The sequence below is a fragment of the Grampus griseus genome (assembly GCF_964374135.1).
Source record: "Grampus griseus genome assembly, chromosome: 15".
In the NCBI taxonomy this organism is placed as follows: domain Eukaryota; kingdom Metazoa; phylum Chordata; class Mammalia; order Artiodactyla; family Delphinidae; genus Grampus; species Grampus griseus.
In genome coordinates this window covers 54026363-54087310 of record NC_139009.1, presented here as the reverse complement: position 1 = coordinate 54087310, position 60948 = coordinate 54026363, and the positions used below count along the sequence as shown (strand labels likewise).

Below are 60948 nucleotides of genomic sequence, written 5' to 3'. Positions count from 1 at the left end.
GCACAGGCTTAGTGGCTCCGCGGCATGTGGGATCTTCCCAGACCAGGGCTTGAACCCATGTCGAGCATTGGCAGGCTGATTCTTAACGACTGTGCCACCAGGGAAGTCCGTTAATCCATTATTAATCCAGGAATCCACCCCCCACTTTTTTTTTTTTGCCCCAATAGGCTCAAATGATTGAATCTGTATTTGATGATTAACAAGATCTTACAGGCTCTCCTGTGGGTGTGTGGGGGGAGAATGGAAATAGTGGGAAGGTGGGCAGTGTTTACATTTTGAACACCAATTCTCTTTATCTGGGATGTATCTATAAAAGAAGCATTTTGTATCTACATATACAAAATGTCCAGAATAGGCAAATCCAGAGACAGAAAGTAGGTAAGTGGTTGTCAGAGGTCCTGGGTTTATTTTCTGGGCTGATGAAAATCTGGAATTAGATTGTTGATGGTTATACAGCTCTGTGAATATACTAAAAACGACTGAATTGTATACTTTGAAGGGGTGAATATTATGGTGTGTGGATTATATCTCAATAAAGGTATTATTTTTTTCAAAAGTGAAGAGACACTGAATCTCTACCGACCTCAGGACACTAGCTGAAAAAATTTTTTCAAAGAAGGAACACTTCTGAGGTTGATGTATGGTTTTCTTTTCCCTCTAAAGGTGGAGCTATATTATATGAAGGGCTGCAAATGTCCAGGTAAGACCAGAGATCTCTTCCTTCAGCAGCCCCAGGGTCTGGAAACTAAGGCTGCTAGTGGGAGCTTGTAGGATAATCGTATTATAAGAGGTTTCTAAGTTCCCTAATTGTGCTGGAATGCGGTGTCACTGAAAATGAGATGATATGAAAGAATGGGCTGGGTGTGGTGGCAAGGATGGTAGGCATGGGCAACTGTTTTAGGCAGGGACTTTCTCAGTAATTCTACAGACTGGGGCATTCTTTCAGCTTGGCTCTAGGCTTACAGTAGATGGTCAATTAAGGCCTGTTGACCTACTTGTCCTAACGAGACTTGACTATGGAGGTATGCCGCAAAACCACTCACTGTTTCAAGATCCCTGCTAGTGCTGAGTGGGAGGTGCCCAGGAGCCTGGACGCTCACCACCGCAAGTCACATCAGTGACTGTCCTGCAGCAGCTCTGACACCTGAGTGGCCCGCCAGGCCTCAGGGGGTCGTGCTGGCTAAACGCTACTAGAAAAAATAATCAATTCAGTCACCCCCAGGCCCTCCCCTAGAAGAGCTCCACCAGTAAATACCACTTCAAAACACAAGGGAGGAATAAAGGAACATGCAGATCCTAGTAGAAAGGCTGTATTCATTTCTGAGGACTGCTATGTTTTAAGGCAAGTGTCACACATACAAAACAGTCAGAGATGAACAGTATTTACGACAACATGTTAGAAGCGCAGGGGAGACATCTTCAGACAATGAGAAAGTGGCATTTTCCCCAGCCAGGTCACTCCTGGTCTGATTCTTGTTGCAGACAGAAAAACAGGGAGAAAGCCAAGGGAAGGGGAGCAATCACCATCTGGATTTTACAAGGAAGCACCCTGCCCCAGGCACGGCGCTCCCCTCACCGCAATCCCAGGTCCAGGATAGAGGATGCGCAGTCCCTGAGTCTGATTGTCCAGCTCTACTGTCCATGTTTTGTAAAATTCACCTTTAGAAACAGGAAAATCAGGATGCCAAAGACATGCAACTTGCAGTTAGTCCACCTCTGTCCAAATTCAAACTCGCCTGGACTGGAGCTAAAATATACACACACACATACATATAGATGTTACCCGCATGTATTACCTCCCACATACATGCTGCATATATGTATGTGTACGTACATAGCCATGTATATATGTGGAAGAAGGAAAGATGAGATCTAATGACACCTGAAAAATAGTGAATGTTTGGAATTTGCAGTTTGGGATCCATCAGTGTGATTATTTCCCCTTTGAAAACAGAAGGCATCAGCAACAAGCCAGAGGGTCGAGGCTTCCAGGCTCCTCTCAGCCCAGCTCCTGGTCACTCCTGCTTCACAGGAGACGGGAGTGACTTAGCTGGTTTAAAGAGGGCTGAAGGGAAAAGGGCCAGGTCTGCTCCGTGCCCCTTGGTTCTTCCCCGCCCATTCCGCTCAGGCCCATGCCCCACAATCTTAGTACAGGGGAGCTTCACTCTCTGTCCCCCCTTCCCCCCTTCCAGTTGTGACAAGGGAATGAGCGAGGCTGAAAGTTTGGGAGTTTTAATGGCCAGTGTGCGGTGGCAGAAATGGTGCCTGGGTCTGGGAGTCGCGGGGAGGTCAGGTACCCAGAAGTGTGCTGGGAGGTGGGGTAGTTAATTCACAAAAAGATGAAGGACATCAGGAAGAGGCTGCATTTGATGCTAACAAGAAACTACTAAGAGAACAAGTGACGTGATAACAGTTGCTCCTGCACACAGAACAAAGCCCTGCTCGTAAAAGCTGTCCTCCCCAGAAGAAGGAGCCTCCTGGAGAACTTAGGTATCACTTAGGTAACAGTAAGGAGGGTACGGGGGTGTTAGCACTTGATATCCAAGAAGCAAAATGCGAAATGGTCGTTTTTCGCGGATTCACTCAGTTTGCCTCACCAAATCCCTCTGAGGTAGGTAAGAGGCAGGTGACATCAGCCCCATTGTACTAATGGGGTAAAGTGAGGCTCCAGGACTTGCTGCAGGTTACCCCACAGATACACACCAACAGCCACAGAGAAATAGCAGTCTAGTGCCTTTTAGGTTTTCCTTCCCTATCCCGGGCAATGCTTGTTCTCTCCGTAAAGCCCCCTCCCCTAGGCTCAGCTCAAGTCAGTAAGTATCAGGTGGACCATTTAGCTTATAATTTTAAACTGATGTCCTGGAGGGAAAGGAAACCAAGTCTATGGAAATCAGCCAAAGCTAGGGCATCTGGGAACAGCGGTACCTCACTCCAATGAAGGGGTGGGTTTGTGGGGTTTTTAAAATTTTGTTTTTGCTGCAATGCAGCATTTTAGGGAGGGTCTAGTTGGATTAAAATCTGTTGCTAGACCAGCCAGGGTCCTGAATGTGATGACCACATGACACCTCCCCAGAGGAGGGGGGCCCCTCTCTGGCCTGTTGCCAAATCAGAGTAGCTGGGTATAGAGCCACAGTGTTGACATAGGCCCAGGTCATGAAAGCAGAAAACCTCCCCAGGGCTGGGGCCAGAATGGGGACATTAGTGTGTGTGTGTGTGTGTGTGTGTGTGTGTGTATGTCCTGGCCTGATCAGGCTGCTTCCCTTCCCCCTGCAGCCTGTACTCCCCCTCCTTTCTTTGACTTCAGAATGTAATTGTTTACTTAGTGCCACTGACCAGAGACCCTAGCAGTGCTAACACCATGGAGTATTTCTAACTGGACAACGTGCAGCGCCTCCAGCCTAGTGACCCAGAAGCCAGTCAGGCCGATGTGTAGACTCTCGACACCTGAGGCCCAGCTCAGTGAATTCCAGCCACGGCTATGAATTTGGGAATTCTTCCAATTACTATGGCTCACGAGGCAATGCGACAGATGGCTGCCACCCGTCCAGGTCTGCCCGGAAAGCACCCAAGGCTGAGCTTTCCTGGGTGCAGTGAAGCAACATGTGCATTTTCCAAGCTTTAACCACCAGGTCCTGTGAGCCTGTTACTCCCCCCGCCCGGCAGCTCGAGGGTGTGTTTCCAAACAGAGCTGGGGTGTACACAGTTGCACCTAGACATGGTAAGCCAAATGGCAGAGTGTCCTGGTCCTTGGGAACCAGGTCCCGCTGGGAAGCCCAATGCCTGTGCTGAGAAGTAATCCTCAAACCAGTGACTGGGCCAAAGCATTGCACGGGAGGCTAGAAGTCAGTGAAGGCGGTGCCCGGGTCTGCCGACCGGACCGATGGGGCGGGCATCCCCCGCAGGCAAGCTGGAAGCCCAGCCCCCTCACAGAACTGACTCCTTGGACTCGGGGGTGCTGGCCGCAAGGCCGGTGGGGTTTGGGTGTGTCACCAGGGGTGACGTCTCCTCCTCCGACTTGCAGTTGGGGACGGCCTCCACTTTGACCTCACTCAGCTCCTGCTCGCCTCTCTTCGTCGCCTTCTGATTCAGGTGGTGGAGGATGCCTGCACCCAGGGCATCGCCCTCCACGTTCACCACGGTGGTGGTGCGGTCCCTGGGGGGAAGAGAACAGGCAGGCATTACAGCCACCAGGGGGCGGATGTCACCTTGGGCTGAGCCACCAGGAAGCTGTGACACTGAGGGAGAGCAAGCTAGTAAGGGCACAGGGCCTCACTTGATGCTAAAGTGATTTTCTCCAAATACTTTTTATGAAACTAACAGATCCTCAAGAAAACTTGGGAAAAAGAAAAGTACAAAGGAGAAAACAAAAGTCACCCCGCTCCCCCATACTCCGCAACCCTGAGTGAACCAGTATTGACCTCTGGATCTGTTTCCTTCCAGAAATCTTTCAATGTATGCATTTCACGTGTGAGACACCATCGTATAAAAGTTACAGACAGCTGGGATGATCGCACAGATTCCGTCCTGGGTCCAGCTTCTCTCCCACTCACGGTTGCGCTGTGGGAACCTGCCTTCTTGCTCTCACTTTGACACTGCATCTCTACTGAATTGTAACCTCCACATGCTTTCTCTGGCTGGTGGCAAACACCATCTCACAGAGAACAGCACTGTCCCTTCCAGAAGCTTGTCTTCCCAGACCCCCATAACCATCCCCCATCCCTGGGGCTCAGAGGAAGTATTGTGCCCATTCTGAAGAAAGGGGGAAAATGTGACCTTGCCCGCGGCACTGGAGAAGCTGAGGGCTGTGGAATCAGAGGTCGCGGTGGTACAGGGCTCCTGTGACTGCAGGTCTCGCCTGGGCAGCCCGCTTGGCGCCCTGCGTCCCTCGTCCTGGCTAAGTGCCCCTTCGTGCCTGCACTCCCCACGTAGAGGAAACAGCGGGGTGAGGAAGGAGGCAGGGCCTCTGACACGCAGCTCTGGTCCCGTCCAGCTCACCGCAACGTACCATCGCAGGGACTGAGTTCCCTCCCAAGTGCTCTCTAGACAAGGCGGGTCTCCAAGGCACATGTCACATTTCACCCCCGAGGAGCTGTAGGGATTCTGAGAAGCCCCTTCAAGTCTCCAGGGCTTGAAGATTTCCAAACACAAGATTTCCAACCACCATGGGTTGAGCCACGAGCCCAGGGCCAGGCTCCAGTGTTTAGGGTATCCCATGCCCAGCTCTGACTAGCCTGGCCAGGGGCGTCTTTCTTCCCCAGTGTTGACCGAATGCTCTTCCTGCATGTGCCTAGAACACTTCTACGTGCTGTGCACGTGTTAACGCATTTAGTCTCCACCATAACTCTGGTGTAGGTTCTGTTCTTATCCCCATTTGACGGATGGGCAGACCAAAGCACAGATGGTTCATATCATACAACTAGTAAATGGCAAAGCTGGGATCTGAGCCCAGGTACCTGGGCTCCAGTGTTCATTTTCTTATTCACATGCTCTACTGTCCAACATCAGTACCTCAGCGGACCTTCCCTATAAAACAGGTATTGTTTGTATCTGAGAAAGGTATCATGGGACTCAAGGAAGCAACACTCAGAAACTGTTCTGTGTCTTTATGGGAGCCCAGGTAATGGTCATCTGGATCACAGCTCCTTCCGAACTCCGCTCCTGAGCCCAAGCCATGACATTCGCATTAGCTGGGCTCATCTTTCCTCCCCTTGCAGAAATCACTCCTTGGACATTCCAGGCCAAGGATGATCATTCCCGAAGGCTCGCTGCTCCAATGGCTATGACCCCTATGCAGCCACCAATCTCCATAGACCCTTGGGCCCCTGGCTTTCCTGAATGTTCTGAGCAAGTTCTCAGTAATGACATGTTTTAAGTTTCTCTGCATGCCCCAGGCCAGAGTAGTGCCAAGCTTCTAGGGAGCTCATTACAGACCTTCTTTTATTCGGTGCCCTTAGGACTTGCTACTTACACAATCCAGTCCACAGCCAGGATCAGAGAGAGGTCATGAGTGGGCAGCCCGATGGCCTCCAGGATAATGGCGATGGTGAGGACCCCTCCAGCTGGCACGCCTGCTGCTCCCACACTGGATGCTGTGGCTGTCACTCTAGGGGATGGGACAGCAGGATCAGCCATTAGCCCAGAGGATGAGGGGGCACAGAAACATGCAGAACATGGCAGCCATGGCTTGGAAACTGAAGACCACACAACCCTAGAGTCTGTCAGCTGTGCCCTTCACAGAGGTTCCACTCTCTTCAAGTAATGAATTCACGCTGTTCTCAGTTTACAAATGAGACACCCGAACCATGGTGAGATTGGTATTCATGAAGTTTTTCAAAGGAAATCACAAGAAAAAGACCTCACGTTTTGTACCAGACCTGATGATGAAGGAAAGACTACAGAACTTACAGAATGGTGAAAATCTGGCCTGCTTTCAGCTCCACATTGTTGAGCTGGGCAATGAACACTGCGGCCACACACTGGAAGATGGCTGCGCCGTCCATGTTCACCGTGGCCCCGATGGGGAGGATGAACCTGCCGATCCTCTTGTCTACACCGTTGTTTTCTTCGATGCACTTAATCATAGAGGGAAGGGTTGCAGAGCTGGAAACGCAAACAACCAACCATGAGAATAGTCCTTGCTGCCCAGGCTAAAACAGTACTCAGCTCAGACCTGGGAACAGAGCAGTTGGCACCATCCTAGTTTATGGCACTCTCCCCTTGAAATAAGAGAAATATCAGAATTGTTGCAAAGTTTCTGTCACACGTGGGGTTTTGTTAACTCCCAAAGTATTCAAAATTGGACTCCTTAGATTTACCTGTTTTTTTTTTTTACCTGGATACCCCTGTTCCAAATTTCTCAAGAACCACACCTTGTCTCATGGTACAAAATGTGCGTCTCCTCTCTTGAATATTTTTCCTCCCAAAAAGTAAAAGGCAAACTATGATTTTTTTTTTTTTTCTTTTAGACCAAGAAGCCGAGATGGCTCTGAGAGTTTGGAAAGAGTAACTGTATTCCTAGATTACAAAGAATAAGACCCGCTCTCTCCAGTGGGCTCTGCAGCTTCTGCAGGGTGTGGCTGGCACAGCCAAGAGTAGGCTTGTTTCTGCCTAAGCTGGAGAAACTTACCTCCTTCATTCTTTCCCCCCACGACCTTGTCATATACATAGCCAGTCAGGATGGGAGGAAACATGCAGTAGGGAGGCAAAAACTAAATGTGTGAGTGAAACGATGTGCTGCCATCCTTTGAAAGTTTCCTTTAGTGTATTTGGAAAGCCCAATTTTTTTGTGAAGGATTTCTAATAATGACAAGGTGAGATAATCCCACAATACTGTGGACTCCTAGAGAGCTGAGCATGCATCCCTCACCAAGATGACTTGGTCTTATTTAGGAAATAATTCACCCATCCAAAGGGAGAAAGAATTGGGCAGGTATCATTCTAGAAACTTCCCTGCAATGAGTTTTTCTTTTTTTAAACATCTTTATTGTAGTATAATTGCTTTACAATGGTGTGTTAGTTTCTGCTTTATAACAAAGTGCATCAGTTATACATATACATATGTCCCCATATCTCTTCCCTCTTGCATCTCCCTCCCTCCCACCCTGCCTATCCCACCCCTCTAGGTGGTCACAAAGCACCGAGCTGATCTCCCTGTGCTATGCGGCTGCTTCCCACTAGCTATCTATTTTACGTTTGGTAGTGTATATATGTCCATGCCACTCTCTCTCACTTTGTCACAGCTTACCCTTCCCACTCCCCGTGTCCTCAAGTCCATTCTCTAGTAGGTCTGCATCTTTATTCCCATGCAATGTGTTTTAAGTAGCTGCTTTCTTTCACTTAGGCAGAGGTCTAATTAGGGTGAAGACCCACAGTTGGACTAAGTAATGGTCCAGTTGACCTCTAAGCAGCAAGAAGAAGGGAACGAGGCAATCCCTCATTCTGGCAATCCTAAAAATCCACTTCCAAAGAGCTGTGGGGCTGGTAGCACAAAAAAATCAGATGACACCAATTTAGAGTCTTCAAGAAATTAAAATATGTCAAGGTGATGGTTGTGCATCCACCACAGGCTCATCTGGTTCCATATTAATACAGCTCAGGGCAGCCAAGGGCACCTGAAACCCACTCACCTGGAGCAGGTGGCAAATGCTGTTGCAAATGGTGTGAGGAGGCCCAGGAGGAACCTGAACGGGTTTTTTCTCGTGAAGACAAAATAAATAAGTGGCAGAACAATTCCTCCGTGAATAAAATGGCCCAATATTGATGTGAAGATATACTTCCCCAGGCTGGTCACCAGCACGATGATGTCCTTCATTTCCACAATCTTGCTTCCAACCAGGAACATGATGCCCACAGGTACGTACCTAGGACATGAGCAAAGGGCACTGGTCAGTAAGGGTGGTGATGCTGGGGCTGAGAGATGTAGGCCTTTCCTGTCACAGAACGCAGGGACTCTCAACTAGGTGGTCTTCACCTCTCCCTAGGATGACCCTAAGGAACAGAAAAGGATGGGGGTATACCATGCCCATTTTACAGGCCGTGAAACTGAGTAAAATTAACATGATTGCTCATTGTGGGTGACGGAGTCAGGACTAGGACACAGACTTCTTTCCCCTTGGATATTTTATGTTCTTAACAGCTGGATGCAACCAACCATATGGGCTCCCAAGTGGAAAGGCAAGGAACTCTTCAAGAGCAAAGCCTCTGGGGCTGTGAGCTTGACTTTCAGCTTTGCTCAGGATTGTTCTCAGAACTTAGAAACACAAAAGACACCTATTTTGCAGAATTGCTGTGATACAGAATTGAGCCAAAGCTGGGCCTTTTGTGAAGTTTTAAATTCTTTGTGGTTTGGAAAACATGATTCTGTGGGAAAAAGTCATTAACAATGACCCTCTGGGAACACTCTTGGAGCGTGAAGATTTTTTTAATGGCAGGATGGCAGGAAGAAGGAAGGGAAGAAATGAACTATGGGCGCTACAAAGAACAGAAGTCTGCTGTTTTGCATTTAATATAAATTGAGGAAGAATTTTTATAACTATCAACTTTGTTTGTAAATTTTAATTATATACATAATAATGTCATATGGTTCAAATTTTAAAGGGTACAAAAGGGTGAAGTCTGCCTCCCACCTCTGTACCCAAGCACCCATCTTCCTTCCAAGGAGACAGCCAATGTCACTGGTTTCTTGAGTTTTCTTCCCAGAGATATTCTAAGCAGTATTATTATTTTAAAATCCCATAGTAATACATGAAAACATTCTCCTTTCAAAAGAATTAAAACATTATAGATTAGGCCAAAATCTTTAGGGACCATCCTCAAGCCAGCCCCATCCTCTGATAACCACTCCTACTTCCTATGCCTGCATAGGCACTTTTTAGGCAACAGATCTCTCACTGCGGTTAAGACACTCAGCTGGGTCTGCCCTTCCAAATATCTGCTTCTGTAACTAATACATCACATTGAAGGAATGACTGTAAATTGGTTTCCAGATTGAAAACAAATGTCTTAACATACGAACGTCACTTTCTTCCACAGTTTCCTTTAATCCAACCTTTGGGAGGATTTTAGACTACTAAAAAAATAAGCCAGGAAAAGAACTCGATGTGATGAAAACATGTTTTCCTTTCTGAAAATATTTTTCTCCCTTGAACAACAGCAGTCATATGAAGTGTCATGTTTACAATATAGAGTCAGACTCTGGAATTTTGGGGTGAGCAAGAAAATTTGGTTAAGCAAGATAAACATCACCAGGGGAGGCTCCGAACTTGGCTTCCCACCGAATCTCAAACTTTCTTACCAAATGCCAGGCTTCTCTCCTAAAATCAGTGCAGCTGCCATCCCAATGCCATCTAAGAGAGAGACGTTCTGGGATATTTAAGGGTTGACAATAAGGAAGATGCTTTGTGCACAAAAGGAGAAACTAGTTTCTCAGCAACGAATGGGTAGAAGCTAAAACCCACAAAGTTTGGCTTGAGTAAAACAGCAGGATAAAGCTTACGAGGCATTGGCACTGAAATCGGTATGATTTCTGAGAAGTTACTTTGAGAGATCTTGTCAACTTTTCCCTTGTTAGCCAGAAATCAATCTGATGGTTTTTATTAAACAATTGCCCTTGCATTGATATTACATAAAGCAACATTCACATAAAGGAGAGACCATTCCAAGTTCACATATATGTATGGAGTGAAGATGGATTTTCCCTCCATGTTGTAAAATACTATAGGAAGGGGCCCTTCTGAAGCTTGAAGTCTATCCTTTAAAGTGAAATGAGCCTCATTTTATACAGCAGATAGCAAATTTATGGAATCCGTTGCCCCACAAGATGATATGGGCATCTCATGGGATATGGGATGGTGGTGGGACTCATGGATAAATCCCCAATGATAAAACCCAGGGGTCATTGTGGGTGATGAGGAAGTGATTGGTAACCATGACACATGCCTGTTTCTCTGAGGTCCTTCACCCCTTGTACCAAGACTGGCCTGTGGTACATCAACCACATACAGAGCCCTGGTCCAGGTGGTCCCATAGGGGTGACCTAGAACAGCTAAGTCAGGTTCTTTTCTGGATGGCAGGAGAAATGAGAGAGAGAGCAGGTGGCAGGGTGACACTCACCACATAATCCACGACACCAGCACCATCGTCGCCTCATTGAGGGCATTGAAAAAACGAATGAGCTCTTCTCCTTCAGAGCCGAGTTTCTTCAGGGCCACTCCTAACACCAGGGCAAAAAGGACCAATCCTAAAATGTTCATACCTTCAATTTCGGTGCCAATGGGGATCTGTAGGATCAGAGGGGACAAAGGGTCTAAGTTTACAACAGATGAGTGAGAATTAAAGAATGCATTTGCTCCGTTGTCTCTGCCAGACTGAAACACTGTGCCCGGAAGGAGGAAAGGCTCAGATTTTCTTTAACCCGCAGTGATTTCACAAATCAAGGGGCAGGAAACTCAAGGGGAGATGGAGTCTGAGGATATGGAAGTCAACAAACAAAATCTTCACCTAGTTGTTAACTCTGAAAGCTGTTCAAAACGGGCATAGGTTGAAGCAGAAAGTAGCGAGCTCATCATCACTGGATAAATTCAGCTAGAGGTTGGACAATCACTTCAAAGGGTTGCTTTTAGAAGAAGAGCTGATTGGTGAAAAGGTCCTTCAGATCAAGAGTCAGTGATTGGAACTTTGCCTCCTAAATGTCAACAAATTCTTTGTTGCTAGGCTCTTACCATAGTCTCCTCACTGACGAATTTCAAAAAAGATGTTCAGAATCAACGTGGGTATTTTCAGGATATTCTTTCTTAAATCACTGACTTAAAATGTACAGGTATAATGTATTCTTTTTTTCCAGCAGTGCTGAATTTCCCTACTCTAAGCATATGTTAGAGGAACATTTTATTCCATCACAACACATTATGAAACTCTGAACAGGAAACATGTCAGCGTGGTAAAAACCGAAAGAGCATTTTTACCACTGTTCTAGTCTGAACCCTAGTCCCAGCTCTGATACTGAATAACTTCTCTGAGCTTCAGGTGCTTCATCTGCAAGATGAAGTGAAATAGACTAAACTAATAGCTTTTGACTTTTTTTTAAAAAGTAGAACTTTTCCTTCAATCAAAGAAAGGCTGGTAGGGCTTCCCTGGTGGTGCAGTGGTTGAGAGTCCGCCTGCCGATGCAGGGGACACACGTTCGTGCCCCGGTCCGGGAAGATCCCACTTGCCGCGGGGCGGCTGGGCCCGTGAGCCATGGCTGCCGAGCCTGCGCGTCCAGAGCCTGTGCTCCGCAACGGGAGAGGCCACAACAGTGAGAGGCCCGTGTGCCGCAAAAAAAAAAAAAAGAAAGGCTGGTAGAACTCAGAGCCACTCAAGCCCTAAGGAGGTGTACTAGGGGGTGGGGAAGGGCAAAGTCCCTCCTTCTCCCCATGGCAGCTCCATGGCTGGACTGAATAATTCTTGAGGTCCCTTGTCCCTTCCAGCTACATAGCATGAACGCTGGGACCTAGCTCAGTGTCTGGTAAACAACAGGTACTCAAAAATACTTGTGAATGAATGATGGTTATAGTGAATTAAACCCCCAAGACCAATTCTATGTGCAGGGGTAGGTTAAATCACCTATTAATTATATTTCAGAATAGCAGAAGGGGTGTTATAAAATTATTTTTTCTAAGAAAGGGGGCAGTAGTTCCAATTCAATGACATGGATCCACTAAACATGGTAAATGGCCAAAGGAGCAAACCTAACCCGTGTGTTTCAAACAGCCCATTCAAACCCCAAAGTCTTCAGTCCGGCTGAGAAAAACACGCATCGTGTATGCTCCCTCAGTTATGAAGCATTATTTGTGTTATAAGTATTCGCCACAAGTGATCTCACAAGAAGTTTTACCTTTTCACGGGTTATGTTTCCAGTGCTTGTGTTGTGGGTCACCTCTCTATAGTCGGTTGCATACTGTGAACAAGAGAAAGCAAAACTCCCGTCAGTTCACAGCTGAAGACCACCTGGAGGAACCGAGAGGACTGCTGGGCCTCTGGCTACTCTGTCCTTCTTCATTCCAGGTCTTCTGGGCACTCCTCACTTGGCTGGCCTGACAAGGGCCTCTGAGGACTGTACAAAAGTTACTTAAGACTAAGGCAGCATGCACTCCAGACTTCTGGTTTTTTAGGAAGCCAAGGAAATGGGGAGAATTTCCTATGTCCCCTGGTCGCTGGTTTGGAGAAGGTCTGCACACTTTCAAGCTGATGGTTTGATATCTCCAACAGCTCAGAGTTCACCTTATTTGGGGAAACTTGGAATTCGTTCCACGATGCCGAAGTACACTTTTCGATGTGTTATTTTAGGTTCATTCATTTATTTATGCTCCACTATGTTCCAGAACTTATTTGAGCCTGACTGCTTTTCAGCATCTGTTTCTAATCTGCCTTCAGCCTCCACTCCCCAGAGCAAAGGCTGGAAGGCAAGACAGCATTTTCGGGCTGAGTCTTCTGGGAGACCACTCATTAGAGGTGAAACGTCCCTCCAACTTTGTTCCTGCCAGTTGACTTCACACACTTCTGCCCAATGCACACAGTTGTCTCCCTGGGGCAGTATACATTATCGTTGAGGGGACTCTGTTATAAGACACCCTTCCTGACCCTTCTAAGGACACCTGGCTTCTGAACTGTTAAGAGGGGCCCCTTAGAGGGTTCAGACCCAGAGGCTTGCTTTGAACCGGCCTTTAAAGAGCTCTGGTCTCTCTCAGCTTTGATTATCAAGCTTTCAGACAGGCAGAGATGTTCAGCTGTCCCATGATTAAGGATGGCAGGGCAAACAAAACCCACCCCACATCTTCTGTGCCAGGCACTGAAAGCCCCGCAAACCTTGTATTTTTCTCCTAGCTTACATTATACATACAAGCCACAGCTATGTTTATATGCAGGGGTTTTTTTTGTTGTTGTTTGTTTGTTTGTATGTTTGTTTTAAAGAGAGGCTGTAAGTAGAAACAGAAAAGTCTTGGCTTGAAAAAGGCAATCAGTTTAGTCCATCTATCTAGACCTTTATATTCTTTCTCTATATAAAGCATGGCTGCAGGGGAGTTACTTGAAGAACTGCTAAAATTAGGGAAAAACTGGAAACCACCATCAACAAGGGACTGGTTGAGTAAAATTATGATACTCTCATACAGTGGAATACAGCCAATAACTTATGCAGAAGGATATTTACCGACATGAGAAAATGTTAACAATAAGAGCAGGTTACAGAACAATATGTGTAGCACGTGTACATACTAACAATGTTATGTAGTATAATTATTTTAAAATCATGTGAGTGTGCACATGTATAGAAAAAACATACTGGAAGGAGGTATACCAAAATGTTAATGGGTAGCTCTAGGTAGTGATTATGGGTGATTTTTATTTTCTTCTACTTTTTTCCACTTTATTTTTATTTTTTGCAAGGAGCATACGTTATCCTTATAATCAGAAAAAAAGATTAAAATGTATTTTTTAAAAATTCTAGGGAATTCCTTGGTAGTCCAGTGGTTAGGATTTGGTGCTTCCACTGCAGGGGGCACAAGTTCAATCCCTGGTCAAGGATCTAAGGTCCCACAAGCCACACAGTACAGCCAAAAAAAAAAAAAAAAAAAAAAAAACCTAAAATATTTAAAAGCTCCCAAAAATGTGATTTGAGGGTATTAGGTGATATGAAAAGATACTGGAACTAGTGGGATATTTTGGAAAAATTTTTGGTTTCTTGTTGTTTTGTTTGTTTTCGCTCCAGGGGTATATCTATAAATTTTAGGCCAATGATACTAAGTGTTGTTAACAACACAACCCTCCCTGTTCCACCTTACCTAACTCTATAGCAGTAATTTATACGTAACCCACCCCTCCCCAAAGTTTCATATTTTTAGCAAAGCATCAAGCTTACCGTACGGAAAGCTGCAACCACAAGATTTGAGGGAAACAGGTTTCTGTTGGAAAAGAAAGCATTTTGTCAGTATTCTTAAAATTCAGCATTCAAAGTGTCCACTTTAAGATGCCCATTCCTGACAGCCTGACACACAGGGTTCCCTCTTTCCCCACGTCCAGCATTTACTGCCATCTTCTGCTTGATCCAAGCACCCAACTGTGCTTCGGCTGCGGGGCCCCAATAGATACTTTGAGTGCACTGATCTTTATCCTCATCTCCCTCGTGGTGCCCCTGGATATTGAGGTAAGCTGTGTCCAAGGAAACCGGAATAATTGCATCACTTTCCTTTCCCCTAGAGGCTAAGCCCTAGTGCAGTGGTTTTCAACGGGGAGTGGCACTGCCCACTAGTGAAATCCAAAGGAGTGTTTTGGTGTTGTAATAACTGGGGGGCATTCCTGGAACTGGGGGAGTGTGTTCAGGGGGAAGTGCCAGGGCCCAGCCATTTGTTCTGCTAAATGTCTGAATGTAAAGCTGTCCCATTAATGGTGACTCTAAACTCGGAAGCAAGCACCTAACCATTTTGGTTTAGAGCATTCACATCCTGACATTATTTTTATTATAAATTACTCTCCTTTAGTATTTTTTCTTTTTTAAAATCTTATAGCATACTTACATTTTTATTTCTATTTTTAAAAATATATAATATCCCCTTCTACTTATTTCTCCCACTCTCCACCCCCGCCTCTGGCAACCACCAAGCTGGTGGGTTTTTTTATATTACAGTCAAGTCATATTGATGTTTGAAATTATGTGTGTAGGTAAATTCTATTTATGGATTTCATTTCAGGATGAAGGATAGTACAAAATATTTGTTATAAAAGGAGAGCAGTGGAACTGATCCAGTTAAGCTAGATTTTGAAACCAAAATCTATTCACGCACACAGTTTTTATTGAGGGCCTCCTTTGGGTCATATATTGTACAGATGCTGGTCATGATATACAAGAAAATCCCACTGATAATCCGTTTGTTCTACCCACTTCCTATAAGAATAAGTCTAGAAGAGTAAAAGACCATCTTTTACAATTTGTGCCAATCTTATCCACTCATTCTTGCTTCTGTGGTTGAGTTGTTCATAGCACTAGAATCTCTAGGCAACTATTTGCATGCATTTGGTTTCAGAGGTAGGCAGGTCTGACTGTAGCCCAGCTTGGCAAGCAGAGTCTAAGAGGCCTCCTGGTAGTCACACCTTTGTGTAATACCCTCCCCTTCAGTGTGTGTGTCATGGGGGTGGGGGATGGGTATGACTTGCTTCTAGCCAACAGAATACACCAAAGGTGATGGGATGTCACTTTTGTGATTTGGTTACATAAACTTGTGGCTTCCATCTTGCTAGAAGACACTCTTTATTGCTTTCTGGGCTTGCATATTTGATGAAACAAGCTGCCATATTGGAAAGACCCGTATGACAAGACATGGAGGGTGGCCTCTGGCCAACAGCCAACTAGGAACTGAGGCTCCCAGTCTGAACCTCAAGGAACTGAATTCTGCCAACAACCACGAGTCCTCAGAAGTGACTCCTTCCCCAGTCAAGCCTTCAGATGAGACCCTAGCTGCAGCCAACACTTTGACTGCAGCCTGATAAGAGACTCTGAAGCAGAAGACCCAGCTAAGCCGTGCCAGGATTCCTGATACCACAGATACTATGGGATAATAAATATGTGTGATTTTAAGCTGCTAAATTGGTGGTAATTTGTTATACAACAATAGATAATGAACACACCCACCAAAAGGGTTAATGAGACACAAAAATGACTTCGTTAGAACACTCAGGAAGCTTCCATAGACAGCCAGCATCTAGAGACTGCAACTCAGCCTTTCCCATCTTGCTTGTCTATGAAACCTGAATTGCTTTTAACATACTTAGAGAATACCCAAAAGTACACGTCTCTATTTAAACAGACAAAATGTGATCTTCTGTTGAATTAACCATTGCAAAATGGTGATCTGAAGTTTGATTCCTATTACAAGCATATTTACATTAAAAGAAAGGCAGAAACAGACTAGGCATTTGTATTGACTCTTCTTTAGTGTGTAGATGAATAGCAACTTACCTTTGCCTCTTATTTCCATTACAAAGCACCCTTCTCAGTCTTGTAGGAGTACGTTTGGTATCTCATTTCCATTTGCTACACTAGTTCGAAGCAGAAACAGGCCCTGAGCCAAGGTTTCGCCCATTCTGCATCTACCACAGTAGTTCTCAGACTGAGCTGGCCACCTGCTTCTCCCCCTAAGAAGACAGGGAAGTTAAGGAAAGAGCTGGGTTAGAAGCCCTCTGTCTTCTCCATGGGGGACGATTTCCCCTGCAAATACTTCGTATCCTTCAGGAATGAGCTGTTGACCTGCCTGGTGTCTTTAGCATAAGCAATAACCCAATACTGTCTCACCCAGAACGGACCCTAACCCAGAACTTCTAGACCAAACGGCCACCGTTTGGTCAACCTGTTTTCAGACAGTCTACAATATCTAGTCTACAAAATCCAATGGGAACAGAGGGGTATATTCAATACTAGAGTCAAAACAGTGACTCCTGCCAAAAAATCAAGTTCCTAAGATCATGATGTGTTCTGACAGTTTCTTATAAAGTTAAACATACACTTACCATATGAACCAGCAATTCTACTCCTAGACATTTACCCAAGAGAAATGAAAATATATGTCTGCAAAAAGGACCTGTATGAATAACAGCATTATTCATAATAGCTCAAAACTGAATTGTCCATCAACTGATGAGTGGACAAATAACATTATGATAAATCCATACAATGGAATCCTACCTGGCAATAAAAAGGAATCAACCGCTAATATATACAACGTGGATTATCTCAACATCATCGTGCTGAGCAAAAGAAGCCAGACAAAGAAAAGTACATGCTGAGTGATTCCATCACTATGAAACTCTAGAAAAAGCAAAACTAATCCATAGTGATAGAAAGCAAAACTTTCTATCCAAAACCGCCTGAGGCCAGGGATGAAGAGTGGGAATTGCTGAGAAGGGTCATGGGAGACAAAAATGTTCAGTGTCTGGATTGTGGTAGTGATTAAATGGTTTATCTATTTGTCAGAACTCATTGAACTGTACCCCTGAAATGGATGCATCTTTTGTATGTAAATCATATCTCAAAATTGCTTAAAAAGTTAGGACAAAAGATACAGTGCTAACTGCAAAGGAGATCTGACAACCAAAAAAAATACGTACATTCAATGGGATGACTGAACTCTTTTTAGATTACATAACTCAGCTCTCAAATATTGATCCTTTGGAAGGAATCGCCTGCAGGCAGTGAGTTGAACCCACAGAATCATACTCCTTTCCTTCAGTTCCCCTGGTTGCCACAGGCCAGGAGCAGGGGCAGGAACATGCCCCTGCCCCCACCAAGGGGCAAGGATGCGAGGCTGCAGGAGTAAGGCAAAACATTTTTCTCTATTGTTCATGGTTTGTGCCTTTGGTGTTGTATTTAAAAAGTCATTGCCATACCAGAGGTCATTTTATGTTATCTTTCAGGAGTTTTACAGTTTTGTGTGTTACATTTAGATCTTTGATCCACTTTTTTTTCTTTTTTAAGAAGTATTTTTTTTAATTTATTATTTTTGGCTGCATTGGGTCTTCGCTGCTGCGCGGGGGCTTTCTCTAGTTGCGGCAAGCAGGCTTTCTGAGTTGCGGTGCGCAGGCTTCTCACTGCGGTGGCTTCTCGTTGCTGAGCATGGGTTCTAGGCGCGCAGGCTCAGTAGTTGTGGTGCATGGGCTTAGTTGCTCCGTGGCATGTGGGATCTTCCCAGACCAGGGATCGAACCCGTGTCCCCTGCATTGGCAGGCGGATTCTCAACCACTGCGCCCCCAGGGAAGCCCTGATCTGTGATCTATTTTGAGTTAATTTCTGTGAATGGTGCAAGGGCTGGGTCTAGATTCATTTTTTTTTTACGTGTGGATGTCCAGCTGTTCCAACACCATTTGTTGAAAAGATTATTCTTGTGCCACTGTATCACCTTTGTTCTTTTGTCAAAGATCAGTTGACCATATTGACGTGGGTCTATTTCTGGGCTCTCTTCTGTTTCGTTGACGTATTTGTCTATTCTTTTGACAACACCACACTGTCTTGATTACTGCAGCTTTGTGGCAAGTCTCACAGTCAGGTGTGTCAGTCCTCTGACTTTGTTCTCTCTGCGTTCTTCTTATCCCTCTTTCCTTTGACTTTTAAACAAGATGCTGCTGAGAATCGGACTTTTTCTTACTCCTGAGCTCTCCTGTATTCAGGGATGAGCTGCTCGTCATGCAAGCAGTTTTGCTCCTCCAGAGCTCTGTCTCCAGGCACTTTTCCCAGCTCCTCACATTGACAGAGCAACCATGTGGGCTTTCAAAATGAGGGACATTTGAGCTGGAAGGGATCTTGGAAGTGATCAAATTCAACCCCTCATTTAGTGCCCAGAGACATCAATTTGCTATATCTCCCATTCATGTTCCATACAGACCAGCACTCTCCAACAGAACTTTCTATATTTATGCTGTCCAATACGGTAGTTGTGTGGCTTTTGAGCACTTGAGATATGGCTAGTGCTACTGAGGGTCTGAATTTTTTTGCCGGGGGGTGGGCCGTGTTGGGTCTTTGTTGCGGTGCGCAGGCTTCTCATTGCAGTGGCTTCTCTTATTGTGGAGCACGGGCTCTAGGCGTGTGGGCTTCAGTAGTTGTGGCACACGGGCTCAGCGGTTGTGGCTCTTGGGCTCTAGAGCGCAGGCTCAGTAGTTGTGGCACATGGGCTTCGTTGCTCCGTGGCATGTGGCATTTTCCCAGACCAGGGATCCAACCCATGCCCCCTGCACTGGCAGGCGGATTCTCATCCACTGCACCACCGGGGAAGTCCCTGAATTTTTAATTTTATTTACATTTAAACTAGTTAAATTTAAACAGCCACTTGTGGCTCGTGTCTATCATATTAGATAGTAGAGATCTGGAGTTGTGAGATCCACAGTCTGGAAATCAGAAGGATCAAATGGTCTTCTCAAGCTTACCTCTGCACAGCACTCAATTTCACTGGGTATTAGGCTGCTTCTAACCATTGAGGCTCTTCATTTTATTTAAATTCTCAAATATGTCATTTTTCTGTTATTTGACCCCGAGAAATTTCCTTGAATTACATAATACCAGGTATACATTAGACCAAAGTTTTTCAAACATTAGTTGGCCATGGAATCAATTTCCTGGCTCTAACCAGCATTTTATAAAAGATGTAATACATTAGACAGAGTAGAAAAGATCAGCATGTATCACACTTAAAATGTTGTTTTGTAGGACTTGTGTTTCAGATTGTATATGTGGGAGTGAAGGTGTCTGTATGTGGATATGCCATTATTTAAAATGTATTTCTTATAGTGGGTCTAAGTCAAAAACGTTTGCAAAAAATGCCAAGACTGTACTACTAAATCCAGAGACCCAAGTCAGACCAAATTGGGAGAGAATGAATGGACGAGCCTTTCCGGTGCTTTAGGAACCTTTGGACACATTACTTAAAGCAAGCAGAAAAACTGGTATGACAGAGTGAAGTAAGTCAGAAAGAGAGAGACAAATACCGTATGCTAACACATATATATGGAATTTAAGAAAAAAAAAATGTCATGAAAAACCTAGGGGTGAAACAGGAATAAAGACACAGACTTACTAGAGAATGGACTTGAGGCTATGGGGAGGGGGAAGGGTAAACGGTGACAAAGCGATAAAGAGGCATGGACATATATACACTACCAAACGTAAGGTAGATAGCTAGTGGGAAGCAGCGGCATAGCACAGGGAGATCAGCTCGGTGCTTTGTGACCGCCTGGAGGGGTGGGATAGGGAGGGTGGGAGGGAGGGAGATGCAAGCGGGAAGAGATATGGGAACATATGTATATATATAACTGATAAAAAAAAAAAAAAACAAAACTGGTATGAGCTCAGGCTGAAGTTTTGAAAGCAGAACTTCTGTTAGTAGTACTGTACAGATTCGTGCAGCTCACACCATGAAAAACTTCAGAAATGTTCCTTCTTCATACATCTGGTGCTATTTGTTCTTCTGATCCTATTGTCAAGGGTGGTATGCATTTCCCTGTTCCATATGAGAAGACTGTAAAACAATTTACTTTGGCTTGGTATATTTTTTCTGTTCCAAAAGTATTTCCTTTCATTTAAGTTCAAAAATTCTTTACCGAATTTATGAAAATTTCAAAGACCCTTCGGAAAAGGATACGACACTCTATGTACACCTGATAAATATTTATTATCCCTAGTGCTTATTGTTACAGGTTCAGTTAACAGGGATGTGCCCCTTCAGATCTTGGTACCCCCTACAAGGCTGGGAGCGGAGGAAGGGCTGGGGGTGACGGGCTCACACTATGGAGACAGTGGGGGGTAGGGGAGTAACCTATCCTCTTTCTGAGGCCCACATCCAGTTTTAGATTCCAGCCTGAAAGGCTAAGGCTGGGACCCTGGGGTGGGGGACGTTTGAGGAAATAAGGCTACGAGCAGTACTCATTCTCTGTGTCAAGTAGCCCTCAGCTGTCCGTGAGAGGCTGGGACACACTAGAATATGAGCAACACACTCAAATATTAACTCAGTTAATCCTCGTAACAAGTCTAGGTAGTAGCTACACTATTATTAACCTCATTTTACAGATAAGGCAACTGAGGTACAGAGAGGCTACATGACTTGTCCATACAACTAGTAAGTGGTAGAGCTGGATTCAAAACCGGGCAGCTGATTTCAGTGTCTGTTCTTCATCACTATCCACACTACCTCTCTGGGTTTATGTTCTTTTCCGAACTATTCAGGCATGGTGTCGAGCTAAAGAATTTTTTTTTAATATCCTAAGCTGCCATTGTTAGTGACTAGTTAGGCTGAGAAACCTCCATTAATTTGGATCCACGTTAGATTCGCTAAGAGTCTTCATCTTGCCTACAGGTTTCTTCGCACCGACTGAAGAAATGTGTTCTTTGCAGCCTGAGACGCGTCATATTCACCCAGTTCTCGGGAAGGAAGGTAAGTCCCTAGCACCACCCTGTGTGAAAGGAAAGGCTCCAAGCACTGTCCACTGTTGAGAAAGTGAGCGCAAGAAAAGCAATAAAGCCTAGAAAACTGGGCGACAGGCAAAATCTCAATTGCCTTTACCAGGCACGTGGTAGCCCCTTCTGCAAGACAGTGGCCCAGGATCATTTTTCTGGCTGCTAGGGCAGACAGTGTCCCGGGCCCAGGAGCTACCTGCCTCGTTGGCAGATAAGCCTCTGGTTTTCCATTTGAAAACCACAAATATTATCACTCAGAGGAATGTCTGAGGTCAGTCGCCTGAATCCTTTCCATTGACAGGTGAAGAAAACCGAGGTCAACTTCGGAGACCAGACACGTGTCATGCAGGGGAAAAAGAAACTGAGATGTTGGGGAGAATATGTGAGGATTTCTGCCCCATTTCAGAATGGAAGGCTCTTCTGTGTTTAGTTTTGATTTTCTCCGTTTTCCAAATCTCCCACAGTGTTGATTATATTAGTCCAAAACATAGTCACTGTTCACCTTTTCTCCAGGCTCCATGTGATTCCCAATATACCTAAAGGCTACACTAGCTTCAAGTCATCTTGAGGTCCCAAACATCCTTTTCTTCCCACTCACTCTCATTTATTTCAGACTATGAAGAGAGAGCCATCCCCATTAACTCATGTGAACCAAAAAAACACAGTTGTTCTGTAACCTTGCCCCATTTATAACACGAGCAAGCCTCTATTGGGTCAGCCCTATTCTTAGATCTTTACAGACATAACTCATTTAACGCTCACCACGATCCTGGGAGGCAGGCACTCTCATGATCCCCATTATAAAGATGAGGAAGCCAAGGCACAGAAAGGTATGGACATGTCCTAGGACCCACAGTCAGTAAACATTGTTAGGGACCAAGAAGTTCCACAATGACTGGGTTCCTGAAGACCTGCTTAGAAGTCACTTTGGGTCACACCCAGTACTGAGTCCCGTACTCTTCCAGGTTCCAAAGCATGGCGCTTGGGCTGCTCAAGAGGAGACCATGACTTTCCCACCTGCCAGCTGCTGTCCACTGTCCTTTCTCAGCTCTCAAAGGGCCTGCTCTAGCCTCACCCCCATGCCCCAGTCTGCTATGCTATTTCTAATACATTGTGTTGGGAGATCAAACCACTTGGCAACGGCATTCTGAATTTCCTAAAAGGCATAATCAGTGTCTATTAGCTTCATTTCTCTCTGACTTGTAGTTCCATCTTGAAAAACTAAATTAGAAAACATGGCAGAGAGATGCAGTGGGAGTTTGGGGGCACTCCACGGTCTGGAAAGGTCGTGGACTTGAGCAAAGCCTTGGCGGCAGCTGCAATCAGTCACCTGAGACTTTCCCCACTCCTTCCAGGCGTTTAGGTTCTAGGCAGTTACCAGGGGCAGGCCTGCGGGATCATCGAGGTGTTTGCCCACAGAATCTCATATTCACTCACTTGCCCACAGGCAGAAAGGACTGCGCCCTGCCTCTGCCAGGGAACATGCCTGGAGTCACATAAAACTGGCATCCGTAAAATTGAAAATTGGCATCCATAAAATTTTATGAAACCATAAAATTGGTTTCTTCGACGGAAGCAATTTTAAAATGTTTACCCAGAGAGTCCCCAGACTCAGGAAGCATTTCCACATGGCTCAGGACTCCATTTCCCCTCAAAAGCTGCTCAGTGAGAGTCCAATCCAACCTGCACGTTCGCTTTCCTTCACTGAAGAGGCTCAACTCCTCTGCTTACAAGAAGTGAGCGTCTGCCCCGAGCCGACTATACCCTTACCTGGTACACTTACATGCGCATCAGAACAAACACTTCTGAGATGGGACTAGGCCGCCAGCATGGCCTCATTTCTATGGCATGTTGACTTGGGGAAGGGAAGAGTGGGAGAAATAGAGCCCTGAACCAGGGGGCATGAGACCCATAGTTCTTCTAATCTCTCTTTTGACAAACCACTCTGTGTCCTTGAGCAAATCACTTAATCTCTGTCTCAGTTTCCTCATACCACCTGCCCTACCTTTATCCATGACCTGCTGGATTAAATAAGTTTGGCTTTTGGAAGCATTATGAAACACTACCTACCCCCAACAAGCTACGACAAATGTTCTCTGGGTCCTTCCCTTCTCGGTGGCCCGAGTCACCGAAAGTCTGTACTTACACTGACCGCTAAGCCATGAGGATGGGTCATTCACTTCAGAAGCAGCAGCTGAAGGGGCTTGTATCTAAAACTAGAAAACCATGATCAGGAAATAAGTCCCTTCTGGGGCTGGTGGAATAAGGTAACCCCTCCTTCACCCCCACCCCCTGCCCCCTGTTTCTTGGCCATTGCCTCTCTCGGAGATAAAAGAATGCTACTAGACTCTCTATGGGGTACCACCAGCAGGTCAGAGCATCCACACTCCGAGCCACTAATCCCTGCAAAAAAGACTCCCTTAACCCCACCACCTCCCTCCCTGACTGATACGCTGAAGGCAATAAGCCAAAGGTACTCTCACCCTCAGTAGACTTTTTCAGTACCCACTTAAAAGTTAGTCCTCCAACCTTAAGGATCTTTAAAGACTCCAAATATCAAGCTGCTAAGACACTAAACAAACACTGTAGCTCATCAAAGTTCTAATAGGCCACCTCCACATGCCATTTTGGTAAGAAGTTTTGGTAAGAACTTTTTGGTCCCCCTCATCAGAGAGGTTTGGCTTTTTGATTTTTTCAGTGTAAATTCCTTTGGGTTTTTTTTTGTTGTTGTTGTTGTAATTTTATTTATTTATTTATTTAGCTGCACCACACAGCATGTGGGATCTTAGTTCCCTGACCAGGAATTGAACCCGTGCCCCCTGCAGTGGAAGCGCACAGCCCTAACCACTGGACTGCCAGGGAATTCCTGTTGTAATTAAATAAACACTCGCAATCTTAAGTGGCAGACAGTCATCACATTTTCCAGAAGGAGAAATAGAAACAGCAGGGAGTCAAGTCACTTTGCCCAGAGTTTGCTGTTTTTCACAGCCTCAACAATGAGGAGCTTTGCTTCGGTGACTCAAGACAAAACATATGTCCAAGGCTCTGAATCCAGAATTATTGGAAATCTGGAGGGGGAGCCAGCTGAGGTCCTCACTCAGCTGAACCTGGCCATGTCAGTAAATGCCTCTACGCTGCAGTTTTCCCATCTGTGAACTCTGGGCTAATGGAGAAACCAAAAGAGGCTGAGGCTTTGGCCAATCCACAAAGACTACACTACAACTCAAGGGATGAAATGCAACTTCTAAGAGTCACAAAAAGCAGGCAAAGCTAAGTGAAGATGCTTCTTTCTCTCTCCTCTCTAGAATTCACATCTTCCCACAAATAAAGCCCCTTAAAACTCATAATACTCTACAATGTTCCTGACTATGGGGATTGACAGCAATCCGTCCCAAGTTCCCAGGAGAGGCATGTTTCTGGGCAATGAGCCCTGCACAACTACCTCCAGCCTTGTTATCCTTGGGTCCACTGACAACTCTTCAAAAAATTGCCATCTTCCTACCAGCCAAAGGGCTGAAACAGAGGCCACAGATTACAGGCGAGAATGGTCCAACAGGCAAAATTTAACCAATGCTCCCAGAAGCTTTTGGGCACCGTTGGCGGAGAAAATTGGGTGAGGATATTGGGGCGTGGTTGGAACGTTTTCCCTAGTGTGGGCAGCCAGAGAGTGTAAGGAGTAAAGTACAGGTGAGACCGCTGCCTCTTCCCTAACACACTCCCACCTAATGGTAGGACTGGTTCTTCCTAAAAGATGCAGTACCGATCCTTGAGAATGTCAGGTGTGCCCCCCGCTGACGTCTGCAAAGGTGTGGTCAATATGCAAAGCCTCCAGACGTTATTTTGATATTTAAAAAATGTTAAGAGCCACGAGCAGCCAATTAAGAATGAACTCTTAGGAGTATATGAGGTTGTATGAGTATGAACTAGAGTGCATTAGAGAGCTGGAGTCTCCCACTGAGCACTCGGCGAGGTGTTGACTGGCGGGGAAGGGAGGACGTTACCTGGCCAGGTCGAGGAATGAGTCAACTGTCTCTTTGGGGACCGGTGGGGGCCCCGTCTCCTCCAGACCCAGGTCGCTGGACTGAAGGGTCTGCGCGCCAGATCCAGGCTTGATGATGAACGCCAAAGCGACTGCGAGAGCCGAGGCGCCTAGTGTGGTGAGGCCGAAGTAGGCTATGGCGATGCCGCCCAGGCGCCCGAGAGAGCTGGCATCAAGGGAGGCGGCGCCCGATACCAGGCTGCAGACCACCAGCGGCAGGATGATCATGCGCAGCATGCGGAGCAGCATCTCTCCAGGAAAGGCCAGGTAGATGACCTGTGTGCGGTTCAGCTTGAGCCCACGCAGCGCCGCGCCCAGGCCGGCGCCCGCCACCACTCCGGACACTGTGAGCAGCACCAGCGCGTGGCGCCGTAGGAAGCCAGCGCAGCGCCGCGCGCGTCCGGCCGTGCTCCCCCGCGCGCCAGGCCCCGCTGCAGGCCCCGCCTGGGCGCTGTCTAGGTAGCCGTTGGTCTCGTTGCTCTTCTCCATGGCGCTACCCGCGGTTCCGAGCTGGAGGAGGCGGGGGACTGAGGCTCCGGGAAAATACGCGGCTCTCAATGAATGGATCAGGCGGAGCTGCCGAGGTCCGCTAGCTGTGCCTAGCGGGTTCTGGGAGCTAGCCCGCGGGGCTCTCCCGGTCTTGGCCCTGGAGCAGGTGCGGGGAGGGCCAGGAGAGACGCGGGAGAGCGGGCTGGAGCCCCGGGGTGAGTGGATCGCGCCGCGCCCAGTCCTGCACGGCGTCTCCGGTCCGAAGATGATGTAATGAGGGAGCTCGCAGTTGCGGAGGAGAGGGGGAGCTCTGAGAGACCTGGGCCGGCCCCCTTCACACCCACCGCCCCGCCCCCTCGGCTCTGGCCAATCAGCGCCCGAGAGTCTCCTCCGCGAGCCCCTCGCCCGGCTCCTGGCCACCGGCGCGGGGGGAGGGGCGGCCCGGCCCGGGACGCCTACTGAGGCTGCTGGGGTGCGGGTGTAGCCGGCCAGTCCCGGCGCCCGCAGCCTAGGAGGCCCCACTAACCGAGGCCCGCTCCCGGCGACCGCGGGGGTGGCGGGGCCTGAGGGACAGCCAGGGCTCGTTGGCACCTGCCAGGGCCGCTCGGGCCGGCCGGGGTCTGGGCCCTCGGGGTCAGAGGGTCGGGGAGAATGTGGAACGCGGTGACGTTCCTTGTCCTGGGGGTTGGGGGAGGGGAGGGGTTGCCAACAAGGTTGGTGCTGTCGCCCCCGCGCGGCCCGTTTTCCGCCGGAGAGCCCGCCCGCCTCTCCTAGGAAGGGTCCTCGCGTGAGGGGATCCTGGGCGCGCTCCTAGGCGCGTGGCTTGGGGCCGCCGGGATAGGCCCTGGGTCGCCAGACAGCTGTCAGCGGTATGTGAGCTGAAGACCAAAACTCTTCGAGAAGAAACAGAGCTCTTACCACCACCACTTCCAGTCGCGTTTCTACTTTGTAACCTCAGCTGAAACACACAAGCCACTGGGTTTTAACCTTTTCCATCCCCTGGGCCCCAGCCATCGTATGAAAATAGTGCAGACAGCAGTTTAGCCAGGCTGAACAGATGGTTCCTTAGAAAATTCCCTGATGGTCCAGTGGTTAGGACTCCGAGCTTTCACTGCTGAGGGCTTGGGTTTGGTCGGGGAGCTAAGATCCCACAAGCCGCGTGTCTTGGCCAAAAAAAGAAAAAAAAAAGTTCCTTAATGTTCACATTAGATTCGTTTACTTTTTATTTCAAATTGTATTTATTTTAACATCTGTTCTGGTCACAGCAGATATGAGAGAAACCTCTGCAGAGTCGTTTTACTGTCACATTTATTAGATTTTCATATTTTTTTCATTCTGCTTTTGAAAGGAATTGTTCTTTTAAGACTTTTGTGAAAGGGAAGGCTTCTTATGTGTGGCCAACCGGAATTAAGGAGGAAGACAATTTACTATAGATCTCTTGCTGAAAAGGAGTCATCTTAAAACATGCCAGCACAGATATTTATGCAAATCAATACGCCTTAGTAAAGAACTTTAAGGAGATGTCCACATTTTGAGACAGTGAGGATTTCATGGCTTGAAGCCAGCCAGCCAGCTGCTGACTGGAGTTTGTAGGGGTTTTTTTGAGGGAGGGGGTACAAATCAGGTGAAGAGCTTACATATTTTTATCTGGTTTTGCAGAGCAAAAGTTTATTTCTGTGTGCACTGAAGAAAGAGGAATTTCTACAGACACACTCTGTGTTTTGCCAACCAGCCCCTCCCTTCATTTTGACTACCACTTTTATGCAAAGGATTTGCCATTTCCAACTGCCTGCTTTACATCTCCACCTGGGTATCCTGCAGGCGTCCCAACTCAACATGTGCAAGACTGAACTCCTGGGGGCCTTCCTCATGCCTGCTCATCCTGCTGATTCCCCTATTTTTGTTACCAGCATCATTGACTTCCCAGTCAACTCTGCTTGAAACCTCAGAATGACCTTTGATTCTTCCTGGTGTCTCCTCTCACCTGACCAATTCCCAAGTCCCACAGACACTCCTTGCGCAATATTTATCCCATACTCCCCTCCCATCCGTTCCCAAAGCTGCCATACTGGCTCAGTTCTTATTTCCACACTTCTTACCTCAACTGTCAAGATCTTCCCACCTCCAGTGCTCATCCTATATTTTGCCTTGCCCCAGGCCTATCTTCCTAATGAATAATATGCTTGTTAGGATTAGGTTGGGCTTCCATCCAGCAGGAAAAAAAAAAAAGGCGCAATGCCTTCTCCCTTTGAGAACACTTCTTAAAAGTGGCACACACTATTTCCTTTCTATTTCATTCACCAGAATTCAGTCACATGACCACACCTAGCTGCAAGAGAAGTTAGGAAAGCTAATCTTAATTTGCACAGGCATGAACCCGGTTAAAAACTGGGGCTTCTGTTACCACAGAAGTAGGAAAGAATGATATTGGAGGACAGCTTCAGATCACTTCTTTTTTTAAAAAATTAATTAATTAATTAATTAATTTTTGGCTGTGTTGGGTCTTTGTTGATTGGCTCGGGCTTTCTTTAGTTGCTGTGAGCGGGGGCTACTGTTTGTTGCGGTGCACGGGCTTCTCATTGCGGTGGCTTCTCTTGTTGCGGAGCTCGGGCTCTAGGTGCATGGGCTTCAGTAGTTGTGGCTCGCAGCCTTTAGTAGTTGTGCCTCGCGGGCTCTAGAGCGCAGGCTCAGTAGTTGTGGCGCACGGGCTTAGTTGCTCTGCGGCATGTGGGATCTTCCAGCACCAGGGCTCGAACCTGTGTCCCCTGCACTGGCAAGCGGATTCTCAACCACTGCGCCACCAGGGAAGCCCCAGATTACTTCTTGTTCAAAAGTTCTCAGGGTTCCCACTGAACTAAAAATATGCTCTTCAACCTGGCATTCAAGATTTACCATGATCAGCTCACTCTCCAGCCTTGTGCCCTCTATACATGCAACAAAAATGAGACTGTGCTGCTTCCACATTTTCTGGCCTCTGCATCCAGTTCCAGTTCAGATACTACTTCTCTCCCAAAGCCTTTCTTAACGCCTCTTTGCTCTAACTCTGCCTGCTGCCCATAGCTTTTTGGGCTGGTCCCACACACTTCACAGCTGCGTTAATAGTTAACCCTCAACTGGGAGTAGGGAACTCCCTGCACTGCTGGTGCTTTCATTGGCTATAAGTATGGTGCTGAGTGGGAGAGCAGTGTTTGGAGGTGCCTTATGCCATGCCAGATGCATCTGTCATTGAATTAGCAAAACCTCTCCTTAAGGAGGAGCTGGTCTCTTGGGACTTCTTTCAGGGACTGGCTGCCCTGTAGCAGTTCCGCCTACATATGAGGCAAACCAAGAAACAGGTGTCTGCTCCTGGCCTCCCCAACAGCTGGTAAAGGGTTTCATTTTCTGCCTTCTTTTTCTCTTTCTTTTTTTTAATCCCTCTCCTTTTGTTCTATTACATTTTCTTTGTCTTTTCATAATTTTACATGCCTCCTGCTTGTAGGGATTTAGTATCAATAAATCATATAAACTGACAAATAATATTTATATTATTAATAGAAACATTATTTATAACATAATAAATAAAATAAATAATTATTGATTCCTATATTTAGACACCTTCCCCCACTACACTCACAAGTGTTCTCTCTGGGTTCTAGATGTATAAGTACCAAATTACAGAAATACCTTAAAACTGGGCCAGTCTGACACCACTCACTATCACCACCACCATCATCTGATGCTTGAATCTCTCAATAGGTTGGAGTACTGTTCAGCGAGTATCTCCTTTCTTCTTCCTCCCATTTGGATGGGCGTGTACTTACCCCTTTGACTTTGAGCTTGACCATGTGACCTACCTGGCCAATAAAATAAGCAGAGGAGTAAAATGTTTTTGCAGAGTTGCACTTGGATTCCTGAATATCCATCACCCAGCGTGCCCCAGGTAGATGCTCCACCTTCATCCTGGCACCAGAACAGAGAGGAGTGTGTCTCAGACCAGCCCACAGAGGTTTGCCTTGCCCAGCCCCCTCACACCCCAGACAATGCACAGCCCCATGAGTCAGAAAAATAAATACTGTTGTTGAAACCCACTGAGTTTTGGAGTCATGCATTATTGTGGCAATAGCCAAGTAATACAAGTCCTCTCTTCAACATCTATCCCAGTTATCTATTACCATAACAAACCACTCCAAATGTTGTGGCATAAAATAACAACCAGTTTCTTATGATCATATATATATTTTAAATTTAATTAATTAATTATTTTTTGGGTGTATTGGGTCTTCGTTGCTACGTGCGGGCTTTCTCTAGTTGCGGTGAGCGGGGCCTACTCTTTGTTGCGGTGCGCGGGCTTCTCGTTGCAGTGTCTTCTTCTTGTTGCGGAGCACGGGCTCTGGGCGCGCGAGCTTCGGTAGTTGTGGCTCGCGGTCTCTAGAGCGCAGGCTCAGTAGTTGTGGCGCATGGGCTTAGTTGCTCTGTAGCATGTGGGATCTTCCTGGACCCGGGCTTGAACCCATGTCCCCTGCATTGGCAGGTGGATCCCTAACCACTGTGCCACCAGGGAAGCCCTGTGATCATAATTTTGTAGGCCAGAAATTCAGAGAGAACACAGCAGAGGTCCCCATCTCTGCTGCATGCTGCCTGCAGCCTCAGCTGGGGTGGCTTAATGCCTGGAGGTGCCTGGGATGGCTCAACTGGGGCCATATTCACTGTGATCCTTGGTTCTTTTACACATTGCAACTAATGAGGCTGGACTGTCCAAAATGACTCATTCACACTCCTGGCACCTAGGCTAGTGTGGTTAGAACAGCTGGGGCTGGCTGGATATCTCATTCATCGTGAAGAAGAATCAGTTTCCCTCATTAAAGCAATGATATGGATTTTTTACTTACGCGGTGATAAGAATGGTGTTTTTCCTACCTTGTCAAAGTGACTGTTTATCACTCCCAATATACTTGTGTATCGATGGATATTATACATGAAACCGAGCAGGACCCTGTGAGGCTCCTGGGCAAAAAAGCCTTTCTGTGTCCCCCATTTCTTGATAACAGGAAATAGGCTTCCTTCAGCCTCCATGACCTTCCCTGTGTTCCAACGGGCAGGTTTAAACAGTTGCTAATTAGGGAAGGGAGGGGATGTGGAGACAAGGGAGGAATAGTCAAGAAACTATAGAGTAGCCTTGGGGCAGGGTCCCGGTTCCCCCTCAAGGGATACACGTAACAATATCTTTGAGCTGCTTTACAGATACTGAAACCTCCACCAGGTGGGAAAAGTTAACAGTATGCTGCCCACAAGCAGGTAGACTCCAGACTGGTTGGAACCAGAAGGTTGATGTTGCCTGACTCCCACTTACCTCACCACCAACCAATCAGAATGTCCACGAGCTGATCACGCCCTCTTTGAGCCATTACTATAAAACTCCTCACTACCCCCTCCAGGTCAGGACTCAGAGTTTTGAGGGCGTTAGCCTGCTGCGGCCCCCTTTGCCTGGCAAAGTAATAAACCTATTCTTTTCTACTTCGCCCAAAACTCTGTCTCCAAGATTTAACTCAGTGTTGGGGTACAGAGGTTGGATTCGGCATCATACACACATGCTGGCTTCTTCTGGTAAAGAGATTATCTCTGTTCTAACTTTATATCTGATGACAGTTTCGTATTTTCCACATTATTTCACTAGAATTGCTAGTGGCATCAAGCATCTGGCAGGAATTATTTTCCGCCAATGAATGGGCTGAAAAAGGAAAATTGTGTCCTTCATCACAGGCAAATTTGGATTCTAGAGTGCTTCTTTACCAAGAAGCACTTGACTAAGAGACACCAGATATTTTAACTAACGACTATATTAAAAAGGTTAAACTTCAGCTTAACTCTTTCCATGTTAGCAAAACACAGCTTTGCAGAAAATGCAATGTGATTTTCAAAAAAAGAATATTTGCTTTTCACATAGATTACCTAGCAGAGCAAGCAAGGTGAAATTCCAAAATAATAAACAGGTTCTTTTTCTCCCATGATGGACAACTTAGTTCAAAGTGGCATACTGGAATCGAAGTGTGGGTGACTTTACAATCTGTAATCCTCTGGGCTCCCCTCCATATCATCTCTACCCACCAAAAAGAAAAAAGAAAAAAGGGGCCATAAAGATGTCACTAGAACCGAAAGGTCAGGCACAGACTCAGATAAACAATTTGAGTCAACACTAAAAGGGAATTTGGTCAGAGTGGGAGTAAAAGGCAGTGTGAGGCAGAAATAAGATGCCTGTTTCTATGGTTTTAGAGAAAAGCTAAGGCTCTGTGAAGGACATTTTCTACTGAGAGAATTGGTCAAATAGGAGCATTGAAAGAGATGAGTTAAAAGACGGGAAGAAAAGTTCTTTTGCTGTCTGTTTTGTGGGCAAGGGTTCTATAAGCATAGAGGTTTATTTCAATGACATAACCAGAGGCTTACTGAGTTGCTTACTAAGAGTAAATCACCCTGAAAGGCCCTTAGAATGAAATACAAAAAAAGGGAGTACGGACTACTTAGGGAGCTGACTAAAATGCACATTCCTGAGCCCAGAGGAGGGCCTAGAAATCTGGATTTCAACAAGCCAATCCTTCCCTCCCACATCCCCCTACCCCCACCCCAGATTATTCAATTCAAAAGTATTTATGAGGTCATTGAATTAACAGAATTTGGAATTAAAGGGAAGTCCAAGATAAAGTCTAGGACTGGGCCTTCAAAACCTGCCACTCAAGTTCTTCTGAGTATAATGTTAAGGGGTAAGAAGCAGGTGGGATTAGAGGGGAGGGGCAATGGTTAGGGTACAATTAGAATGAGTTATAGTTCTCCCAGCAATTTATTACTCCTGACACAAGAATTCCCTGAAATCTGTTTGGGAAAACAGCCATAGACAGGTGAAAAGATAATTAACCTTCCAGGTAGAACTCAGTGATCCCCAAACGTGACTCTCATCAGAGTCATCAGAAAGAGTTTTAAAAGGATAGATTCCTGGGCTCCAACCCTGGAAATTCTGTTTTTTGTAGCTCTAGGGTAAGACCCAGGCATCTATTTTTTATTCTTCCTGTTAATAGATTAATGAGATATAACAACTAAATGCAATGGGATCTGGATTAAAAGATAATTTTCAGACAGTTAGGCAAATTTCATGTAAACTGTATGTTGAACTTAATGTTGAGTTTGTCAGGTGTGACAACAGTGTTCTCAATACTAGGACAATGGCCTCCTTCTTGGGAAAGGATGGAGAATTATTTAGGGGTGAAGTGCCAGGGTGCCTGCCCACCACTCTTGGATGGCTTGGTAGAGGGGAAACGTGTATATAAAGAGAGAATGTATCGATAGTGTGGGAGGCAAGAGGTTAACAGCTGGTAAAACTAGGTGAGGAGCATACGGGTGCTCACTGTTTTGTTCCTGAAACTTTTCTGTAGGCTCAAATTTTTTTCAAATTTACGAAACGTTAATTTTTTTTTTTTTTTGCAAGAGAGAATAAACAATGGAAAGGAAAGCCTCCATCCTTCACTTTGTTGCACAACAGATTGAGCAACCTTAGTAGGAAGGCATGGGTTACAGGGGCTTGGAGCAGAGAGGTCACTGTGGGCTAGCACTGTGGTTCTCCACTCATTCTCTGCGGCCACATACATGACAAGTGATGCTTACACACAATGCCCACAGCCACAGGTGCACCTCGACTTTGACGTAGTTCCTGGCTACCAACTTGTAACACAACAGATTTTCCTACTTAAGAAAGAATGCAAGTAAGTGATATTATCCTAGGGATAATTTTGAATTACTCAAATTTATTTTAAAAATAATGTCTGAACTTCTCTACTTTTGTGTGGAAGGTGTTTGAAAATTCAATAAATCACTCTGAAGTACAAAGAAAATGTAGGTTATTTGCTATCTATAACTGATCTAATCTTTGTCATGGGCAGTCACAGCATTGGGTCATTGCAGGGAGGAGAAAATGGCTTTAACTTGACAATGAATGTAATGGAAATCTTAACCAGTTTAAATAGCCTTGTGTGGATAACTCAGTCTTTTGGTAAATACTCAGAAATGTCAGGCTTCCTTTCTACCAGTAAGTGACTCTACCATGATGTGATTATTTTAAGAGGGGTTACAATTTTAAAAAAAAACTGAAGAGTGGTACTTCATTAATAAGAAAAATGCATGGACACTGTGGTAGATTACAAAAATAGTCCCATTCTTCACCTCTCCTTGTATCCCGACCCTTTGTCACGTTACTTTTCAGGGTTGTACAACTCCATCTGGGCTCAACTACATGATTTTCTTTAACCAGTGGGTATAGCTGACCCTAGGCAAGCACAAATTTGAAATAGGTTTATACATTGGGCTTTTCTCTTGTGCCTGCGCCCTTGCCATCAGAACACACCTGGGCTAGCCTGCTGGAGGATGAGAGATGTGTGGAGTCCAGCTGAGTCCCAAGTCATCATAGGGGAGGTCATCCTAGATCAACAACCAGCCCGTCAACCCCGGATATGGGAGCAAGCCCAGCCAAGGTCAGCAGAGCCGTCTGGTTAGCAGCCCCGAACCCTGCCCCCAGAAGCACAAACAATAAACTCCTACTGTTGTGTGCCATGGGGGTTTTGTGATTCTTTGCTACTATGTTACTCCAAGTCCTCTAAGACGCATATGCCAAGCTAGGATAAAATGTACAAGGATTTTATTGTGGAGACACTTCTGAGAGAAAACAGAGAGGGAGCAGAACTAGCAGAGCTGTCAGAGGGCAATGCAAGTCTGACCCCAAGTGAAGGAAAGAGGGAAGGAAGGTTGGGTGGAAACATCCTAGCCTCTCGTGCAGCCAAGAAAGGTCAGCAAGGCTACCAGGGAACCTCAAGGCAAAGTCAGCTGTCAGAGGAGTCTCAAGCCTTCCAGGAACAGGTTGGCCTTAGTATCCCACTGTGCCCAGCCATTGGCTGGAGAAACCTGTGGGACACATGGCCTTGGCATAAACTTGGCAGTGGATTTCAGAGCACAGTAATTGGCCAAATAGTCCAATAAGTCTGCAAGGTTTTTTTCCTTGTGCTTGCCACGGTTACACAGCTTTACTGGTTAAGACTTTAATAGAGACACAGAGACTCTAGTTACTTATAGAGCAGCAGTTCTTTTTTTTTTTTTTAACATCTTTATTGGAGTATAATTGCTTTACAATGGTGTGTTAGTTTCTGCTTTATAACAAAGTGAATCAACTATACATATACATATATCTCCATATCTCCTCCCTCTTGCGTCTCCCTCCCAGCCTCCCAATCCCACCCCTCTAGGTGGTCACAAAGCACCGAGCTGATCTCCCTGTGCTATGCAGCTGCTTCCCACTAGCTATCTATTTTACATTTGGTAGTGTATATATGTCCATGCCACTCTCTCACTTTGTCCCAGCTTATCCTTCCCCCTCCCCGGTCCATTCTCTATGTCTGCATCTTTATTCCTGTCCTGCCCCTAGGTTCTTCTGAACCTTTTTTTTTTTTTTAGATTCCATATATATGTGTTAGCATACGGTATTTGTTTTACTCTTTCTGACTTCACTCTGTATGACAGTCTCTAGGTCCATCCACCTCACTACAAATAACTCAATTTCGTTTCTTTTTATGGCTGAGTAATATTCCATTGTATACATGTGCCACATCTTCATTATCCATTCATCTGTCGATGGACACCTAAGTTAGAGCAGCAGTTCTTAATGTGTGTGGTGCTGCCTCCTAGAGGACATTTAGGAAATGTCTAGGGGCATTCCTTGACTGTCCTCATGACTGAGCAGGTACTACTGGCATTTAGTGGCATGGGCTAAAGATGCTAGATGTCTTGCAAATCACTGGATCATCCTGCATGAAAAATCATCCCGTGTGTTCTTCACCAATTTCAATGCTCTATATGGGGAATAATCTGTTTAAAATGATCTGAGCCGGGGCTTCCCTGGTGGCGCAGTGGTTGAGAATCCGCCTGCCAATGCAGGGGACACGGGTTTGAGCCCTGGTCCGGGAAGATCCTACATGCCGCAGAGCAACTGGGCCTGTGCGCCACAACTGCTGAGCCTGCGCTCGAGAGGCCACGAGCCACAACTGCTGGGCCCCGCACGCCTGGAGCCCATACTCTGCAACGGGAGAGGTCACCGCAATGAGAAGCCCGCGCGCCGCAATGAAGAAAAACCCCACTCGCTGCAACTAGAGAAAGCCCATGTGCAGCAACAAAGACCCAATGCGGCCAAAAATAAATAAAATAAATTAACACCCCCCCAAAAAAATGAATAAAAGGAAAAATATTTTTTAAAAAAGATCTGAGCCAAGAACCTAATTCTGTTTTACACAGAAACATCAAGTATTCTTTGTCCAACATAAATATGCACTGCCTTTCTAAGATTACAATTGCCATGACATTGAAAAAAGTTGCTTTGTTTCAAACTTTACTGTGTTGGTTACCCATATTATGAAATCATGCCACCAAGCAACGCTACTTGTGGTATTCAAATCTCCAATGCCATGCTCCTGAGACATTGAACGTTCGTGGCTGTGTCCACCGCGAGCAACGTGCAAACATATGACTATTTTGTTATGTGCTCTGTGTGACTGTTCTCAGGTATTTACTCACAATGAAATAGATACTTTATTATATTGATTTTCCTGAAATTATCTGGTAGACAGGCTATATTACTTATGAACTTCATTTTAGAATGAGAGAAAGTGCTAGGTCTGACATGTTAAGAGCCACTCATATAGAATGAGGGTCTATAAAAAGATTACAAAAGAGGAGGGAAACGTACACCCATGTTCATAGCAGTATTACTCACAATAGCCAAAAAGGAGGAAGCGACCGATGTCCATTGACAAATGAATGGATAAACAAAATGCTGTGGGTGTGTATACATATATATATAACAGAATATTAGAAAGCCTTAAAAAGGAAGGAAATTCTGACCTGTGTTACGACATGGATGAACGCTGAAGACATTATGCTAAGTGAAATAAGCCATTCACAAAAGGACAAATATTGTATGATTCCACTTCTATGAGGCACCTACGGTAGGCAAATTTGGAAAGACAGAAAGTAGAAGGGTGGTTTCCAGGGGCTGGGAGGAGGGGGGATTGTGAAATATTGTTTAGAGAGTACAGAGTTTCAGTTTTGCAAGCTGAAAAGAGTTCTGGAGATTGGTTGCACAACAGTGCGAATATACCTAACACTATTGAAGTGTACACTTAAAAATGGGGCTTCCCTGGCGGCGCAGTGATTGAGAGTCTGCCTGCCGATGCAGGGGACACGGGTTCGTGCCCCGGTCCGGGAAGATCCCACATGCCGCGGAGGGGCTGGGGCCGTGAGCCATGGCCGCTGAGCCTGCGCGTCCGGAGCCTGTGCTCCGCAATGGGAGAGGCCACAGCAGTTAGAGGCCCGCATACCGCAAAAAAAAAAAAAAAAAAAAAAAAAAAAAAAAAAAAAAAAAAAGGTTAAGACGGTAAATTTTATTTATTTTTTAAATTAATTAATTAATTTATTTATTTTGGCTGCGCCGGGTCTTAGTTGCGGCATGTGAACTCTTAGTTGCGTCATGCATGCGGGATCTAGTTCTCCCACCAGGGATAGAACCTGGGGCCCCTGCATTGGGAGCACGGAGTCTTACCCACTGGACCATCAGGGAAGTCCCAACATGGTAAATTTTATATTATGTACATTTTATCATAATAAAAGACAGAGAGAGAGAGAGAGAGAGGAAGGGAATGTAATTCCAGCCTAGGTCAGACTCTGAGTAAAATATAAATGGATACTAGTAAGTAATAGTGTCCATTAATGTTATATTGATATTTAAGTACATAGGTTTATATGACAGTGTGTATGTATATATTTGATATATTAAAATTGATAAGAAATGATATGAAATTTGAAGAAACTAGTAACTCAGGAAATATTTTATACTAAAACAAGACTCTTTTTTTAGAAAAGAGGACTTAAAGAAGTTGGAGTTTACACAGATATAGAAAACAAACTTATGGTTACCAAAGGGGAAAGGGGTGAGTGGGAGGGATAAATTAGGAGCTTGGGATTAACAGATACACATTACTATATATAAAATAGATTATAGCACAAGGAACTATATTCAATACCTTGTAATAAAGCATAATGTAAAAGAATATGAAAAAGAATATATCTGAATCACTTTGCTATACGCCAGAAACTAACACAACATTGTAAATCAACTATAATTCAATTTAAAAAAAAAGAAGTTGGAGTTTAATTGGAAGGTCCGGGTGACCTCATGACCTTTGTGCTGGTTATCCACTATTGTGCCCCAGTCCAGGCCACCGTCCTCTCTGTGATGTTCGGGCTGAGCCACCCTTCCCAGGGAAACTGTGGTTCTAGTGGGGACTGGGAGGGTGGAAGAAAGGAAAAGAAGGCTGTTTTCTTGTTCCTGCCTCCTGTCGGGAGATGGCTAGCGGTCCTGGACAGCTCCAGCTCCGCTTCTAGCTTCCTTCCGCCATCCCAGCCCCAGTCTCGTGCAGCCCCTTGGAGGTGCCCCCGTCAGCGGGGCCACGTCTTCTGAGTGATGAGGATGAGCCTCTTCATCCAGGACCCAGCGCACACCTGTGGGCAGAGGCCTGGGTGTCAGGCCTGCCCAGCCCTCCTCTGCAATTCTGGTTTCTGGTAACACCACCCCTTCCCTTCTGATCCCCAGCCCAGTGGCAGTTGTGCCCTCAGTTATTAATCTCTGGTTTACCTCAGCATGCCTTGTTTGCTTTTTCCCCCCAGCTACCTAACACTTTTGTAATTAATCGTCTATCTTATATCTCTCCTACTGGAAATTCCTAGTGTGATTTCTGTTTTCCTGACTGGATGCTGACTAATGAAATCTTTTAAAGATACACCAAATCTACCTGTCAATAAAGTGGTCTAGTAGTGATGCTGTCTCCACCTGTGTTCCTAGGGAGCAATCTGGTATCCATCCCTAAAGCACCCAGATTATGGTCTCTAGTATGACTTTCTGCTAAAAGGAACCAGGGCTCCTTGGAGAGCAGCTGAGTCTATTATTCTATGTTTGGGGCAGAGAAAGCAGAAGTGGGTGAGAAAATCCTACTGTTTTGAAAAAGCACAAATGCTTGCAAAGATCTCTGGGACTCCCATCGGTCAGACTGTGACAACCTGAACATTGAAAAGGAAAAACAAAATTCTGTGCAAAACATGAGTACATAATGACACTTAAAAGGAGCAACTAAAGTATAGTACATTCAAAGAAAGGCAATTAGGAGTTTCAGGTAGTGTTTGCAGAAAAAGCTCTTTATGCTAATGCAAACATACACACGCCACAGTCAGATTTAGTTAGCACCTAAGTAGTACCAGTAAAATTCAGGAAGTTAACAATTTAGCTCAGCCAAAAAATGCTTGGACAAGATTATCCTGGAAAAAGAACTCTGATCCTGTGTTCCAGTCCCAAACAGTAATTCATATGTTTAGTATTTGACCGATTATTTTAATAAACATTTATTGGGTGCCTGTTATGTGCACCATGCCAGGAACCTGGGGTACAACAGTGAAAACAACACAAAAATATCTGTCCTCAGGAAGTTTTACGTTTTAGGTGAGCGAGATCTGTATGCAATAAGCCTAATAAAAAAATAGACTACATAATAGGTTAGAGGGTGGGAAATGCTACGGATAAAAGAAAAAGAACAGGGTAAAAAGAATGAGGAGACTCTGAGGTGGGCAGTTTGCAGGATGAAACAGGTAGGCCTCACTGTGAAAGTGAGATATGATAAAAACTTGGAGGAGATGAGATGGGGAAAGAATATTCTAGGCCAGGAGAATAGCTAGAGCAGAAGCCCTAACTTGGAAATTTACCTAGTGTGTTCAAGGAACAGCAAGGAGGCCAGTGTGGCTGGAGTGAAATGAATAAAGGGGAGACTGATGGAAGCTGTGTTTAGAGAGGTGTGGAAAGAATCACACTGAGTAGGGCCTGGCTGGTCATTATAAAGACCCTGGCTTCTATCTTGAGTGAAATGGAGCGCTGCTGCAGGGTTTGGGGCATGATTTGAATCGTTTAAAATGATCTGCTGCGTTAAGAATAAGACTGTAAGGTGGACTTCCCTGGTGGTCCAGTGGTAAAGAATCTGCCTTCCAACGCAAGGGACGCGGGTGCGATCCCTGGTCGGGGAACTAAGATCCCACATGCCATGGGGCAACAAAGCCCACGCGCCATAACTACTGAGCTCGCGCTCCTCAACTAGAGAGTTGTGTGCCGCAAACTACAGAGCCCATGCACCCCGGAACCCACGCCACAACTAGAGAAGAGAAAACCCGCACGCCACAACTAGAGAGAAGGCCGTGCACTGCAACGAAAGGCCTGCATGCCGCAACGAATAATCCCACATGCCGCAACGAAGATCCTGCGTGCTGCAACAAAAGACCCAATGCAGCCAAATAAATAAATAAATATTTAAAAAAAGAAAAGAAAAGATTGTAAGGGCGCGCTAGAATAGAAGAGGTGAGACCTGTTGGGAGGCTGTTGTAATTATCCAAGTTGAGAGGTGATGGTGACTTAGGTCAGGGTGGTGGCACAGGAGGTGATGAGAAATGGTTCAGTTCTGAATATACTTTGAAGGTAGGGCCGAAGGTGTTTGCTAATGAATTGGACATAGGATGTGAGAGAAAGAGAAGAGACAAGGATAGCTCTGAGGTTTCTGGCCTAAGCAACTAGAAGGACGGAACTGACCTCCCCCTGAGGTGGGGAACGCTGAGTGCAGCACGGTTTTTAGGGGGGAAGTTAAGAAATTCAGTTGTGGGCTTATTAGGTTTGAAATATCTGTCTTGACATCCCAGTGGAGCTGTTGAGTCAGTATCTGGAATCTGTGTCTGGCATTCAGGAGAGACGTGTGGGCTGATACATATTAGGATGGGCAAGGCTAGGCTGCAGTAACAAAACTCCAAAACCTCACTGGATCAACTCAACAAAAGTTGATGTCTTATGTGTAGGGCTCTGCCCCATGTCATTTTCACTCTGAAAGTCAGACTGATAGAGGCTCTACTTCCTCTTGCTGTGGCAAGAGGAAGAAAAGAGCTGCAGAGTCTCACAGCAGCAATGAAATGCTTCTGCCTTGAAGTGGCCCATAACTCCACTCACATTTCCTTGGCCAAGGCAAGTCCCATAGCCACAGTTAACCTCAAGCTGAGGGTAAGGAAGTACAATTTTCCTGTGTTTCTAGAAAAAGAAGAACCAGAAATAATGAGTGAGCAACATTAATGCCTACCAGAGCTCGAGAAGTACAATAGGGAGTCATCAGCATGTAGATGGCAGTCAAAGCCACAGGACTGGATGAGATGACAAGTAAGTGAGTGCAGAGAGAGAAAATGAGAAGTCCCAGCGCTGAGCCCTGGGGACCTCCAACATCCAGAGTCCATGACCTCAGTTGCTATAACAAGCCTAAGATGGCAATTGTTTTCGCCTTCATTATGTGAGTAATCTGTAACTCCAGGGTGAAGTAATGAATCAACAGCATTGATACCTTAGTGTCCAATTGTGCTTAAGTACAGCAGCAAGTTTTAAAGATTTTGTGCTGCTTGTTCTTTATAATGCTCTAAGTGATTAAGTTAATCTGATTTATTAAATTTGTAAATCTATTTTGATTTATAAGAGTAGCTTGAGTCATTATGAAGATTTTACTTTTAAAATGTATAAGTCTGCCGTTTGATGTTTGAAGTTGTTGAGAGAATCAGATATGTCATGTTGGTGACTGTGGTTTGAAATCTGTAAATGAATTTAATTAGTCAAGTTTGTAAATGTTTAAGGAGAAAGTAATGTCAAACATATAAGCTTACTGAGATTAAATCAAACAGAAAGAGAAAGTAAGTGTTCCTGGGCATATCCAGAGAAAACTCTAATTTGAAAAGATACATGCAACCCAATATTCATAGCAGCACTATTTACAATAGCCAAAACATGGAAGCAACCTAAATGTCCATCATCAGATGAATGGATAAAGAAGATGTGGGGTATATATATGTGATGATTAGCCATAAAAAAAGGATGAAATAATGCCATATTTGACAACATAGGTGGACCTAGAGATTATCATATTAAGTGAAGTATTAATGAGTCAGGGAAAGGCAAATAGCACATGATACCACTTATATATGGAATCTAAAATACGATACAAATGAATTTATTTACAAAACAGAAGCAGACTCACAGACAGAAAGCCAATTTACGGTTACCAAAGGGGAAAGGAGGGGAGGGATAAATTAGGAGTTTGGGATTAGCAGATACAAAGTACTATATATAAAATAGATAAATAACGAAGATTGTATAGCACAGGGAACTATATTCAATATCTTGTAATAAACTATAATGGAAAAGAATATATATATATATATATACATGTGTATGTATACATACATACATATATATAACTGAATCATCTTGCTGTACACTAATGCAACATTGTAAATAATAAAAAATTTTAAAGAGAGTATTTTTATTTCAACACAAAAATTGCTAGATTTGTAAATAAATAAAATCTGTATGTTGAGCTTAGAGGCTTTAGGAAAAATACAGGCTCACAGGTTTATAAGCTAAAACAATATTAATGAAAACATGAGTAACAGCTGGTGTTCTTTTCCACACACAATAATACTCTGGGGATGCTGAAAACCTAATCAACCCTCCTCCTCCTTCTAGCATTCCTCATGATGGCACTGAGGGGCTCCTAGGTGACTGAGAGCGCCCAAAGGGCCCCTGCTTCTCCGTCTCTGGGGGTTGTCTCAAGGCTAATGTCCAGCCCACCCCAGCCCCTCCACAACTGACAGTGTTCTGTCTGGCCTGTCCTCCATCATGATGGGTGTATGTATTTTCTGATGGGCTGGCACTGAACTAATTTTCGACATTTTGAATACTGTTAGTTATTTGGGATCATGGTCATGTTCCATGCCATTTCCTTTGGTCCCCAAATCATCACATGCTGAAATTCTGTATCCTGATTTGAGGTCTCCTCTAGATAGCCAACTCTTCTAGTACTACAGAGTTGGCTCGTGGGCATGTGGGAACTTCTGGATCCCCTGCACTTCTGGGGATAAGTGGACCAACAGTGAGATCCTTTTGGCCAGGACCCTGTTTTATTCATCTTCCTACTCTTGGCACTTCGCAAGTTGCTGGGAGCATTGTAGACACTACTGTATAGTATAGGGGCTTGCTGAGCAGGGTAGCAGTAGAGTGGGTGGTTACTTGAACAGTATAGCAGTGGTGTAGCTGTTTTTGAATAGTATAGTAATATCGTGTAGTGATTTGTTCAACTGTGTAGCAGTATGGAGTGAGAAGTCAGGCTGTATTTACAACCTTCCTGGTCACTTATTAGCTGTGTGATCTTGGGCAAGTTACTTAACTTTTCTGTGTCTCATTTTATCCTCTAGAAAATAGGGCTAACAAACTCATCAGGTTGCTGAGAATTAAATGAGGTATGTACATAAAATAATTAGCACAATTCCTGATGCATTGTAAAATGCTTAATAAACATTAACTAAAATAATAGTTATATAACATACTTTAATTATTTTGTAAAATAATAGTTATATAACATATTTTTATTATATTTTGTGTGATCTAGTTCAGTTACTTGAACTAGTTAATGTGTCAGAATAAAGAGGGGGAAGACAAACAATGCTCCAAATCCTATCTGTACCAATGAAAAACAATTTGATGATACTATATATCGAAAACCCTAAAGACTCCACACAAAAACTACTAGAACTGATAAAGGTATTCAGCAAGGTAGCAGGATACAAGATTAACATACAGAAATCGGTTGCATTTCTTTACACTAACAATGGAATATCAGAAAGGGAATGTAAACAAACAATCCCTTTTAAAATAAAATAAAATAAAATAAAATAAAATAAAAAGTTAGAATAAACCTCACCAAGGAGGTGAAAGAATTATATCCTGAGAACTACAAAACATTAATAAAGGAAATTGAAGAAATGGAAAGATATCCCATGCTCTTGGATTGGAAGAATTAATATTGTTAAAATGGCCATGCTACCCAAAGCAAGAGACAGATTTATGGTGATCCCTATCAAATTACCCATGACATTTTTCACAGAACTAAAACAAATAATCCTAAAATATATATGGAACCGTAAAAGACCCAGAATTGCCAAAGCAATCCTGAGGAAAAAGAACAAAGCAAGAGGCATAACCATCCCAGACTTCAGACAATACTACAAAGCTACAGTATTCAAAACAGCATGGTATTGGCACAAACACAGACATATGGATCAATGGAACAGAATAGAGAGCCCAGAAGTAAACCCACACGATTATGGTCAATTAATCTTCAACAAAGGAGACAAGAATATATGACGGGGAAAAGATAGTCTCTTCAGCAAGTAGTGTTTGGAAAGTTGGACAGCTACATGCAAATCAATGAAGTTAGAACACACCCTCTCACCACACACAAAAGTAAACTCAAAATGGCTTAAAGACTTAAATATAAGACATGACACCATAAAACTCCCAGAAGAGAACATAGGCAAAACATTCTCTGACATAAACAGTACCAATGTTTTCTTAGGTCAGTTTTCCAAGGCAATAGAAATAAAGCAAAAATAAATGAATGGGACCTAATCAAACTTACAAGCTTTTGCACAGCAAAGGAAACCATAAACAAAACAAAAAGACAACCTATGGACTGGGGGAAAATATTTGCAAAAGATGTGACAGACAAGGGCTTAATTTCCAAATATACAAACAGCTCATACAACTCAGTAACAAAAAAAACCCCAAACAACCCAATCAAAAAATGGGCAGAAGACCTAAATAGACATTTCTCCAAAGAAGACACACAGATGGCCAATAGGCACATAAAAAGTTGCTCAACATCACTAATTATTAGAGACATGCAAATCAAAACTACAATAAGGTACCACCTCACACCAGTCAGAATAGCCATCATTAAAAAGTCTACAAATAACAAATGCTGGAGAGGGTGTAGAGAAGAGGCACCCTCCTACACTGTTGGTGAGAATGTAAATTGGTGCAGCCACTATGGAAAACAGTATGACAGTTCCTCAAAAAACTAAAAATAGAGTCGCCATATGATCCAGCAATCCCACTCCTGGGCACATATCCACACTCTAATTCAAAAAGATACACACACCCCTATGTTCATAGCAGCACTATTTACAATAGCCAAGACATGAAAACAACCTAAATGTTCATTGACAGATGAATGGATAAAGAAGATGTGGTATCTATATACAATGGAATATTACTCAGCCATAAAAAAGAATGAAACAATGCCATTTGCAGCAACGTGGATGGACCTAGAGATTATCATACTAAGTGAAGTAAGACAGAGAAAGACAAAATACCATATTGATATCACTTATGTGTGGAATCTAAAAGACAACACAAATGAACGTATCTTCAAGGCAGAAACCAACTCACAGACATAGAGAACAGACTTGTGGTTGCCAAGGGGGGTAGGGAGGGAAGAAATGGGAGTTTGGTATTAGCAGATGCACACTATTATATATAGGATAGATAAACAACAAGGTCCTACTGTATAGCACAGGGAACTATATACAATATTCCATGATAAACCATAATGGAAAAAAATATGAAAAAGAGTTTATGTATAACTGAATCACTCTGCAGTAGAGAAGAAACTAACACATTGTAAATCAACTATACTTCAATAAAATTTTTTAAACAAGAATTTATAAAGTGGGAAAAAAAGAGTTTGAATTCTTGTTCATGTTATGCTTGAATAATGTAAGGAAGAGTCCAGCAAAACTACCCAGTGTAACAGAGGGGCAGGTTAGACATTTTCTGGTGAACTTGTCAGATCTAATTCCTTTTGTTCTTTCCTCTTCCCTTCGCATTCTGGCCCAGCTTTTCTGGGCCCTTACTGCCTCTGAGAGTGCTGGGGGGTGAGTCACCACCCACAGAAGGCACTTGCAGAAGCTGCACCGTGAAAGGTCAACATTGGTGGATAGGAAAAGGACTGGGCACTTGGCGCTACTTGGCAGCTGACCTTGGCCCTTGGCAAGCCTCCCTGGTGGGTTTGGCATGTTGTTGAAGCGGGCAGGTCATCCTGAATCCTCTCCACCCTGCACCCTCCTCCCATACTCAGGGCCAGTGTGAAGGTCACATGTTTCTCTTTTGAATCATTTCAGTGTTTAGGCTGCCCAAGTCCAAGCTAACTGTGGACACTGTTACGAACTGGAATCAGATCCCCATCTTGATGTGAAAGGCAGAGGGATTCCATTTGGCCGTATGTGGGGGATGGTTAAATCTGCAAAGCAGCCAATGTTAATATCAACAGCAATAAGTCATATGGATGATACATACCCTTAATGTGATGTGATGAGGATGACACTTTACTTCTATGGTTCTCCTCTCAAAAACTCACAAACCTGTCTAGTCATGAGAAGAACGTCACACAAATTCCAATAGAGGGGTATTCTACAAAACACTTGATCAGCACTCCTCAACACTGCCAAGATCATCAAAAACTAGCAAAGCCTGAGAAATTGTCACTGCCGAGAGGGACCTAAAGAGACAGGATGACTAAATGTTGTGTGGTGTCCTGGATGGGATCCTGACCAGAAAAGGACGTTAGGTAAAAACTAAGGAAATCTGAATAAAGTGTCAATATTGGTTTATTAATTGTGACAAATGTACCATACTAGAGTAAGATGTTAAAAACAGGGGAAAGTGGGTGTGTGTATATAGAAACTCTCTGTATTATCTTCACGATTTTTCTGTAAATCTGAGACTATTCTAAAATTAAAGGTTTATTTTTAAAACTTTGTGTAGGAAAGGTCTGCAGGACAACACCTTAGCCTGTTAACCATGGAAAGGGGTGCTGAACCCCTACTGTGTGCAGGGTTAGGGCCTGGAGAGACTGGGGTAGATGAAACGGGCATGACTCTCCCCACAGAGTCTACAGTCCACCAGGGAAGGACTTTGTGCACTTCCATACAATTGGAATTTCTCTCAGCGGATGTGACCTACTTTCATAACCTGCTTTGTTATGAATTAAAAAAATACAACAGGACGCTGAATAAAAGTAATAAGTAGTGGGCTCTCTTTACAAGGGTTAACCTGGATTTCCTAGGCCACATCAACTCCTCAACTTCTTGGACTATGATTTTTAAACCTTTTTTTGGTGAGATTAGAGGGATAGTGTTTCCCAAACTTATTTAACTTTGACCATGGAATCCATTAAAAATGATAGTGTATTGACAGAACACTAGCAGGCGTGTATTTGCTACAACGAAAGCTGGTTTGAAAGAAGACGGGGTAAAGGGTCTCACAGATGAATTTCCTTCAGAAAAAAAATTAAAGCAAAACATCTTTTTACTTTACCTGTTCTTATAAAACTTTTAAAGCAGTTTGCACGTATTTCATATCTTTTGTATATTTGTTTTAAAATTTTTGTATATTTTGTGTCTTTCAGATATTTGTGTTTTAAATATTTTTGTGTCTTTTAAAAATCCGGGCTTCCCCGGTGGCGCAGTGGTTGAGAGTCCGCCTGCCGATGCAGGGGACACGGGTTCGTGCCCCAGTCCGGGAAGATCCCACATGCCGCGGAGCGGCTGGGCCCGTGAGCCATGGCCGCTGAGCCTGCGCGTCCGGAGCCTGTGCTCCGCAGCGGGAGAGGCCACAACAGTGAGAGGCCCGCGTACCGCAAAAAACAAACAAACAAAAAACCAAGATGTCGCCATTTCATTGAAATATGGGAATAGGATAGAATGAATGCCAGGGTATTGGTTAAGTTAGAAAATGATAACTGGTGGGTGGCAACAAAGGAGGACACAGTAAAATGATCAGAAGCATAAACAAAGGAAAAGGATGTCTGAACCAACACTGCTCTGGGGCCATTTCATGTATGGGAGATAGTTTAATAATCTCACCTCCTGTATTGATGGCATGGATGTTCAAGGTGATGATGCATCCCCATCAACAAGAAACTGAATAAGTTTCTTGTGGCGTGTTTAAGATGGCAAGGAAATAGGCGAGACATTTTAGGGGGAAAAATTCATCCAAAATGACTGGATCTTCTTTTTAAGCTTTAGGGCTTTGTGGGGAGTAAACGTGATCATCCAAATTGCATCTCACATCACATCCCCCTCCAGATGAGGGGCAAATGAGGTGGTGGTGCTGGGGAGGGGGTTTGGTTCAGCACATCAGTGAATTCAGACTCGTTTGGGGTTCAAGGCTTATCAAGTTCTTGCTTCAGCCCCAGTGCTCTGTGCTCTGTGGGCCTTCCCTATGCGTGTGTTGCTTCCTGGTTCAGGCAAATGAAGCCTGCCCAGTGATGGGGGGCTTTGTGCAGGAATGGAGAGAAAACTTCCTGTTTTGTGCCTTTTACATAGAGCGTTATCATAATATCAGACTCTCAGATGAGGGGATGTGATTCCAAGTGGAGTGTTATGCTGACCAGGACTTACTTATATTTCCTTACTCAGCAGCTGATGGCATTTTTAGCCAATACGTTTCTGAATTCCACCGTTGACGTTTTGGTTCTTAGCCTCTCTGAGGAATCTCTACTGAACCATTTCTTAAATATTTTTCAACTATTATCCAATTAGTATCCATCATAGTTTTAAGAAGATTTGAATAAAGATCCATCTTAACCTATTTTTCTTTGTTACTTAGTTATCTTACCACATTTGTTATTTCATATTGACATGGTATCCCATAAAACAGCAAACCTTTAAACCCTTAACCATTTTTCCAACATGGCCCACATATCGAAGCTATGAATAATGATGACTAGCTTTCACCAGGTCCTTACAATGTACGAGGGATCAAGTTTTATACGACTTAATTTTCTCAACAATCCTATGTGATAGACACCTTTATGATCATCCTGTTACAGGTGAGAAAATTGAGCCTTGAAGAGATTAATTAACTTGCTCAAATCACAGCAAACAAAGCCCATGGGCCAAATCTAGTCCTCACCAGTGGAGACTGCTAGAGCCAGCTAGCACTGCACCCCCATCTGTTCCTCTCCCCCGTCTACTCCCAGAGCCTGCCTCCCTGGCTGGTGGTCATACCTTGCTGCTCTGGGGTCTGCTGATTACCATCTATATATACTGGGGACTCTACTGCTGGTAACCGCTGGACAACAAGCAGTAGAATTTCAGTTCAGAAGGCAGTGGCTCAGCAAGTTGTCTCATCTCCAGTGTGGTGCCCCCAGGGGACACAGCCAGGCTCTCTGGGAGGCAGGGATGGGGGCAGAGTGAAACTGACAGGGCAGCAGCCCTGCACTCCTTGCCCGAGGCCAGCAGCTCTCCTTCCCTAGAATGTCTCTGCTCACCACTGAGATGGCTCACCCCAGGCAAACCAGGAGGGGTGCGACAGGAATTTGCTCTCTTGTTATATAAGTATCTACATAATATACTCAATTTTGCTTCTTCGTCCCCAAAGCTTAAATATTTACTATCTGGCCCTTTACAAAAAAGTGTGCCTATCCCTGCTTTAAATCATATCAAGGAAGTTCTGCCATTTCACCTTATTGATTGTGGGCAACATTTTGGTCCAGGTTTCAGTCAACTAACAAAGCAAACTGTTAAAACTATTTCTAGCCCCTTGAGCTAACATTGAATCTAGAATCTCTATATACTGAGGCCCTATCAATAAATTCAACCAGATCCAATTGGCAAAATCATGCAGTTCTGTTGGTGTTTATCACCCCTCCCCATGGATCATAATTTCACCTTCTGGGGCTTTGTTTTGTTTTTTGTTTTTTTTGTGGTATGTGGGCCTCTCACTGCTGTGGCCTCTCCCGTTGCAGAGCACAGGCTCTGGAGGCGCAGGCCCAGCGGCCATGGCTCACGGGCCCAGACGCTCCGCGGCATGTGGGATCCTCCCGGACCGGGGCACGAACCCGTGTCCCCTGCCATGCTGGGGAGAGTCCGCCATCGGCAGGCGAACTCTCAACCACTGCGCCACCAGGGAAGCCTCCTTCTGGGGCTTTGGAGACGAGTTTAGTTATAGATCTAAGATGGAATGGTGATGGGGGTAGGTCTTTTGGAGGCTCACTACAAGATCTTCAGGCAAGAGGAGAGTAACCTCTCAGATGGTGAAAAGCCTTCTTCTATGGCAAAGAAGGCTCTGCAGAATGTGGGGTTCAAGGTCCCCAGCTTCACTGGAATCTGCTCATATACCCCCATCCCAGTTCTCAGGGCCCCATTCCATCCCAATCAATGCCTAACTTTAACAAAAGAGGTACTACACTATTGGGGATTCAATTTGTGTTGTAATTCAGCCACCCACAGGATTAGACCTTGGTTTTAGTTTCCTGGCTATAGGAGATTAGGACTTCTTTAAGGGCAGTCATTGGAGCTTCCAGGTTCTTTAATGTGGACCTTGGAGCTGGGAATTTGAAGTCCAAGCTCATCATTTTCTTTTCCTATGTTCTCCAACCCAATTAGAATTATACTCCTTATTTCATTAAAAATGCTCTATGGCATCAAATACTATATCACCCAGAGCCTTGCCTTCTATAGACACTTTTTTTAAATTTAATTTTTTTAAATTGAAGTATAGCTGATTTACACCTTCTATGGATACTTGATTGCAGGTATCTAAAGGTAATAATTTTACATAACGGTCTTGCCACTGCAGGCCATGGAATATCAGTGCCCAGGGTGACTGAGTGTTACCAGGCCTTCTCCCTGTTTACTCTCCTTCCCTAGAACACCCTGATTTCCTGCTCTAGACTTTGACGAAGTAGTTGAGTCTAAATTCTACCAAATATTGGGTTCTGGAAACATCATTCTTTGTGGGAACATTTTTTAAGCCCGAAGCGTTATAGGTGGTGCTGGAATAATCTCCTGTGTCTTATTAACTTCTAAGGTCCATCCTTGGGAGAGACATCTGAGTCTGGAGTGACTAAGGCCCCAACTCTATCCAGGCATCAAAGACCTCTTTGAATGACCCTGAGCAGAATCTAAAAGTGAGGAGGGATTTATCTGAACTTTGGTTTCATTTCAGGATTTTGGACTTTAATTCACAAGGGCATAATGATTTGGCTTTAGACTCTAATTCCTTTAGAATTTAACTTAATTTTGGACTTAGGTTCACTGGACCGAATTAAGTGAATTAATTTTTAAGAGAATTATTTTTACCCAAGAAATTGATAATGCCAGGAATGTTTAGTTCAAATTTGGGCCCTCTCTATTTTTTGGCATGTAATTATTGCAGCATCTTTTTGTGATTATTTAATCTCATTGCAGAAACAAGGATAGACAGTATTAGAGAGCATGGCTGGACATTTTTAGAGGGGAAATGGAATAAAGAGTGAATTTTCAAGCCGTGGGCACAACTTGACTTTGGAGCATGTAGCAGATTATATTTTATAAAAATGACCCCACAGTGAAGTAAGCCAAATACAAAAGGAAAAATATTGTATGATTCCACCTATACGAGGTATTGAGAATAGTTAAATTTACAGAATAGAGGTTACCAGGGGCTGAAGGAGGAGGGCATGGAGAGTTATTGTTCAATGTGTGCAGAGTTTCAATTTGGAAAAGATGAAAAAGTTCTGAATATGGATGGTAGTTACGGTTCCACAACAATGTGAATGTACTTAATGCTGCTAACTGGAAACTTGAAAGTGGTCAAAAAGATAAATTTTATGTTATGTATATTTAACCACAATAAAAAATAAAAAAAAAAAAAAGGGAAAGAAAATGGTCCCGTAACACTATTTCCAGTCCCACGTGCTCTTTCAGAACCTTGCTACTCTCCCATTAAGAGGTGGAGTTTATACATGCCATGCCCTTGAACATTTTGTGTTCCGCCTCGTGACTGCTCTTTTGACTGCCTTGGCCAGAGGACAGCAGAAGTGATGCTGTGCAACTGCCAAGACTCAGTCATAAAAGAGGTTACAGCCTCTGCCCAGTTCTCTTTGTATTTCAACCTGCACCTTTGGAGCCCTAAGTGTTGCCGAAGCCACCCTGCAGGAGAGACCACGTTGTGAGTCACACAGAGATAGAGAGAGATGCCCAAGAAGCCCCAGCTGTGTGAGTCTTCCCAGCACAGATGCCAGACACATGAGTGAGGAAGGCTTTGAGATGACTCTGGCCCCAGCTGTTGCCTGAGAGGGACCCCAAATAAGCGCTGCCTGCCAAGCCTCATCAACTCAGAACTGTGGGAGAGAATAGTACTAGATTGTTGGGTTTCGACACTAAATTTGGAATGGTTTATCAGGCAGCAACAGACGACTGGAATATGGTTGACTTAACGTATTCATCTGACCCATCCCAGAGCATTTGGGGGTAAAATGTACACTGCCTGTCAGCAGTCCTGGGAGGATGCTCAGAGGACCGTGAAGTATCAGAGGTGGGGCATCTAGCTAGTTTGCTGTTTCTTCTTTTCTGCATAAGAAGGGGGTTGTCGGGCTTCCCTGGTGGCGCAGTGGTTGAGAGTCCACCTGCCGATGCAGGGGACACGGGTTCGTGCCCCGGTCCGGGAAGATCCCACATGCCGCGGAGCGGCTGGGTCCGTGAGCCCGCTGAGCCTGCGCGTCCAGAGCCTGTGCTCCACAATGGGAGGCCACAACAGTGAGAGGCCCGCGTACCGCAAAAAAAAAAAAAAGAAGGGGGTTGTCACATCCCTAGTTGATGGCAGACTTGATAGAGAAACCCAAAGCATTGGCAGAACAGAGAGCCAGATCTTATTATGGGGGCTTGCAAGTTTCCTGTGCAAGCATCTACCTAGAGCCACACTCCCGGCCTTTCTTCCTCCCACAGTCTTCCTCTCACAAGTGACATCTGGTAGGTGGCTCTGAGAGAAAGCTCTGGGTGTGCTGGCCCCTTCCCTTCCTCTTTTCGGAGACGACTGTGCTCTGGCCGACATCTCTGCTGTGCAGTGTAAAGCATTCACCCCCTGGGCCCCAGACTGGGGAATACGTCTAATTCAGAGGTTAAGCCTTCGTAAACCCACTTGGCCAAAGACCTTAGCCATGTTATCTTAGTGGCTTTATGGATAATAAGAGTGATATTTTCATTTTCATCTGCCAGACTCCTGTGTGTGCATCTCAAATAGTTTAAAACTCAAGTCTAATAGGGAGAAAAGAGGGATATTATTTCTTTGACTTCCTAAAACCCTAATGATCCCTATCTACATGTCAAAGTTTTCTCCATCCTGTAAGGGCCAGACCAAATGCCATCCCTACAACCCCTCCCCCTGAAAGCAGACACGAGCTGACCTTGCTCCAGCCTCTTGCTGTCCTTCCTTGTCTCCCTTTCAGTTACTTGTCAAATTTGGCTTTAGAGTTAGCTGTGTACTTATTACACCTCACTACATAGCATAGGTTGTTCTCAACATTAATGGTTGGGTTTTAAAATACCTAAACTCTTTTCACATGCTAACTGACACTCCCAAACTGAGGTTTATATGCCAAATTCAGACCCTCCTGCATCAGCTGATAAAAACAAACATTTCCAGCTATCACACGGCAGAGTTGCTTCCCAGCCAATTGTTCTGTTCTGCAGTTTCATCATTTTTGTCAGCATGGCAGTTTGGGGACAATTACTTAAATATTTTATTATATTTGCAGTGTTTATTTTATAAAACTAATATAAAGAGTGGGAAAATGAAAATGTTCATCCTGCTGATAAAAAAATAAAGAGCTCAAACTTGATTCAGTTAAGGCAAAGATGGAGATTGTCAGGTATACTGAATGCTAGGAAGAGTTAACCTTGCTGTAGATATTTATTTCTGGTAGTTGACTGTTGTGTTAAACTATGAAGGAAAAGAGAAAAAATGAAAAAAAAAAGTTTAACATGGTATATTAGTCAGCATTCTCCAGAGAAACAGAACCAATGGGATGTATGCATATACATAAAGAGAGATTTATTTTAAGGAATGGCTCATGAGATTATGGAGACAGGCAAATCCAAAATCTGCCATTCAGATGTGAAGGCCATCTGCTGACAGGATTTATTCTTGCTCAAGGAAGTTCAATCATTTGTTCTATTCAGGTCTTCAACTGATTGGATGAGGCCCACCTATATTAGGAAGAGCAATCTGCTTTACTTAACATCCACAGATTTCAATATTAATCTCATCCAACAATACCCTCACAGAAATATCCAGAATAATGTTGACCACATATCTGGGCACATGGCCCAGCCAAGTTGACACATAACATTAACTATCACACATGGTGGGTATATATCCTCAAAATTATGTTCGAAAGACAAGGGATATTATACTTCTCAAACCTCTGAGAATATTTAAATATCATTTTTGTATATTATTTTGAAATTCCTGGAAATATACACATTTTGTATATTTTAGCATAGTTTTAAGGAGAAAAAAATTAAGGAACTGCCTATAAACTCTTTGTTATATAAAATGGGGATCATTTGGGTGTAGATCTAGGTGTAAAACTGTTTGTGATGTTTAGCAAAAGGCTATTAAATCAAAGTGATTGTTAATGAATTTTATCAACAACAAAATTTTTTTAATGAGCACTGGGTTAACCAGAACCTTCAAGTAACCACAATTTTTTTTTCTAAACTCTAAAATTATGGGAAAAAGCAAGTCACCTGACAATAAACTCAATTAGGAATATAACTAAAACAAATGAACCCCAAAGCCAACTCACAGTGCTGGTGTACGTCACCACCTCAGCCTGTGCTCCTCAACTGCGATGATCAACACTTACATCATAAGGACCCTGATTAAGAAAAGGCAAGAAGTTCTGGAGACGTATGGTGGAGATGATTGTAGAACAGTGTGAATGCACGTAATGCTATAGAACTGTACACTTAAAAATGGCTAAAATGGGGGCTTCCCTGGTGGCGCAGTGGTTGAGAGTCCGCCTGCCAATGCAGGGGACACGGGTTCGTGCCCTGGTCTGGGAAGATCCCACATGCCGCGGAGCGGCTAGGCCCGTGAGCTATGGCCGCTAAGCCTGCGCGTCCGGAGCCTGCGCTCCGCAATGGGAGAGGCCACAACAGTGAGAGGCCCACGTACCGCAAAAAAAAAAAAAAAAAAAAAAAAAAAATGGCTAAAATGATAAATTTTATGTTATGTATATTTGACCACAATTTTAACAAAAAGAATACGGTGAGTCACTGACTTTCTTGGCTTGGTATGTATTATTCCTGTTTGTTAGTTAAGACTCCTTGGTTGTAAGCTACAGAACCAGTAACAGCTAGCTTGAGGAAAAAAAGGAGAATTGCAAGGATGCAGGGGGTATATCTCAGAACCCAAGGGCAGGAATACTAAGAGATCTCGGAGGACTAGAGTCAGGAACTGGAAGGCCATTGGGACTCTTCCTTGTCTCTGCTTTTCTCCATGATTCTACTTCATCCTCATTCTCTCAATAACCTGGTTTCTCTGTCTCTCTGGCTCACAGGATGGAATATGCTCACTGCCTTCCTCTCTCCATGACTCCCAAGTTGACTTGACCTGTTATACTCCTGTGTTGAGAATAACTTGCAGTCTCTCACTCCTAATTCCCTATTCCCAAGAAAGGGAAGCTGATTGGCACATCCTAGGTCAGGTGACCTCCCCTGGTCCAACCAGCCCTGGTCAAGGGGTGATGTAAACATGGCCGGTTCTGAGAGAGTAGCTGCTGAGCATATACCTCAAACAGTGTCTTAACATTTGGGAATATCCATCCCGCTAAACCAGATAATGCTCTTCCCTCAAGCTCTTGGCCCACAGTTACATTCAGTTTAGTGAACACAGAAGAATCTACAGTGGTATGAATTACATGGTTGGGAGATGTGTCAGGGTCACTTCCTCCTCTACAGCCAAATCCTCCATCTTGGGAGAGCCTGTTGCCTCACTCACCATGGCCAAAGACATGGATAGTCTTGGAATGTTTTGTTTCCATCCCAGTCTTCTGTCAAGCTCCAGCCCTGAGGGAGCACAGCAGATGCTCCGTGTTTGACCCTCATGTTCTAAGTCATTGGTCCACAGCCCTGACCGCTTGCCCTACTTTCTCTGAATCTCACAGACCACACACGGCACTGACAGACTTTCCTGTGGTAGAGGGCATCCTTTCCATTTTGCCTGTTCCCCGGGTGTGTCCCTCTTTGTTCCCGGCCAAGGAGAGAGTCTCTTTGCCTCCTCTGAGGGGTTTGTTCTCTGAGTCTCTGCAGGCTCCTTCCCTGTGGCCCTTCCCGCAATGCCGCTGAGTTGCCAGGAAGTTACAGGGTCACATTTATCTATGGTCAAGTCTAATAGGTGTATGTATGGATACCAAGGGGGAAAAGGGAAGGTGGGGTGGGAGGAATTGGGAGATTGGGATTGACACATATACACTCTTGATACTACGTATAAAATAGATAACTAATGAGAACATACTGGATAGCACAGGGGAATCTACTTAATGCACCGTAGTGACCTGAATGGGAAGGAAATCCAAAAATAAGGGGATATATGTGTATGTATAGCTGATTCATTTTGCTGTACAGTAGAAACTAACACAACACTGTAAAGCAACTATACTCCAAAAAAAATTAATTAAAAAGGGGCTTCCCTGGTGGCGCAGTGGTTGGGAGTCCACCTGCCGATGCAGGGGGCGCGGGTTCGTGCCCCGGTCCGGGAGGATCCCGCATGCAGCGGAGTGGCTGGGCCCGTGAGCCGTGGCCGCTGGGCCTGCGCGTCCAGAGCCTGTGCTCCGTGGCGGGAGAGGCCACAGCAGTGAGAGGCCCGCGTACCGCAAAAAAACAAACAACAACAGCAAAAGAAATTAATTAAAAAAACAAACAATACTGTATTGCATATGTGAAAGTAGACCTTAAAAGTTCTCACCACAAACATATACAAATGTAACTATGTGAAGTGATAAATGTGTTAACTAACCTTACTGTGGTAATAATTTTGCCATACATATGTATATTAAATCATTACATTGTGCACCTTAAACTTACAAAATGTTATATCTCAATAAAGTTGGGAGAAAAAAAGTCTCATAGGTATAAATTTTCTTCACAACACTCCAGTGTGAAAGCATCATATTTCTTCTTTTTTAAAAAAATCCAATTAATCCATCCAGCTGTGAGACCTGCCTGCCAACTGATGAGAAGCCCAATGTAGCCATTACTGGAGCTGGCCCCCATCTCCACGGGACCAGATGGAGATCCTGGAGCTTATGTGATGCCAAGAAGCTGTGAGGACCCTGATCCTTGGTCCAGGGGAACGGTCGGCAGTACAGTTACCCACTTCGCTGCAGGACACAGCTGCCAAGCTGGTCCCACCCTTGCTAACCTGAGTGGGCTCAGAGAAACTCTTTAGGACTCAACGGGGCTCACAAGGAACCTCCTGCAGGTCTCAAGGCCCTCAGGGCTTTGGAGAGGGTGTATGCAGGCCTCAGTGCTGTGACACCCCTACTTCCCCCCTGGTCCTCCATCTCCAGAGCACTTGTCTCTCCTCTGTTCAGGTCAAATCCACCCTGTAAGCTTTGTAGCCTCACCTCACCCCCCTGTGACCCGAACCTGAGCTTTAGAAAACAAAGGCCTATTAATTGTTCACAAGGCAAGAGAAGCTTCTAGTTTCAGGATGTAGGCATAGGGGTGTGGGCAGGCAGAAACGTGGGTATGATTTGTTCTTCGATGAATCTTGGAAACTGGACACTATTGATTTCTTCATCAAGAGAAGCTACCAAGAAACGTGCCACTCATCTGCACAGCCTCACAGTTCTCCCACCCTAGAAAGGAGAGAAAGGCGTCCACCCAGATCACAGACCGGTGACTGGGAATGAGGAGACCCCCTCACAGAGTACCTCACCTGCAGCGATCACCGGACAGCAGCAGTGTCAGGGTGAGGACCCCCTCACCATGCAGCTTCCTACACGAAGTGGTGAGCATGGGAGTTATTTTTGGACAAAGTGTCCTAAGTATGCAGTGCATTCTTTATAATCATTGTCTATGATGGTTAAGTATTAAATCGTAGTTAGTACTTGTTTCCACTCATAATAAATGAGAGGTATTACACGGTGCATACAACCTTCCCCAGGACGCAAAAGACTTGAGTTTTCAAAATTTCTCTTCCAACTCCTCTAAACTGTAAGCCCACAAAAGTCAGCGTCCCCAGTCTTAATCACCTCTGTCCTCCCACACTCAGACACCACTACAGGACTCTGTAATGACTCAGTGAATTGACTTCTTTCATTTAAGCACCCAAGTGAAGATAAAAGATAAAACCCTTGCCCACCATTTCCCTGTGGACCTGTGGGGAGGATGCACCTGTGATGTTTGTGTCTGAAATGAGGACGGGGGACACACTGCCAGGGGAATTCCATGAACAAGTGGTTGGGGAGTGTCTGTAATCCTTCCAGGGAGTAAAGAGTTAGCTCCTGAAATGAGCCCACTGGACACGGGCAGGTCCAGAATTGAGGCCAGTATCCATCTATCCAATGGAGATGATTTCCTCAAAGAGGGAGACCCATCGTTTCTCTCCACCCTGAGATATCCATCACCATCTGAACTCTCACTCTCCTAGTGTTTGCTATAAAGACTTGGCAACATTTTTACTCAAAATTCACTATCTGAATCAAAAATCATCCCATTATAGAAAAGAATTTGAAAAAGAACATACATAACTGAATGATGAAATATAGACACTCGCTACCCTAAAATCTCCAGCATATTTTTAGGAACAGAATACATTCAGATAATCCACGATGCCTGTGCTGCCAACTTGCAGCCTCCTGGGGAATTTGTTGGGAGCTACCTTCTTGCCCAGCAGGCCCACATTTGGGACTGGACACTTTCTGCTGGGTGATCTGGGCTGGGAGAGAACAGCAGCCTGAAAGGGACTCCACAGCCCTGCAAGGAAAAGATTGAAAAGCCACTGCACTCTCCTGCAAGGCTAAGAAGGCCTTTCATTGCTAATGAAAACAATTTGGAGAACTTGGCCCGGAGCCTGGAGCTGGAGGAACCAGAGCCATGGGTAAGTTATTAAGTGCCCTATAAAAGCCCCACTGGGCAATTTAGAGTCCCTGGCTCAGCTATTGGATGAATCCATGGGGCCTGAGGAGGCATCAGTGCCCCAGCCTGGATGCAGGTTGGTGTCATTGGGGTCAACACCAGGCCAGGGAAAAGGAGAGAAAGAAAAGAAAGTTGAGAGAAAGCCATTTTCAGCTTTAGGCTGTCAAATGGGGTTTCAAACATTTTGGAGAAATGGAGCAGGGTAGAGAGCATTTATCTGCTCAAGGAGTCAGGAATCCTCACCTCTCTTACCCAAGTGTCATTTTCCAGAAGTCATCACCTCCTTCTTGAGTCACGTCTGGAAACTAAGGTTTCTTCTTGGTATTAGTTAGAAGATGTGCACTTTCAAGCTTTCCCAACCCGTGAGAGGAGCTAGATAGAGGTTCTGGGAAATGAGATGGGGGCCTTTCCACCTCTGTGTTTCCTTAAAGGCTGTAGTATTCATGCTGGCGTTCCTTTCTCCTATTTATTAGTGCTTAGTCTTTCCACTTGAAAAATGGGACTAGGAAGACCTGTCCTATCCACTGGCAGGAGGGTGTTGTGGATATCAATTCAGTCTGAAGGACGAATGAATGACTTGAATATTGATACAGAGTGGGAGTCTGTGTTGTGAGATTCTTTGAATGATTAGCTCCCTGAAGGTAGGGGTTTGTCTGATCCTTCACTGATATCCCCAGCTCTTAGAACAATGGCTGACGCAGCAGGCACTCAAAAGAATGTATTGAACAAATGAATGGGAAAAAAGAAAAAACATGGAACTATAGAGTTTAACAACTGGAGGGATCCCTAGGGTCAACCTCAAATCCTGGTTTATAAGCCCCAGCAAGGTTTATGCTTCTCTTCAAACTATTGTAGCCTCAAGGGTGGAAAAGTCAAGCAGGCCTCCATGATGGAGATTGATCAAGTCTCACATTCAGGTTCTCTTTCTGCTTTGCTGTGACATGAAACTCATTTTGAAAAACAAAACAAAACAAAAATTAAGCCCTAATTATTAGCTCTTTTTTTGGCACAGGAAAAAAAAATTCCAATCCAGCTCTGAGCATAACATGTCTGGTCATATTCACTCTTAAGTTAAAAAACAACAACAACAATAAAACCCCCCAACTTTCTTGGCATTCCATGTCCTTATCCCAGGTTCATGGAGCAGTCATAAGACACATAACATTTGTGAACATCTTCTTGGTCACAGCGAAAGCCAGCTTGGCCTCCCAAGTGTTTCTCCAACATCTGGGACTCACAGGCAGGTCAGCTCTTGGCTAGAACAATCTGGGTGACAACTGTCCATCAGTAAAAGCTGCAGAGGTCTTAAGGTCCCTTTATCACACGGCTCGCCACAGTCCTCCCCCCTGATAATGAGAGACCCTCCCCATGTCCCAGCCCAAGGACACCTACTAGAAAGACCCTGCTCATTAACTGACCTTGGACACAGACCACAGGGCCTGTTGGGAGATGGTGTGGGTGACGAAACTGGCAGGCTGTGGGCTAATGGCCAGGGAAGCTGCACATCTCCCTCTGCATCTCCCTCTGCAGCCTCTGACTGCCCTTCCCCATGCTCAATAGCACGAGGGTCTGTTCGTGTGGCACCCCTGGCTGCTCCATCCTTCCCCTGGCTCTTCCCTCAGCACTGGAGCCCTTGTGTATGTTGTGTGAGCAGAAGCAAAGGTGCAGAAAGATGGTTGTCACCCGTCAACAGTCGTTACCTTGGGCAGTGCTGTAGGGGCGTGGGGCAGATGGAGATGATTAAACTTTTCTTTTAGCCATGTCTGTGTGGCTCGACTTGTTACAACCAGCATCTATTACACATACAATTTTTTAAATCCAGTAAAATTAGAAAGCAAGTTGCAAAAGGATACCTGTCGTATGATATCATCTATATAAAATCCCAAACTACAAAAACTATGTACTGTTTATAGAGCTATACCTAGGTAGTAAAAGCCCAAAACCTGCCCAAACACTTCAACTGGATCTGTGACATCTTGTTTCCTTAAAACAAAAACAAAAACAGAAACCTCAAAACAAATAT

General features: G+C 44.7%; 1 protein-coding gene across 2 annotated transcripts; it reads right to left on the bottom strand.

Annotated features, from left to right (window-relative positions):
- Positions 1-1294: 1294 nt before the first annotated feature.
- On the bottom strand, positions 1295-26245 carry SLC1A4 (solute carrier family 1 member 4). 2 transcript variants are annotated; one of them, XM_082672037.1, is made up of 8 exons: positions 25468-26245; positions 14396-14438; positions 12374-12436; positions 10612-10778; positions 8127-8360; positions 6406-6600; positions 5969-6103; positions 1295-4153 (listed from the first exon to the last, which is right to left on the bottom strand). In XM_082672037.1, the coding sequence occupies exons 1-8, from the start codon at positions 25992-25994 to the stop codon at positions 3925-3927; spliced, it is 1593 nt and encodes a 530-aa protein (XP_082528163.1). In that variant the 5' UTR covers positions 25995-26245; the 3' UTR covers positions 1295-3924. The 2 variants fall into 2 exon arrangements, with proteins under 2 accessions (XP_082528163.1, XP_082528164.1); XM_082672038.1 differs by lacking the exon at positions 25468-26245 and adding an exon at positions 16490-16539.
- Positions 26246-60948: the final 34703 nt, after the last annotated feature.

Coding starts and splice junctions, on each gene's coding strand:
- SLC1A4 (XM_082672037.1), bottom strand. CDS start 25,994: ATGGAGAAGAGCAACGAGACCAACGGCTACCTAGACAGCGCCCAGGCG. Junction 8,361..10,611: donor CTGGTGTCGTGGATTATGTG/GTGAGTGTCACC, acceptor CTCATGTCCTAG/GTACGTACCTGTGGGCATCA. Junction 6,601..8,126: donor GCATTTGCCACCTGCTCCAG/GTGAGTGGGTTT, acceptor TTGCGTTTCCAG/CTCTGCAACCCTTCCCTCTA.